Below are 71,631 nucleotides of genomic sequence, written 5' to 3' on the forward strand. Positions count from 1 at the left end.
CATTTGGCTAATTGGTCATGTGAATTGGATTTCACGTGATGGACTTAGAGTGGGTCTTTGGTCATGAGGGAATTAATTCAATGATAGACTTTGAGTGGTCTTTGGACTTAACGAGTGGACTTGGAGTGGTTTTTGTGATGCATTGGTAGAAGTGCTAGCCCTAAAATTCATGATCTATCTGTTAAGTCCAAAGACCACTCAAAGTCCATCATTGAATTAATTCCCTCATGACCAAAGACCCACTTCAAGTCCATCACGTGAAATCCAATTCACATGACCAGTTAGCCAAATGCTAGCTCCACCTCCAGCCCCACGTCTCCTGCCTATAAAGGACACACCAAGTCCGCCGAGCCGTCCCACTCCGCCACTCGCCATCTTACTCTCTAAATCGAGTTCCTCTGTTCTTGCCTAGGAAGGCTGCGCTCTGCCGATCTCCCTCTTCGAGCTATAATCGACCGAGGTAGCTAACCTACAAGGATTCCTTCATTCTTCTTCTCCATTATTTCTAGACTCACAGTCCCGTGTTGGTCAACAAGTCCAATAGCATGATTAGCCTCCTCCAATAATATCATTTTCTTCATCTCTAGAGCTCATTTGAATTTATTTATTTGCTGTAAAATAAATTTTGTTAGATTTCTAAATTCATGATCTATCTGTTAGTGTAATTAGTTCGTATGGTTCTGTGATGTTTTAGGGTTACTTATTAATTCTAGGTTGCTTGTTATTATTATGGTTATTTAGAGAATGAATTTTTGTGATGCATTGATAGAAGTGCTAGCCCTAAAATTCTTTTACAGTAGGTTTATTGTATTATTATGTGCTCACTATAATTTTTATGGCTTTAGAATAGGTTGATAAATATGGTAGCTAGTGCACCTTGTTTTATCATATATATAGTAAATTGATATTAACACTAATGATGCCTTTAGTTGCTAAGATAATACATGAAATGTTTCATACCTGTTTAGTGGGAATAATAGGTAACTTTACGTAATAGTCATTAGAGTTAGCTTAATAGCTTAGTAGATGTATTATTATTTTAAGAGTTGCTGTTGTCGTATTACTAAGCGTTGTATCATCATTTCATGCATGAAGATAACGAGTTGGTAGAGTTCGTGACTGCGGGCGAGCAGGAGTACGACGAAGTCATCGAAGAGTACGAGGAGGAGATCCTCGTGCAGGAGGACGTCCCAGAGTCATCAGTTGCTGACTTTGCTGACACCGCACCTGCCCAAGGCAAGCCCCGGTGCATAACCCTTACTTTAAATAATAACTGGATATATATCTATGATGTGTATTTACGTTACAGGTATTTTATTGAAACTACATGCATAAATATATCTACCTATGAGTCCTGCTAGTACAGGTCGAGTAGCTGCTATGCTCAGAATATCGATAGCGTGAGTAACCTGCCGTTACTCGCAAATAGATGATAAACATGATCACTTATGATAAAATGGTAGAAAGGAAAATGGTGACCGGGCAGTGATATGGTTGAGTTTTGGTGGGTGTAAAGGGTTATGTCCTGCGGCCAACAGGGCATAGCTCGGTTACACTTTTTTCATGTCTGTGTCGATTAAGGACTGATCGTTGCATATGGCTCTAGGCAAGTCACAGATCTATTGTCCCGAGCACATACTTGAGTATGGGCACAGGGAAGGCTTGTTGCTCTCTTGTCGTGGATCCGGCTCTTTCCGGACCGACTGATTAGAGGCAGAGATGGTGGAGGTCCTTGCACCGCACTGAGTCCGGGATTCAGGAGTGAGGGCTTGGAGTCCAAGTTTGGATAGGGACCTGGACATCCAGGACAGGAGAGTGATGGGTTGGTCTTGCTTGTGTCTGGGGTACAAAAGGGGCATGTGTCTTCAGGGCACCTAGCTGGACACATTGATTCACGAATCGTCGGGAAATCCGGTACGGCTTGTCTACGGTTTAGCTCCGTAGTAAGAACTGAAAGTTAAAAGGAGAAGAAATGGAACTGATTGCTCAACCCTTGCATGAAAGTAGAACATGTGCTTATATAGACTGGCTAGATGATAACTTAATACGGCTGATAATAATAACATAAATAAGGACTCACTATTAGTATTACTTTCTGCTAAAATAAACCAGCAAACCATAAAGCTTCTCATATTCCTTGGAGTCGGAAAATTATTCCCACTAGTCGGATAAGTCTTGCGAGTACATTGTGTACTCAGGGTTTATTTACCCCTGTTGCAGGTGATGCATGAGAAGTACCTTTGTGTGGAGGATTCTTCTGGTGGGCTCAGACGGATCCTCGTTCTTATCGCTAGATGTTTATTTTAAATTTCGTTGTTTATCATTCCGTACTCTGATATTTGGTATTGTAATAATGTACTTTTAAAAAATTCTTATGTATGAAATGGACAAGTATTGTAACCCGTTCTCGTTATTGTATCCTTGGAAAAATATGGATCTTTCGGGTTCTCCCTTGGGGTGTGCCCGACGGATACCGCCCGCTGTAGCTTGCTTTCGGGGTGCTTAGTGTCTGGTGGAAGACGAGCACCTTCGTAAGTGTGTTATTTCGGACGGTTCTGCCACAGACGCCGCCGCCCCCCCCCTCTTCGTCAAGCTCGGCGCTGCCACTCCTCATAGACGCCATGGCCTCCTCTTCCACTAAGCCTAGTAACATCTCCCCTCTCTCCCTCTCTTCTCTCTCCTTTTAGATCTACAGGTTCTAGGTCCTATGTCTATGGTTTTGTTTCACTGCTAGGTGGTCCTAAAGAACTAACATGCAAGAATCAAAATTGCATGAGATAACTTCCTTCAAAGCCAAAACTTTTCTTCCAAACGCTCAAGGTGCAATGCCGGTAAATCGCTCCTCCAAACGCTCATCATCATATTCCATTCCTGCAGATTAGTTGTAAATCGCGTACTGGACTGATAAAAAAAAACAAACTGAACGCCGCCGTATGTATTTACAGCACAACACAAATCAGGGGGGTTTACCTGTATAACAGTCTAGGAAAGGGCAAAGCCATAGGCCCATAGCCCATATATAGATACTACTACTGAAGTCTGAAGTGGCAACCTTACGTACTGATGAACTAATATGTATGTGCATCGACCTGCAGAAGAGTTGCTAGTAATAAGAGTGCATGCTCTGTATCGGCATGTGAGTGATTATCTTTCTTTTGAGAAGCGAACCATCGCGGATCGAGCACATGGTGTGCGTGCTTCGATCCCATTTCGGTTGCTGCTAAACCGTACGTGCCCCCTTTCCGCTGTTCTGTCACCACCATCGAGCTAGGTGCGCCGTATACGCGTACTCTTGCCGCAGCGGATCCGTCGTTGAACAAAGGAACGGGAACGGATGTGGGAACGAAGGATGATGTAGAGAGAGACGGAGAGGGAGACAACAGACAGCACCGGGAGAAAAGTGGCGACGTGATCGAGGTCGGAGGCGGCCGTGGCCAGACGATGAAGAGGAGGAAGAAGAAGAGGCATGGTGTGAGGCGGCAGGGTGAGCAGGAGTGGGCGGCAAATGTTACGGTACAACAATATAAAAAAAACTAGTAAGGTGGTTTGTGCAAATAGCTGGGTTGCTAGTTTTTATTGTAGTATTTTGATTTTTTACTCGAAAATATTTTTTACAAATAGCTTCTTTTATCTATTTGATTAGAATAATTGTCTTCTCTCGATCTATCTTTATTGTATACATCGATACGAAATCTAACATTGGCTTTGCTATTGTTATCTTCCTTGTCTCTATCTTTTCTTTCCATTCCTATCTCATGATTGTACAATTTTAGTCACGGCCGAATCAAATAGTCTTTGGTCTCATTTTGATGAGTTCCATTACCCACTAAAATCACTTTTCAAGTCTTAATTATAAATTATCTAGTTTAATTTCTTGGCTCTCTTATAAATTTAAATTCTAGATCATCTTGTATGTTCTATTTCGCCCCTTAGTATTGTTTGATTCATCCAAATAGCTTTCTTGCCTGTTGGAGTGTTTTTGCCTCAAGCTGGCACTGGCTAGCTCCGTCATCGCGCTTGATGCCTCAAACCTTCCCAAAATAGAACCATCTCTAACGCTAATGATATCATGATTTGAGCTTGGTACCCATGCCACCGTACATATTGCGTTAATGTTAGCTTTGACGTAACCACGTTTGTTTTCACTTGTGACCAAGTTCTCACGCATACACATTGGGGAATTAAGTAGTCAATTATTGCATTAAGGTATCAAAGCTAACATATGTCTTTCATGATTTTCTCACAATCTCAGCAGCCAGGGCTTACATTTTCACCAGGCAGCTACCATGAAAGCAGTTAGATTTGACATGTTTTGTTTCGCTCCCCTCTCTCGTCAACATGGTGGTGTCAAAAAAATTCAGCAGGGATAGAGGAAAAAGAATGACTCCAAATTTAGAGCTATGGGGAAAAGAGAGGCATATGGATTGAATGTGAGTTAATCTGCGTGTTGAAAAAAATCCCCTTGTCTGTCCCACGTCAAAAGCACAAGTCTAAGGCCAGCCTAGTCTCACGGGAGCTGCGGTGCCACTGTGTATGGGTGGGGCAGAGGTTTGGGGGTTTTCTCGACCTACGCGAGAAGATCTTCTTCTTAAGCACAATGCCCGGGGCTATCTTAACCCTGCGGATCAAGTTTTTTTATGCTCATGCCAAGACTAATTTAGGCAATATATATGAAAGTGTGATATGGATTAGCCATATGTGCATTATATCATCGAAGTCTACGTGAAAATATGTCCAAAATTGATAATTCTATAAACTTAATTATTATTTTCATGCAAAAAGTAGTTGTGAATACATGTATTAATTAACAGAAGAAGAGCAATAACAAAGAGAATGTGGAGAAAATAGCGATGAGACCATGTCGACCATCAATCCATGTCAAGATATTATTGTAGAAAATCAAACAAGGATTAAAAGAGAACTGAAGCAAAGTCTAATTTCTTGGTGAATAGCTTCATGGCAAGAACAATATCTAATTTGAAGCATGCCAATTGCCAAACGAATGATTTTCCTTGCCTCCTCACGCTTCAACAATGCCAAGAAGCACACAATTAATCTTTAGTTAGGGCTCACACTACTGGAGGCGCCCTCTTTGCCGAGGGCCTAGGGCACTCGGCAAAGGCCCAAAAGCCCTCGGCAAAGGCTTTGCCGAGCGCCGCCCTCGGCAAAGAGCCCTCGGAAAAAAATTTAATGGCAAAGAGGCTCTTTGCCGAGGGCCATTTGTCGGGCACTCGGCAAAGCCTTTGCCGAGTGCCAACGGCGACACTCGGCAAAGAAAAGCAGCCGTCAGCGGCGCTGCTCCGTTGACGGCGCCTTTGCCGAGTGCCGACAGTTAGGGTACTCGGCAAAGACATTTTTTATTTTTTTTTTCAAAAACTCTTTGCCGAGTGCCACGGTGGCGCGCACTCGGCAAAGCCATTTTTTATTTTTTTTAAAAAGCTCTTTGCCGAGTGCCTCCCCAGCTTGGTACTCGACAAAGATTTTTTGTTTTTTTTAAAAAAAAACTTTGCCGAGTGCAATGTCCTGGCACTCGGCAAAGTTTCCCAGCTTTGCCGAGTGCCATGACCATTGCACTCGGTAAATCAACCAAAATTGTAATTTTTTTTTGTTTTTTGCATTCCACTGACACAAACAGTTCAAATATATATCACATGTCACATATATATCACAATAATCACATATATATCACAACGAAACCATTTTCACACATTATATCACATCCACAACTCAAATAACAACATATCGCAACCACAAGTCAAATATCACAACCACAAGTCACAAATTCACAACCACAGTCCATCAAGTCCAAGCACAAGTCACAACCACAAGTGAAGCTCAAGTCCAAGCACATGACGAAGCACAACTCCTCAAAAAAGCGGCCTATGACACGATGGTGAAGCAAAGGCTCCATCATTCGGTGACGCATGAGCGGGGTTATTCGAACCCACCGACGAAAGCTGCAAAAAGGATAAGAGGTTGCATGTGTGAGATTCATCTATAAGTTTCTATATGAAGCATTGGTGTATGTCATAGCTAGTGCAAGCATCTAGTAAGTTTCTATGTCAAGCATCTAGTAAATTGAGAATGTCAAGCATGGTTGTATGTCATAGCTAGTGCAAGCATGTAGTAAGTTTCTATGTCAAGCATCTAGTAAGTTTCTATGTCAAGCATCTAGTAAGTTTATATGTCAACCATGGTTGTATGTCAAGGAAGCATCTAGTAAGAGTGAACTTTCATACTTACAGAAGTGGCTGTAGGAGTAGGCGGTGGAGGAGCTACCAACGGCAAAGGTACACCCCCTTGCTGGACACTCCGCATGAAGGCCTCCATTTCTTGCATCCTTCTCTCCTGGGCCGTGAACGCTTCCCTCTGGGCCTGCAGCTGCATGCTCTGAGCCTCGACCACGAGCTTTTGGGCCTGCAGCTCGGTTTGCAATACAAACTTCAATGTTTCAGTAATGCAAATGTAACTTAGGTGATCACATGTAGAGATGTCTGGGTTTTATGCATCTGACGTCGCAACTTGCTCGAAACATTCTCAATTTTTTACCACAGCCTACGCATGCGATAACATGATACCTCGACAAGTTTCGTGATTTTTGGACTTTGTATGGACTTTATATAATTTTAAAACACTTTTCCGGCAAGTGGCTCGTCATGTTACGTGAAGAAGATGCGCGAAATTTGATGCGAGTTCGTAGATAGAGACTCAACATACACACCATGAATAACATTTTTCGAAGCGCTAGATTGCAATATTCCATGCACTTGCAGTTTAAATTTGAATTATATATAAAAATTCAACATAATCAAATTAATCAACCAAATATAACAAAAAAACTAGAAAAAGCACCAAATTTGAACATGAAGTTGTAAACAATGTAGGCGGGCCCAACAAAAAATTTGGGGTCAAAAAAACAAAAATAAATAAAAAATTGCCGAGTGCCAGCTTGGCACTCGGCAAAGACGGTCTTTGCCGAGTGCTGGCCAGGGGCACTCGGCAAAGAATTTTTTTAAATTTTTTTTAAAAACGGTTAAAAAGTCTTTGCCGAGGGCCTAACGGTGATGCCCTCGGCAAAGATTGACGGCAGGGGATGGACGTCGTGTCAGGCGGTGTTGCCGAGGGCCGGCCCTTTGCCGAGGGCAAATAATTATTTTTGCCGTGTGCTTGTCTTTGCAGAGGGCTGTTCTTTGCTGAGGGTCAGGCCCTCAGCAAAGACTCTTTGCCGAGTGCCCGAGGATTTGCCCAGACCCTCGGCAAAGATGCTCTGTCCGGTAGTGTCATGTGCCGCTTCAAATTCATAACGCAAGGTTTCAAACTATTAATGACTCTTGCAACCGATTATTTTTCTTGCATAGCTGAATGAATTTTCTCCTATATAACTACATCTCCTTTCCTTGCATGAAAGTTTATATATAAGAAAAGGCAACAAGACAGAAATTTATTATATATTATTGACTTTACATGGAGACCTGTTCTTTACAAAAAAAAAAAGTTTACATGGAGACCTCAAAATTTTTTATTTTTATTTATATTTATTTACGTATATATATAGTGATGAAAAAAAGCATGCATGCATCTTCATGCCACCGGTGGTTGCTGGTGTCCCCTGTAGAAGAACTGCCCGTTGACTATGGGGCTGACGGCGTAGGCACTCGGGTTGGTCTCGACCTTGGGCAGGTCCCCCGTGACCTTGGGCGTAGGCACTCGGGTTGGTCTTGGTCGATGAGCTGAATGTTGCTGATGGACGCAGCGCTCTTGACGTCCGTCGGCAGGTATACCCACTCCCCATCGGCGCCGGATTCGTTAGGGGCGCTGCCACCACGCCGCCAAACAGTACGCCGACGGCTTTCTCTGCAAATTAGCCTCCGGTGAAGAGGGATCTAGGGAAACGGCCGATCAGTTGAGGGTCACGATCGAGCCCGCAGTGCACAAGCCAGTCACCTGATGTGCCGTTCTGCACATGCACCATACGTCCATACCATGCATCATGCAAAGATCTCAGTTAATAATATACTCCTACATACGCAGTTCAATATATATATATATATACACACACACACACTCCAGTATAGTCCCTATGCTCTGTTTTGGTCTTTCTAGATATATAACTTTTGCTACCTACTTAGGTATATATTATATCCAGATACATACAAAAGTTATGTACATAGAAAAAACTAAAATGACCTATAATTTGAAACGGAGGGATATATGGGAAGCCATTGTTCACGACGATCGTGGGAAGTAAAAAGATAGGCAGAAGAATCTCTTTTTTATTTATAATATATGTATATTACCTTGATGATTTTGAGGTTGAGATTTCGCTTGGCTCCCTTGGGAGATGACACGTGGTCGATGACATCTCCAGGGGCGATGGCTGCACCTTTTTCAGGCACAAAACCATTGCACTTCGTGTTGAAGCAACCTGTGCTTTGATACCCATCATTCTGCAGTGACATTATTAGAGGAGAAAACACAAACACTATGTTGTTAATTAGTACTACTACAACTTAAAGCAAAAACATGCTGTTAGCTGCTATCTATCGGTCCTTGTGAATTCAGAAGGGGAAAAAAAAACTCACGGTCCACTTGGTATAAAAATGGGTCTTGGAGTCGCCGTACAGGTCCGGTAAAACCTACATATATGATGATGATTCAAACCGAAGCGTCATCCAATTTCACAGTGTTACAGATATAAGCTTTAATAGTTTAATTTGTACTAGGTTATTACATATATATACTTACATCCCAACCAATCATAATGTTTTTTAGGCCTGATCTTGCACCATCTCCTTCGTCGGAAATCCAAACCGCGGCCGCACTCCCTTGTCCTTGTGACAAGGGGAAGCCATACACATCCATTGTTCCGATGAACCCGTAGTAACCATTTGGTGCCGTTGCAACACCATGATATGCAAACTATAAGTCGTTACAAATAGTAACATTCAGAAGTAACCTCTAGTCAGTAGCAAAGTTAAAATAGTTAGGATGGATCAGGTTGCATTGGACACACACATATATATATATATATATATATATATATATATATATATATATATATATATATATATATATATATATATATATATATATATATAACAAAATGGATCAAGAAAAGCACATAGCTGAACTCACGTAGATGATATTAGCGTCAGAAGCCTTATCCTGATGAGGTGAAACATGGTCGACCAATCCTCGAATCGAATTTGTTTCGTTGATGATCTCATGGAACTTTTGATCGGCCTCTTCACCTGTTGGATGGCTCCGAGATGTATAAGCTCCAGGGGCCGAAAGCAGCGTGAGCAGAGACCCAGCAACAGCCACAAGGATACCCATCTTCACTTTGTATCAGCCACAAGGATACCCATCTTCAGGTTTTGCATAAGACGAAAAGCATACGCGTTTGCCAACGCACTTATGTCACTGTGTGTGTGTGTATATACTACCCTCCAGCGTTTGAGAGATTTTGAACAATATATACACGGAAGATCTTGATATTCCCCCACTATTTCCTTCATTATGAGAAAGATTATATAGAGACATGCACACGAAAATATCGATATGATTTCCTTCATTATTAGAAATATTATTATACACTAGACGAAGACCTTGATATCCCGTGTGTTTTCCGTTTAATTTGCCACATGGGCATGCATGTGTCACGTCTAAAGCAATTGACTACCTGGGCAATAGTACTACGTACACTACTGGAAACTCGGTTTTTTTTATGTGTGCGCGAAAACACACAGGAAAATACGAATCCCGTCAGAAAAATATTTTTCTGACGGTGTACCCTCAGAAAAATACCCACAGAAATACGATGATAGAAAAATTCAATTGTTCTGTGTGTTCGCCGTCAGAAACAAATTTTTCTGTGGGTGTTACACGCACAGAAAAATTGCGTTAGCCCAGATTAATTTTAAATATTATGTGCGTTAATCCTCACAGAAAAAAGGAAAAGCCCGACAGAAAAATGATTTTTCTGTGGGTGTTACACGCACAGAAAAATTGCGTTAGGCAGATTAAATTTAAATGTTGTGTCGGTCTCGGTTAACGCACAGAAAAATAAAAGAACAACCGACAGAAAAAACCCTTAACCATGCAGCAAATATGGACTGTCCATACTGTAATTTTGTCACAACATAATAGATAGCATACATATAAAGATCAAAATGTTCAACACATTCATTAATGGTATCTGGGCTACATATAGATGATGTCCAAATGGTCCGGCATCAATACATTCAAAAGCATTACCATCTCATCTCAACAGTTTAAGTCTCAGTCAAGATGAGTAAAGTACAAGCATGCATCATTGAGTCATATTATAGCTAAAACTAAAACTAAAACTAAAGCTAAAACTAAAGCTAACACAACCATCACATTATCGATGCATGATCGCCATTGTTGTCGGAATCTTGATTGTTGTCAAGGTTTGCAGCATGAAGATCCCCATTGGTGTGGCTGCAACATTGAACCAGTATAAGCAATCAATAGTTAGGATAAGTTAAATGGCTTGCTTGTGATAATACTTACAGCATGAGCACCCATTGGTGGAAATCCAGTTGACTTAGGGATGGATCCAACAAGCGGACCATTGGTAGGTGGAGGTGCTCTTGCTCCATTGGTAGGAGCAGCACAAGAGTGATCAGTAAAGAGTGTCTTGATGTCAGGGTTTGGTCTGGGGTTCTTGCAGAGCTGATGTTGCCAGTTCCGACTGAAAGGCATTAGAAAGAAAGAAATAAAGCCCAATTAGCCTCACCTTTTACATACACGAAATGTGCTTCTGGAAGCACTGTTAGACTTGTAGGCATAACAAGTAGAGAAATCCCAATTGTTGCATGTATGGATACGACCTTACAATAAGGAAAAAAAGGATGGTATCTGCTATAACATAAGCATCTAAAGCTAGAGCCGCAATAAAGTGATAAAATTTCTTTGCTCATTGTCGATAAAAGCTGATTACTTGGGATAAACAGGTAGAGATGTCCAAATCACATGAAAACAATCCCAAAAGAACCATATCAAGAAGATTCTGTAGTGATGGACAGCCAGGAGCAATAAAATTCCAACAAGTCAAATGAACAAAGGAAGCAATGACTACATTTAACTGTCACCTTATCCATCCATAAATACTAAGGGAAGTCAAAGAAACACATCATTTGGCATCAGAATAACCAAAAAGAAGATAAAGAACAAAAATAGTGAACCTACACAAGTAGCAGTTAGGTGATTGAACTATTTGATTTATATCAGTTGTGCACATAAAAATAGTAAACTGACAGCAAATTCAGCAAAAAAAACAACCTTGACAACAACAAGGGACCAAGAGTAGCGTAGTGATGAGTCGGTCACCTATCAAGGGCCTCAGGTACTTCTGCTTGCGGATCTCAAAGATCTTCATGGAGCAGCGGTTGTCCTCTAGCTTGGTGAAGCCGCTGAGGTACCTCTCCACCTCGTCCCACTCGCCGCCCTACACGAGGTCCTCGAAGTGTTTCATGTTGAAGTAGAAGCCCGACTCCTGCTCCAGCCTGCACGGGCAACCGCAAAAAGCATCAGAAATCCCAGCTCACCCAGCAAAGCAAGGCTCCAAAAACCCCATTCATGATCCTGGTGAGTACTCACTTGTGCACTGTCTCCTTGAACTTCTCCTCATCGAGGAACTGCAGGATGAGGAAAACCAGCTCCCTGCTAAGAGACAACCAGCTCAAATGGATACTTGGGCTGACAAGCTTCTTAGTTCTTACACATACTCAAGTTTTCATAATACAAATGCTGCCCACAATTACTTCTAGCCTTCACAAAGCAGTACAGTTGTAAGAGACAGGAAGAACTTACAAATCTACAAGTGCAAAAGAAATGACAGGCAGGCAGTGACATCTCCAGAAATTTCACATTTGAAAGTATATAATTACCAAAATTTCACAGAAGAAATACCACAAGACAGTGACCATCTCCAGAAATTTACCCATTATCAAGAGCAAAAGAACTCGAGAAATGACTCAGATTTACCCATTATCAGCATGACAACTGTAACTTAATTTCACCTGGAGCTTAATTTAATTCTCTCTCTCTCTAATGGGAATTGAACTGACCACAGAACTGGTTGCTTGTACTGGTACAAGCCATCCTAGTTAAGCAGCAAACAGAACAAAATATCCCAAGTACCAGCTCATAAGGTGCTAAAGTGCAGAAGTTCTCTAATGGAAACTTGATTCATCACAGCCACTCAAGAGTAGTACAAAACAAAAAAAAGTCACAAGCATAGTTAGGGAAGGGGAGAAAATAGAAGTCGTAGATTTATTGGTTGCATACCTACATGAGAAAATAGAACAAAGAATTAACCAAACAAAACAAATGGTTTTAACAGGCAGTTTGACATGTACCAAACTAGTAACATACATGAGGTGCTATACTAGTCAGCGCTTTCACAAAAATATCCAAATTATTGTTAAGAAATAAGACATTGTTTCAATCTGTAGAAGCATATAGACAATTTTATTTTAGAGAAAGACATACAACCAATAGAAAGAGAGAACAACAGTCATAAACGTATAATCTATTTGTCCAAAAATTGAATTACACCAACCAGATCAATGTAATGATTTTGTTTGGGTTAAAGAATTAATAAGTGCTGCCCCTAGCTGCTACAATTTGAATAAGCTGCTGCTACCATTTGAGCCTGACACATTCTTTACCTCAAAGACAGAGTAACTGCTAATGCATGGTCTAAATTTTTAGACGCAAGCAACATATACGCAACACCATAACGACACAAGGTAGTCAAAAGTAACATCTTATGAAGAAAAGAAACCGTCCACCGATGAAACTTCCTACGTCTAATGCATAATATTTAGGTAAGTCGATGAGTTTCGGTAGCGTGTAGTAAAAACATGCACTAGTGATATGTTGCCCTATAAACAGTGTCTCAAAATTCCATTAGTGACATTCCTTGCATGGCAGGCAGTGTAATGTAGAAATACAAGGTTGAGAAAAGTTGGTAACTTACATGGGAACTGCATTTTCTAAATGGCCTGGATGTTAAATTGTAGAGTGATCTTCTGAAGATTTGGTGTGTGCTGGAGAAAGCTAAGTAATGCATGGAGATCTCCAGACAGACACCAATCAACAAGACAAAATGTTCTTAACTTGTGAAACATAGGGCAACATTCCAAGTCCTTTTTGAAATTAAACTGAATTGCAAATGGATAAATCCAAGTCATGACTTAAACTTAAGATCTGATCATGCGATGATATATACTGAGGTGGACATATATGAACATTGAATATATAAGCACTGCATTTAAATATTATAAGCTCATCTACAACATTTACGCTGAAAGGAAAATCATCAATATCCCTAGTTTAGTTATTCATCAACTGAGAAATTGAAAGAACTGAAGCGTATGCAGAACAAGTTATGGATACATATCATAAAAAAACTCTTACATGTATTCACCACAACCTGGTCTTTCAAAGCACATGGATGCATAGCAATTGACTTGGACTTTATTACTTTTCATGTTAATAGATGTAGAATATAGTTGGTTAAATATATCATGAACTAAAAAAAAGAACTAAAGTTCATGACAAAATAAGGACAGGGTAACTTCTTACATATATCATTGTATCTCCACAACCTGATCTGTAAAAGAACATTCATGGATAATTATATCATGAACTAAATTTAATTTAGTAGCTGGACAATTATATCATGAACTAACAAATTAAAAGAACTAAAGTTCATAACAAAATAAGGACACAGGCGGCAGAAATACGAGAGCGGTCATCATTTTCCCCGGGGCTAACACCAAATCTGCACTTGACAAAGCTCAAGCATTTCGCAGACGGGGAGATGAACTCACAGGCTTTGAATATGCACGAGGTGATCTCAAGATCCTCGAGCGCTGGACATCTCAAAAAATCCATGACATATTCTTCGGTGTACACATGCTCAATATGCAGCACCGGTGAGCAGGCACGGCGCCGTCCACCGGCAGAGCCCAGCCGCGCTACGCTCTGGCCGGGGACGGCCACCGTGGGCGGATCCGGGGCGGCGCGGGGCAAGGAGGGGACGGACCGGGGCCGGCCGTCGGCGGGAGGAGAGGAGGGGAGGGAGCCGATTGCCGACGGGAGGAGAGGAGGCGGCGGATCTAGGGCGGCGTAGGGTAAGGAGGGGAGGGGCCGGGGCCGGCCGCCAGCGGGAGGAGAGGAGGGGAGGGGCTGGGGCGGCGCGGCGGATCCAGGGCGGCGCGGGGCAAGGAGGGGAGGGGCCACCGGCGGGAGTGAAAGGTCCTTGTTTGGTTTTGGTAATTGAATGACAACTTAGGTGGACTAATTGTGTTTATGTGAGATACACAGGTGATTAGTCCACAGGTACATGTGTGTGAGCAACATATGCCATGAAGGTGAAAATGGCTTGGAGATGTTGCAAAGCTCACACATGCGATGATGAAGGAGCTTAAATGCACATGAGACATGACATTGAGTCATGTGATCAAGGTAGAGAAGATCAAGACAAGACTTGGCTTGATGGACCGGTTGCAAGCGTGAAGGGCAAGTCGAAGGCTTTGGAGTGATGGACCGCGTGGCGGTGAAGCTTAAGCAAGACTTGGCACCGATGGACGATGGCAACGGTGAAGAGCAAGTGAAGTCAAGATCGATGAACCAATATAATCATGTGATGATATGAAGTGGATCATATCATTGTTGATCGTGTTGGTGCATGTGTTGCATCGACGTTGAAGGAGATGGAATGGAATGCGCAAGGCAAAGGTATAACCTAGGGCATTTCATTTCACCGGTCATAGGTGTGTAGAGAAGTTTATGACCGGGTTTAGGATAGATGGCCGTACTATCAAGAGGGGCAAACTTGTTTGCATATCGGTCATCTAGTGCCACTCGAGTGATCTAACTTTGCATTGTTGCTAGGATCGAGTGGCGTGGCAAGTTGAGTGGCTAACATCCTTTGGGAAATGATTGTGAAAATGCTAACACACATACACATGGTGGTGTACACTTGGTGGTGTTGGCACATTTACAAAGGAGGTGGTGTTTGCAGGGGTGAGATGGATTCGGCGCTTTCGGGAAAATGGAATGTCTATTTTCTATTGTGCCGGATGCAAATTCTTGGTGGTTAGCACATTGGTGCAAGGGTGAAGAAGTTAGAAGTGAAAACGAGTTGGTCGCGAAGATGCCGGCGTCGGTCAACTGACCGGACGCTGGATCTGAATGCACCGGACGCTGGAAGGCTGCATCCGGTCAGGCTGACGTATGGTGATGCAGTAGCTGGAGTGTGACCGGACGCTGGCTGCGTCCGATCGCGTTTGACCGGACGCGTCCGGTCATGCTCGGGAGCTTACTGGAAACGACTGGACGCTGGGGGTTCAGCGTCCGGTCAGTTATAGCTGCTGCGTCCGGTCAGGTCAAATGACCGTTGGAACCGGGACACGTGGTCGTCTGCGAGCGACCGGACGCTGAGGTCCAGCGTCCGGTCAACACGACCGGAGCGTCCGGTCAACACGACCGGAGCATCCGGTCAGCCTGACCGTTGCCCAGTGAAGGGGTAACGGCTAGTTTAGCCCTTGGGGCTATAAATAGAAGTGGCCTTCGGCCATGGCTGGCTGAGCACCTCAAGGGACTTAGTGTCCATGCTTGTGAGTGCTTGGGAGCCCTCCATCACACATATACTTGATAGTGATCATTCAATTGTGTGAGTGAGCGATTCTAGTGCGATTACATCGTGAGGTTGCATCGAGTGGCACTAGGTGATCGAGTTGCAAGCCGGTGGTGCTTGTTACTCTTGGAGGTTGCCACCTCCTAGACAGCTTGGTGGTGGTCTCCGTCGAAGCGCACAAGAAACTTGTGCGGCGCTCCGGAGAAGTGCTTGTGAGGGGCATTGTGCTCGCCCCGCGGGAGCCGCGAAGAGCAACTCTAGTAAAGCGTGTCATTGAGCTACCCTCACTCAAGGGGTGGGTTCTTGCGGCGCCCGACGTGCGGGCTTAGCGGGTGATGCTAATTAGCCGCCGAACCACCAAGTGAGCGGTCGACACAACGGGGACTAGCGTGTTGGCAAACATGTGAACCTCGGGAGAAAAATCATCGTGTCAACCTTGTTCTTCCCATTGGTTTGCATCCCCGTTACACAAGCTTGCGTTTACTTTCATATACATTAAGCTTGTGTTGTTGCTTTTGTAATTAGTTAGCTTGTGTAGCTTGCTAGTTACCTTCATGCTTGTGTAGCATAGAAGTAGCTCCCTTGCGTGGCTAATTTAGTTTGTGTAACCTTGTTAGTCACATTACTTAGTTTGTGTAGCTAAGTAATTGCGCTCTCTAATTTGGCATTGGTCGCCTTGTTATTGAGTCTTGCTAGTGAGCTTAGTTAGCTTTGTGCTTTTGCTTACTAGCAAGTGTAGGAGCTCCCTTGTTGCTTAAAGTACTAGCGGCATAGGTTTGTGTGACCTTGCTTCTAGAATTGGTTAGGAGAGCTCTAGCTAGCCCGGTACCTTTGTTGCATAATTGTTATCTTTGCAAGGTGCTAGTGAACATATATAGTGGGGTGTAGTCTTGGCTAGACCGTTAGTTTAAATTCCGCATTTGTATCGGTTAGCCGACGCGATTAAGTTTTAGAAAAGACTATTCACCCCCCTCTAGTCGCCATCTCAACCCTTCAGGGAGGCAGTGAGAGGGAGCGGGGACAGGGAGAGGAGGGCCGAGCAGGCGCGAGTGCGTGCGTGCGATGGCCGGCAGGTTAGGGTTAGCACTTCTTCGTTTTTTTTATTTATCGTGTGCATATATTTTTCTGTGCGTGCATACATTTTTTCTGTGCGTTTTTAAAGCACCGACAGAATAAATTGAGTTTTTCTGTGAGTGCTGATTTTTTCCGTGTGTGTATTGTCACGCACAGAAAAACCATACAATTATTCTGTGGGTTTTCGTATTTTTCTGTCGGGATATTTTGAAACCAACAGAAAAATCGTAATTTTTCTGTGCGTACCGAAAAAAACGCACAGAACAATTCGAGTTTCCAGTACTGTACCTCTGCCTTGAAAAAAAAATATAATTCTGGTTCCATTCCTAGTTAATGTAGGAGTATTTAAAATTGACTAAGTTTATAGCTAAAAAAATATCAATGTTTACTACACCATAGATATATATTGTAAAAATATATTCCATGAATTGAATAATCTTCATTCTGTATCTTAATTAATATTTTTTTGTCTAAACTTAGTAAAACTTGAGGTAGTTTGACTTGTATTGGTAGTGTGCTTGAATTGCGCTCCTTTTGACGGAGGAACTAGGTGGGTTGACTTTGATGTCTAAACACAAGTAATAGCGTGTTTAGTTGCCCAAACTTTGGAATTTGGGCTACTGTAGCATTTTCGTTTTTATTTGGTAAATAGTGTTCAATCGTGGACTAATTAGGCTCAAAACGTTCGTCTCGCAATTTCCAACCAAACTGTGTAATTAGTTTTTTTTCGTCTACATTTAATGCTCCATACACGTACCGCAAGATTCGATGTGATGGGTACTGTAGCACTTTTTTGGAAGTTGGGGTGGGAACTAAACACACGCTAAATTGGGCACGTATAAAAATAAGCTTATTTAATTTTCATAAATAGCTGATGGAGATAAAGGATTTTTTCCTGCCATATTACACGGTGGAATGACTCGTGCGCCCGGTTACAGTCAAGAACGTGTCGGTGAACTTATCTTTTTTTCGGATAATGTGTTAAACGCTACATAGTCATGTGCCGTTTCCATTGGTTGTTTAGCCCATTTATTAAGTGACTGTTTGGACTGATTAATGGCTAAACAGCGAGTGACTGATTGTTTACCATTCAGCGTTTAAGATAGCACCGGTGACTGATGAGGAATTAGACCAAATTTATTACAGGACATAAAAAACACTTTAAAAAATTAACAATCTCAGAAGCCAAAAAAAAAACTTGTAATCCTAAAAGACATAACCTAACTAACGGTCAGAACTCAGAAGCCCACTGCACCTACCGCCTCTCGTCATGCTCGATCACCTATAGTGCGTCTAGTCCTTGTATGTATGTATCCCTTACGTGCTGAACAGATGCAACAACCTTTCAGCAAGGAAAACAGCTAGCAGACCTGATCGATCAGGCACAGATTCCTTACCCTTACCACTCATATCATCTGCCTCCCGCCCGCCGGGCACGTTCGTCGTCGATGGGGAGCAGCGCGATCATCCAGGCCAAGCTGGTGGGTGGCAAATGTGCAATACACATACACTAGGCATGCATGCAGGACTTGTGCGCACGCACGGCACGCTCGCTCGCTAACGCAGCGCCATGGATTTGCTTGCAGGTGCTTCTCGGGGACCTGGGAGCCGGGAAGACGAGCATCGTCGTTCGGTTCGCCAAAGGGCTCTACCACGAGTGCCAGGCACGCACCACATGCATCGTGATGCAAGCTACGATACTTGTGGTTTGGTTTTCCCGATCTCGTGACGATGTGTTTCCAGGAGTCGACAATCGGAGCCGCCTTCTTCTCGCAGGTGCTGGCCATGGACGAGGCCACCGTGAAGCTCGACATCTGGGACACCGCCGGCCAGGAGCGCTACCACAGCCTCGCCCCCATGTACTACCGCGGCGCCGCCGCGGCCGTCGTCGTCTTCGACATCACGAGCACGGTAGGTGGCTGCTGAATGCTGACTGACTGGCCTCCATCGAAACTCTGCACTGCACTGCACACCTGATTGATGAGCTATAAAGCTCCTGCCCTGTTTTGTTCGTGTCCGTGCAGGACTCGTACGTGCGAGCAAAGAGATGGGTGGACGAGCTTCAGAGACAAGGTAGTAAGTACTTGGGAGTACATGACTACATTTCATTTCGTCACTTTTATATTTTCATCAGTAGTTCTCCAAATCAGCTCCAAGAGTTGCTGTTGTTGGCTTGTTGCACATTTTGATCAAAAACAGGGAATCCACATCTGGTGATGGCATTAGTGGGCAACAAGGTCGACTTGCAAGGAAGGCGGCAGGTTGGGACTCAGGTACGCACAACTGTATATCCCTGCAATCCCTTCTCCTTAGCGTGTTGCTGAATAACCTAGTCCGCGATACTTTCTCCTACAGGAAGCCATGGACTACGCTGAAGCAAACGGCCTGTTCTTCACAGAGACCTCGGCCAAGACAGCGCAGAACGTCAGCGAGCTGTTCAACGAGCTTGGCAAGTGCTTGTTGTCTCAGCTTCAGTTTTTGTGGATCGTTATGCTGTCGTGTTGGTCACCTTGTTGTTGTTGGTTAGCTAAGCTAAGCTGACCATGTCTGTACTTGTGCATTGCCAGCTGAAAGGTTGGTGAAGTTGAGGCCTAATCGCCCCGCCGGAATGATCCTGCACGACGCCCAGCGTAGCGATAGCGGCAGCAGGTGGCGCTTCTGCTGCTCCGGGTGACACTGTATTTGCAGGCGTGAGTAAGTCAAAACCGAACCAAGCAATAGAATTTTAGTGATGTGGAGACGTTCTATTAGCCTAGGTTGCAACGTGATTAGCCTCCACATGCATGGAAATCTTACTGCTCGGGTTCATGATATACAAACTGATTATATACTAACCAAAAACCTGTGGTTGATCAGGTGAAAAAATACATCAGATTACATATTTTGACAGTGGATTGTGCATGAACTGAGCTTTGCTTTGTTAAAAATTGTACTGCGGAAGTGGTAAAAAAAACTACACAAAATTTGCAGTTTGAATATCAGCATATGAACAAAGAATAACTATGCACCATCACTCTAGTCTATAATTTATAAGCTCTACACATGCAAGGGGTGAGAGGGTTCTCCCATAGGTCATAGTGCGGGAAGGTGGGTTCGGGGAGCCCGGTTCGTGTCTGATGGGTTATAATCACATTCTCCACGAAAGTCGCCCAAGGCATGTAAGGGTCACCGAAGAACTTGGACATGAGACCCTTGTCTGGCTTGATTGACTTCAGCCTGTGGCGGCCCATGTAGCGACGGTAGCCGATGATCAGCTTGGCGAAATTGCCACCGTGGGTCATGACGAACACATCCGACTTCAGGCATACCAGGAAGTCCATCGCAGCAAGGCTGGTTACATGCTTCTTGAAAGGCTCCATCTCTTCCTTGCTTGCAAGATCTTCTTTGCTAACCTGAAATTACAAAAGGCTAGGTCAGTTGCATGTACCTTGGTTAGCTGTTTCTTGGGAAAATTCTATATAAATATACAGTTTTAACAAGAAGGTAGCTATCTCAATTACACATATTCCTTTGAGCATCTTTTGCATTCTGGCTATATTTGAAATAGCAAAGGCAGGAAAAGGAAGACCTGCAGATAAAGTAAACATCAGAAGCACCTACCAGATTGGGGAACATATTCCTCAAGGGTGCCATTCTGTTGTTTCCACCATACACCTGTCCTGATGCAACATATATCTGAGTTTCCTTTGTATACCCCCATCGCACGCAAAATAATTCCTATTTCCCCAGGCTCAAGCGGGCAGCGGCCTTCTTTTCTCTTTTCTAGTGCTAATGACCATAAGTGAGATCCATTCTGCAAGCAACACGTGAACAGTATATTCAAATAATGAAATCTCCACTGAAGAAAGACCCTCCATCCTTTCATAAAATTGAAAGAAAACTGAAACATGTATGGTATTAAAGAAAAACTGAAAAATGACATCACCTTGTACCGCCTTGGCCATTGCTGCTGTCTGTAAGTAGCCATCATGGCTTTCTCCTCCCTAGTTCCAGCAAAATCACAAAATGAAAGCCCCACCATTCCTTTCTCAAATCGCAAATGAAGAGCCCTTTGGAAGCAGGTATGATTGAGTATGAGATATCAATTTGTCAACTGCAGACTGCAGACTGCCGACTCTTAATAGAAGAGAGTGAACTAAGCTTACATGTATGGATTTAAACTACCTGTTCGATTCCTCATCCTTGTTGCTAGCTTGTCAGCCATTTCTTCAATGTCAGGTAGAAACTTCAAAGCATGATAATTAACTCGGCACCTCAGTCGGTTAATCTCCATTGGAACATTATCATATCTGAAATGGAATGCTTATACATAACTAACACATCTAAAGATGTATCTAAAGGGTAGGACAATGGTTTACTTATATTGCCATCTTGATGCTGTGATACACTTACCCTAACCTATCAACAAATGGCTTGATAGACATTATCTTTTTCTCTTTGATCCTTGGAAGCACATTGTCAATATAAAATTGTGCTGATGCATACTTTGGGACATTTTTCACAGTGCGCCTGTTACAACAAACATACAAAACCTTAAGGCGAGAGTTACAAACACAATCTCTAGCTGCATCAACTTTGTGTAAGGATAATAGCTCTTGCAAAAACAGAAGTGAACAATACAAGTCCAGCAGCAATTTCCAGTCAGGTTGCCCTTCTGGTTCATGTAGTTGAGATGTAATAATCCTCACTAACAATCATAGTGCTTATATTGATGACAAAAAGTTGTATCACCAATATCAGTATAAATCCTGTGTGTATTTTTTAGCAACAAGCTATTCAGTATATAACAGTTAAGACACAATGCATAGCTGAAAATGAAGCAACTAACTTTATACTAGTGAAAAGCTCATCCTTTTCTGTAAACCAGTCAGGAATATCTCGAACGATGCGCACATCCTCCTTCAAATAATTTATAAAATGGTCTACATCAAAAATGTGTCATGTGGGGCCGCACGTATACTCGTCGCAGGAGGGCTCGTGACATCAGGCGTGCGGCTGAGAGAGCGGAGCGCGCGGCCAAGGAGGCGAGCGACGCGGCGATCTCTGTTAGTGGCTAGGAAGGAAAGCTGTGAGAGTTTACTTATTCAGTTCCCTTTTCTTAGGAGCAGATGGCTCTAGTTTGTTGGGCCTGAGGCCATATATCTTGTAATTCCCGAACCGATTGAATCATCAAGCAAGTTATACCCTAATCCCTCTCTCTCTCTCTAAACAACCAAGCCGACGGCTGTGGGGCAAAACCACGCCGGCGAGGACGGAGCGAGGCTACGAGCTCCGGAGTCGAGGGCCTGCTACCCGTGATCACCACGCCCTTGACAACCTGGTATCACGTTCCCAGCGATCCTCTTCCTCCGCCGCCAGCGCTACCGATCTACACCACGCCGCCACTGCACCACCATCACCGAACCCTAGCCCACCACCATCCCCCAGCGCCGCATCCTCGCGACCCATTCCCATGGGTGACACCGGCGACCTCAAGCTCACCCTGGAGGCGCTGACCAAGACCCTGGCCTCCCTGCAAGCAGCGTCCGAGGCCACCACGAAAGCGATCGAGGCCAACACGCAGGCCGTCGCGGCTCTCACCAGTGACCGCTCGTCGACCTCATCTTCCGGTAAAGCGATCGGGGGTGAACACCATCAAGATCGACCACCGAAGCACTGGCGACCAGAGTTCCCGCGGTATGATGGCAAATCGGATCCTCTCACGTTCATCAATCGCTGCGAATCATTCTTCATCCAGCAGCACGTCGTTCCGGCCGAGCGCACTTGGATGGCTTCATATAATCTGCAGGATGGGGCGCAGCTGTGGTATATCCACCTCCAGGAGACAGAAGGGGTCCCGACCTGGGATCGGTTCAAGGAGCTCTTGAATCTCCGCTACGGTCCTCCCCTCCGTTCCGCACCGTTGTTCGAGCTCTCGTCCTGCCGCCGGACGGGAACCGTGGAGGAGTACCAGGACCGATTCCAGGCCTTGCTGCCGCGCGCCGGCCGACTGGAGGAGCGCCAGCGCATCGAGCTTTTCACGGGGGGACTCCTGCCTCCACTCAGCCTTCAAGTACAACAGCAGAACCCATCGTCCCTGGCGGCCGCCATGAGCCTCGCCCGCCAATTCGAGCTCATGGAGCCCTACCTGTTTTCGGCCACGTCGTCAGCACGCGGTGTCTTGCCCACTCCAGGCTTCCGGCCAGCTCCAGCACAGGCCGCCGCACCAAGAACGGGCCCTGCGACCATGACGGTGGAGGGGCGCCCGGTGCGTCGGCTCTCCCAGGCCCAGCAGGAGGAACGCCGCCGACTCGGTCTCTGCTACAACTGCGATGAGAAGTACGGCCGCGGGCACAACAAGGTTTGCAAACGTCTTTTTCTCTTGGACAGCCTTGAGGAGGAGGATGACGCCACCAACGACGCCGAGGACGAGGTCACCACTGAGGTGAACGCTCCGGCTTTCTCGCTGCACGCGGTCGCCGGGGTAGCGCTGGGCAACACCATCCAAGTCCAGGCCACCCTGGGCGACTGCAACCTCGTCGCGTTGCTGGACACGGGGTCGACGCACTGCTTCATCTCGGAGTCCGCCGCGGCGCGCACCGGCCTCCTGATCCAGCCACGCCCAGGCCTCACCGCCACCGTGGCCAACGGCGAAAGGGTGGCCTGCCCGGGGGTCATCCGCAACGCCCCGCTGCGCATCCACGACTCCACCTTCGCCATCGACCTCTTTGTGATGCCCCTTGCAGGCTATGACGTGGTGCTCGGGACGCGCTGGATGGCCACCCTCGGCCAGCTGGTCTGGGACTTCGTCGCGGGCTCCGTCGCGCTCCAGCACCAGGGCCGCCAGCTGCACTGGACCGGGGTGCCCTCCCCGTTCCACAAGAAGACCTGCGCCGCGACGTCCAGTGCGCCACTCCTCGACGAACTGCTCGACGGGCTCGCTGAGGTGTTCGCCGAACCCAGCGGGCTGCCCCCACCACGCTCCTACGACCATGGCATCGTCCTCAAGCCCGGTGCGCAGCCCGTCGCCGTGCGTCCGTACCGCTACCCGGCCGCCCACAAGGATGAGCTCGAGCGTCAATGTGCAGCCATGCTCGAGCAAGGGATCGTTCGCCGCAGCGACTCCGCCTTCTCATCGCCGGTCCTCCTCGTCAAGAAAGCCGACGGCACCTGGCGCTTCTGCGTCGACTACAGGGCGTTGAATGCGCTCACGGTGAAGGACGCGTTTCCGATCCCCGTCGTCGACGAGCTGCTGGATGAGCTCCATGGCGCCCGCTACTTCACCAAGCTCGACTTGCGCTCGGGGTATCACCAAGTTCGCATGCGGCCCGCCGACATCCACAAGACGGCGTTCCGTACCCACGACGGCCTGTACGAGTTCTTGGTGATGCCGTTCGGCTTGTGCAACGCCCCGGCTACGTTCCAAGCGCTCATGAACGACGTTCTTCGCCCGTACCTCCGGCGGTTCGTCCTGGTATTTTTTGATGACATTCTTATCTATAGCAGCTCATGGACAGATCACCTCCGCCACCTCCGTGTCGTGCTCGCGGAACTTCAACGCCACCGCCTCTTCGTCAAGCGTAGCAAGTGTGCCTTTGGTGAGACGTCGGTCTCTTACCTAGGGCATGTCATCTCTGGCTCGGGGGTCGCCATGGATCCAGCAAAGGTCCGGGCTATCCTCGACTGGCCGGCGCCGCGTTCTGCCCGGGCCGTGCGGGGCTTCCTCGGCTTGGCGGGTTACTACCGCAAGTTCGTCCACAACTACGGCTCTGTCGCCGCCCCGCTCACGGCGCTGCTCAAGAAGGATGGGTTCGCGTGGACCGAGGACGCAGCCTCCGCCTTTACCGCGCTCAAGGCTGCGGTCACATCCGCCCCCGTCCTCGCCATGCCCGACTTCGCCAAGCTGTTCACCGTCGAATGCGACGCGTCCTCCCACGGGTTTGGCGCGGTGCTCATCCAGGAAGGCCACCCCCTCGCGTTCTTCAGCAGACCGATCGCTCCTCGTCACCGTTCCCTCGCCGCCTACGAACGGGAGCTGATCGGTCTCGTGCACGCCGTGCGTCACTGGCGGCCATACCTGTGGGGCAGACGGTTCGTCGTGAAGACCGATCACTACAGCCTCAAATATCTCTTGGACCAACGCCTCGCAACGATTCCCCAGCACCATTGGGTGGGGAAATTACTCGGCTTTGATTTTGCAGTGGAATACAAGCCCGGGGCGGCCAACACCGTGGCGGACGCGCTGTCCCGCCGCGACACGGAGGATGGGGCTGTCCTAGCCTTGTCCGCTCCGCGCTTCGACTTCATCGCCAAACTCCGGAACGCGCACGCCGAGGACCCCGGCTTGGTGGCGTTGCACGATGAGATCGCGGCGGGTGGCCGGACTGCCCCGTGGTCCCTGGCCGACGGTCTGGTGCAGTACAACGGCCGCCTCTTCATCCCATCGGCGTCGCCCCTCGTCCACGACATTCTGCAGGCCGTACATGCGGAGGGCCATGAGGGCGTTCAACGCACCATGCACCGGCTACGTCGCGATTTCCACTTCCCGGACATGAAGCGCGTGGTGCAAGACTTTGTTCGTGACTGCCCGGTGTGTCAAAGGTACAAATCAGAACACCTACAGCCGGCGGGCTTGTTGCTGCCCCTCCCTGTGCCACAAGGTGTGTGGTCTGACATCGCGATGGACTTTGTTGAGGCGCTGCCCCGCGTCCGTGGCAAGTCCGTCATCTTGACGGTGGTGGATCGTTTCAGCAAGTACGCCCATTTCATTCCCCTGGCGCACCCGTACTCGGCTGAATCCGTGGCTCAGGCGTTCTACTCCGACATCGTCCGCCTCCACGGCATTCCGCAGTCGATTGTGTCGGATCGCGACACGGTCTTCACTTCGACGTTCTGGAAGGAGCTCATGACCCTCCTGGGCACCAAGCTGCACATGTCCACGGCATTCCACCCTCAGACGGACGGTCAGTCGGAGGCGGCGAACAGGGTCATCATTATGTATTTGCGCTGCCTTACAGGTGATCGGCCCCGGCAATGGGTACGTTGGCTGCCCTGGGCGGAGTTCGTCTTCAACACCGCCTACCAGTCTTCACTGCGCGACACGCCGTTCCGCGTCGTCTACGGTCGCGAGCCACCCACCATCCGGTCGTATGAACCGGGCGACTCGCGTGTACCGGCCGTCGCGCGCAGCATGGAGGAACGCGAGGCATTCCTGGAGGACGTCCGCTACAGGCTGGCCCAGGCGCAGCAGGTCCAGAAGCGGGCTTACGACGCCAACCACAGGCCGGTGTCCTATCAGGTGGGCGATTGGGCGCTTATCCGACTTCGACATCGCCCGGCGGCATCCCTGCCCCAAGCTACAACGGGCAAGCTACGTCCCAGGTTCTACGGTCCTTACCGCGTCGTCGAAATGATCAATGAGGTCGCTGTACGCCTCGCCTTGCCCCCGGGTGCCCGGCTGCACGACGTGTTTCATGTCGGTGTCCTCAAGAAGTTCCAAGGCACGCCACCGGAGACGCCACCAGCTCTGCCACCGATCCTGCATGGCGCCGTCGCACCTGAGCCGGAACGTGCTGTGCGCTACCGCCTGGCGCGTGGGGTGCGCCAAGTTCTGGTCCAGTGGAAGGGCACGACCGCGGCTTCCTCGACATGGGAGGACGTCGAGGCCTTCAAGTTCAAGCACCCGACCTTCCAGCTCGAGGACGAGCTGAGTCTCGGTGGGGAGGGAGATGTCATGTGGGGCCGCACGTATACTCGTCGCAGGAGGGCTCGTGACATCAGGCGTGCGGCTGAGAGAGCGGAGCGCGCGGCCAAGGAGGCGAGCGACGCGGCGATCTCTGTTAGTGGCTAGGAAGGAAAGCTGTGAGAGTTTACTTATTCAGTTCCCTTTTCTTAGGAGCAGATGGCTCTAGTTTGTTGGGCCTGAGGCCATATATCTTGTAATTCCCGAACCGATTGAATCATCAAGCAAGTTATACCCTAATCCCTCTCTCTCTCTCTAAACAACCAAGCCGACGGCTGTGGGGCAAAACCACGCCGGCGAGGACGGAGCGAGGCTACGAGCTCCGGAGTCGAGGGCCTGCTACCCGTGATCACCACGCCCTTGACAAAATGTCTTCGAATTTCCTGCACAAAGAGATAGAAGTTCTCAACTACTACAGGAATCACGACAAGAGAACACATAATATACACAAAAAGGGTAACCATAAGTTATTTAGAAGGAAATCGTAGTTCATCACTTACGTTTGATCTTTCCATATTTGGTCCTGCTTTAGCACTGGCAGAATAAGTGTGGCATTCATTATCTTAGCAATTGCAACAGCATTACATATCTGTAAACAAATCAAATAACAAATATCCCAACAAAATTAATTAATGTGCAATGCTACTAAGATAACATGAAGACAAAAATTTCTGGCAACAGAATGATGATCTTCTGAAACTCTAGTATTAAGAACGAAACATCATAAATTAAAAAATTATAAAGTAGATATAAATTTAGTCAGGTCAACATTTTCCATTTTAAGTCTAACAGTGAAATAAGTCAGGAATTTACTCTTTACAAGGCAACTACTCAAGGGGAAAAAATTGTGACAGGCACATACATACAGCTATACGTTGCTGGTTTAATCCACCCTCAGCATGAATAAATATAAACCCAGAAGTTTCATTCTCTGACACGAGGTCTGCAAAATAGAGATCAAACTGGTTGTCGTCAGGATCCAACCATAGCTTCAAGTGAATGTTTGTCTTGTGCTAAGTTGCAGATTGATAACAAAAACAATAATGAGGAACTAACACAATTTGAAAGTCATGACTTGCTAAGTACAAATTCTTTCCCAAGAGGGCATGTAGCCATGTGCAATGGAGATCCTTAGACATGGTGCTTTGGTAAGAAAACTGGCAGGTGCTTTATAAGGTGAATAAGGCGCTTAAGTTTGCTCTACAAGCTTAAGAAGGTGGTTGCGCCTATTTAGACTCCAATTTGCTTCGGATAGATTAACTTCTATATATATGCTTAATGGCGTGACAACATCATCTTTAACAGGCATCATTGGTATCAAAGAGGTTACGTTTTGCAACTTTTTTTTTCTTGGGATAACTGTTCTATTGCAAATTTACTCTGCCGTTATACAGATTGCTCATCCATGATTATTTTCTCCAACCAGTGTAATTCCAGACGAAGAGTGGCGCGCCATCAACTATCATGGCTCACATCAAGTCAATAATAACAAATCAGGGTGATAAATACAGCAAACTAGGATATAACCAGAGCAGTCACCCAATTAGCATCTCCTTTTTAGCTAGGACACCTCAGATTTTGTACTTGCCTGATACCTCATGGCTCTGACGCTCAGCGCACGGCTTCCACGAAGTTGCTGCTGCATGAGGATTCTCCCACAGAGAGCCCCGCTGGCTGACCTACAGCATTATACCAAGCCAAACAAAAATCACATTCAGGCTCCAATCACATTGCATGCACAATCAGGTTCCCCTGAATGCATTGCTCAATTGAAGGCCTCTTTAGGCCCTGTTTGTTTCCGCTTCTCCCAGACACGCTTGGATTATAATCTAAGCGAAGATTTTCTCGCTTCTCGCTTTTCGCTTCTCGTAGTTCAAATCTCTGAAGCGGCTTACCACATAAGCGAGAATCGGTGAAAATAAGCAAAGCGTTTGGCGTGATTCTCGCTTATTTCCACCGATAAGCCGCTTATAAGCGGAAACAAACAGGGCCTTACCCTGGGGCAATGGAGCCGAATCCCCTCCTTGCGGCACAGGTACGGCGCGTTCTAGGGTCCAGCAGCAAGACGAGCGTAAGCAGCGAGTTAGAGATCTCGATCAAACGTAACGAATATGATATGAGAGAAGCGATAAGGGAATCAGGAACTGACGAGGCGTGCCCAGACGGAAGGCGCGTAGAAGATCGCAGCGAGGGCGAAGCAGGCGATTGCGGCGACCAGGATCCGGTAGGAGGCGGAGGCGGCGGGGGACCTGGGGTCCTCGAGCGCGAGGAGGGAGCGGACGGGGGGCGGGAGCGACCACCTCTGGTGGGGGCGGAGCCCGTCCTTGCCGCCGCCGCTGACGCGGGGGGACGCGACCAAGGGCGAGGACGCGGACGCGGCCTCGGCGTCCCGCTTGGAAGGGGAGCTGGTGGCGCGGGTCGCCGCCGCCGCCGCCGTGGCGTGCCGCAGCTCGGCCATGGCCCCGTCGCGCGGCGTACGTGCGGCGGGTTCCGCCGCTTCTTCTTTTCCCTTGCTCCTTCCGCCGCGGCGGCGCTAGTGTGTGTGTGCAGTGTCGCGGTGGCGGTCTGGCGGGGGCGATGGCAGCGAACTGTTGGGATCTCCCGAGTCCCGAGTGAAGTGAGGCGAGGTCGGGTCGGGTTCGTTGGCCTTGGGCTTGGCTGCGCTACCCGAACAGGCGTCAGGCCTCAGGCGTGCCACGGTCACCGACGCACCGGCTCACCGCCTTCCAGTTCCAGATGTGTTCACTGTTTGCTCGCAGTTCAGGACGGCTGGACCGCTTAAGCGTGCACTGGAAGCTCTTTTTCATGAAATCATTCTGAATTTGAACTGATTTATGCAAAATTTCTTCTCTTCCAAATAGGTACTGTATTTTTCAAACATCTGACGACTTTATGCTGTAGTCATTCGACAACACGTATCAGTTGTTGGTGCAGTACCTCTGCTCGCCACATCTCCTGTGGCACGGTATAGTTTGTACCAAGACAGCCCAAAGAGGCATTTATCAAAAAAAAGACAGCCCAAAGAGGCAAATACACTAGGCAAAATCTGGTAGTGACAGCTGACAGAGTGACGATAACGCAAGGATTTTGAGAAACAAAATATTCACAAGCAACGCGGAGCGTCGGAGCAGACAGAAAAAAGAGAAATGAAAACTCTATTGCCTATGTAATATGTATATTAACGATTGAAGCCTGCATCTGATATTCTGATGCTGATGCTAATCTACTGTTGACATTTCATCACACGGGAAAAACAAAAGTCGAAGAATATATTACAATTAGAGGATTAGGACCTCGCCGGTGCCCAGATAACTACAGCTAGGATCAAAACAAGAGCTATGGCTGCTACGACGGATCTTGCAACGACTGATTCCAGAGCTTTTTCCTCACGATCAAGACTCTTTCGTCACCTGTTGTGAGCGCATCTTTCTTAGGTCTCACCTCAAATGTCCAGTCATCCCACCTTAGCGCTGGTAAAAGCTTCTTGATGTAGTTAACGACAGCAGCTTTGTCTCTGATGATGGCGTACCCATAAGGCCTCAGGATGCGGTCCATCTCAATCAGAAGATCCTCCAGGCTACATCCCTGCTTCTCTATCTCAGAAAATAGGAGCCAGGCGTGAAGGAGGTCGTAGGTGCGCGGGTATGTGGAGAATGATTCACACCTTCAGTTAAACAAATTGTAGATAAAGAAAATTAGCATCAGCCATATGTAACAGCAAGTAAGGAATAAACGGGACAATGCACAAGAAATTTTTTTCAGTGGTTATCACCATGTCAGGCATAAGTCAACTACGGAAGACGTTGCAAATGGAAAGAAGGGTCTTTCAAAAAAAAAGGAAAGAAGCAACAGGGCAGGGCACCAGGATCAGATGCGTTGATAGGCCTAACTTTTTTTTTTTTCATTTTTCATTTTTTTCCCCAACAAGCCTGATGTTTTTAGGTTTTGTGTAATCATAATAACAATGCAGGTAATTTTCTAATGGATAGAACTATGGCCTCAAGGCTCAAACACTACAGCCACATGTTCCAAAATATGACAGCCAAACTACCTAATTTCTGAAAATCATGTTTATAACTGCAGCCACTATGCTAGTTGCACAGATTAAGAATTACACACGGTTGCATCTTAGAAATCAAACAAGATAATATCACCCCTCCCCTTTCCACACATGAAAACGAATTTATATGGACAACCATGAGAAAACAAGTTGATAATTTATATTTATGGCTAATTAATTGCAGACTATAGTCATGCAATCAAACTGTTATCTGCATGCCACAAGAGAACATAAATGTAACAGTTCTAATTTCTAGGTATGCAAATTCCACCTTGAAACAATTAAATAAATAGACGGGAAGTACGTCAAAAAATCTTACCAATCGTGGGTAGTCCCCATTAAACCACGATCGTATATAACCTTCAGCCTTCCAGATTCCGTGAAAGGAACTACATTCATTACCCAGACATCCTTTTTCTTCAGAGATGCTGCAAATCCTCCAAGGTTAGCACTCATATCCATAACATTTCTAAAAGAATCCTTTCGTATCTCAGACTTCATGTGCTTCCAATATTGAATTACTCTAGAATGCCAAATGTCCTGCAAATAATATTTCAAGGTTAAATAGATCACCATCAGAGAGGGTATGTGTGGTTCAGTGGTTGTGTGCCCATGTTGCAAAATGCTGATGTTTCATACTAACTCACATTGTCTTCAGAAAAATTGTTTGAACTAATTCCAAGCTCCTTCAGGCAAGGTGGTGGTGCTGTGAGCCTTTGTGGCCAGGGAAGTAATTCGCTGCCTTTAGCCTTGTTAACTCCTGTTTAGGTGAAAAAGCATGCCCAGATCAGATTGCAGTGTGCTGAACCAAATAACCAATAGGGCCCGACACATAGGCGAAGTGTGGATGGCCTAATCAGTGTGTATGTTCTCTTTGTAGCTTGGTAGATGAGGCGGCGATTCACCTCTTTGCTCATTGCCAGTATAGCAAGCAATGGGGCAATGGACTTTGGGCAGCATGTGGGATGCCGATCAGTGGCACATTCATGTGGGTGTCTCAAAGTGATGGAGCGCGGCCACAACAACTGGACATCCGGTTAAGGCAATTCGGCCCATGATACTTCTTGTGACTTGGAAGATTTGGAAAGAACATAATGCTAGAATCTTTAAGCGACAATTCTCCACGGCAGATTCCCTCATTGCTAAAACTAAGGAAGAGACAAGAACTGGTGTTTGGTAGGAGCCAAAAGTTTGAGAGAAATCATCCCTGGAGAATAATTTTTTCATGTACACTGTGTTGGTCTTTTGACCAAACCTTTTTTTAACCCCTGGTTATTAATATAAGCTTGGCAGAGCTCCTGCCAGATCATTCAAAAAAAAAGGGCCCAACACATGATTCATACCTGAGCTATTTAGTATAGAATGACAACTAGGTTCACCATTTCCTTAGTAAACATGCAAGCAGAATTTGATTTATAGTTCCAAAACCATAAGAACATGCCCGTCGGGACTCAACCAAATACAGAAATACAATGCTATGATTCTCAGATTACATATGGTGGTTCAGCACGGAAGATGTACAGAATTCTGGCAAATTGTACGACAGGTCATATTGTAACAGTAAAAATTCAAAAAAAAAATATAGGATAAACATTTTTACCAATGGTCACCAGTAACTATGTGTTGTGACCCCCGGGTACCACAAGATGGTACATGGGCCGCACCATCCGAGGTGGCCAGTAACATTTTTACCCCCGGGTACCACAAGATGGTACATGGGCCGCACCATCCGAGGTGGCCCGACCCGTGAGATCAAGACGTGCACGGCGCTGCTTGGCGTGCACCGCAAGACATTGTAATAGTACCAAATAGGATACTTTACTTGTAACCTTGTCCCTTCGGAGTATATAAGGAGGGGCAAGGGTCCCCTAGAGGACAGATCCAAAGAGGTCAATCTGTATACATCTCAATACAATACACCAAAGACACAGGACGTAGGGTATTACGTCGACCAGACGGCCCGAACCTGTCTAAATCGCTGTCTCTGCGCCTTGTGTCACCATCTGGTTCCTGATTACACGCACCGTCTACCGACAATCTACCACCACGGGCACCCCCCTCGGTGGACTGCCGACCATATTTCGTCGACAGTGGCGCGCCAGGTAGGGGATGTGCGTGCTGATCCCTGGCGAACCAGATGGGATCTCACGACCAACGTCGTTTGCGGCAACTCATCTTGCTGCGACGGCCTCCTTTAACAACATCTACGACAAATCGGCGGCGGCGTTTAACATCGTGCGCGGCAACCGTCATCAAATCCATCTACAAGTCGGAGCTTGTCTGGTGGTCGACGAAATCATCGCCCGATTGCGCACGTGGGGATTGATCGGTTCAGCATGGTCTGACTCACGCATCTAGACGCAATAATTATCACCGAGTTGCGGACGCTGCCGCTCGATCGTTGCTGCTGCCTCGAAGCGGAGTCGGTTTCCTTCTTCGAGTTCGTTTTGGATCAAGAGAAAATCAATCTACAAAGGTTGCTGACTGCTGTGTTATCAGACCGAGTACTGACATCGGCACCATATACGATCGTGTACATGCGCTATGACAAACAAGCTAGCAAGAAAGGCATGCAAGCTAATCATGCATATACGTGTATATGCATCACGTACAGGCTTGCTGTTTTCATCCAATGACTACTCGATCCAGAGGCTACCAGGATGTTTGCGATCAACTTACATGTATATATGCATCACATGCAAGCTTCACGTACTTGCATCTACGTACATGACCACGCAAGCGACTACTCGTCCCTGATCAAGCAGCGACAAGCAAGCAAGAGTTCCGAGTCTGACGAACACGTAACCTGCACGGCTGCACCGGCTCCAGTTGAAATCTTCAACATCGTGCGCCAACCGCCGCGGCCAAGCCGAGAGCATCTCATCTCATGACCACAAGATCTCCGGCGGCGACATCATCGCCGAGATGAGATTCCAAGCCATCGAACAAGCTGTCCGAGCCGTTGGCGAGCCGCAGCGACCACGTCCTGAGCAGCTCCGCCGAGCTCCGACCACGTCGACCATGGACCACGTCGACCACGTCCCGAGCAGCTCCACCGAGCTCCGACCACCTCGACCACAAGACTACGTCGCAATGATGATCGCCGCGAAGAACGGCGCTACGACAATCGCGACCACAGTCATGACGACAGGTCAAAAAGCTCGAGGACTGGACAACTTCATCGCCAACGACACGTCAAGCCATCTCTCGAACATCGCAACACACCGACTACACCCACCGGTCGTCAATAAAGCTAAGTATTATTTTTAATTGAAAATTTCTTCGATCATCGTACACCTCCGCCGACCACCCTAAGGGTGCGCTCCGCGTCGAATTTTCTCCATACATACAAAACATGTATAAGTTTTTACAACGGTTCGCCGATACGTTTTCCTTCCTGCTTGAGAATCCCAGAGCCGGTACTGTCTCCGGCTCCACCCCACGCGTGCATGAGAGTCCGCCCTCTGCGCTACGGGTAGTCGGCAGTCGCTCCCTGGTAACACTGGCACTCTACGCGCGGCAGCGTTCCGTACCTCGCGCTACGAGATGTTGGTCAGCCCAGGGCTGGCGCATTCTTCAAGACAGGTTAATACATCGCGCTACGCCTCTACATAACAAAAGGGCTAAAAACAACTAATGTTATTTTTCGAATATTGCACCAAGTATAATTCATTGCCAACCGAACACCAAGTGTTTACTTCACCTCCTATAGAGAGGTCAATATATTTCGTACACCATCATGTACTACCGCTCTCCGTGTTTATTTTTCAGGAACACAGTTCGGTCAGCGAGCTCATGCTTCAGGGTTCGCCAAAACCCCTACGGTGCTCGAGGACTCTGGCCAGGCCACGCTCATCTCGAGGACTCTGGCCAGACCACGCTCGTGCTCGGAGACTCGCCAGACCACTCCGTGCTCTGGGACTTCTCGCCAGACCACTCCGAGCTCCGACCACGTCGATCACATCTCGAGCAGCTCCGCTGAGCTCCGACCACGTCTCGGAGACTTCGTCGGTCGCTCCTCGACCTGTGCTCGGGGACTGCCTCGATCACTCTCTGACCACGGCTCGGGGACTTCGTCGCTCGCTCCTCAACCTATGCTCGGGGACTGCCTCGATCACTCTCCGACCATGGCTCGGGGACTTCGTCGCTCGCTCCTCGACCTGTGCTCGGGGACTGTCTCGATCACTCTCCGACCACGGCTCGGGGACTTCATCGCTCGCTCCTCGACCTTTGCTCGGGGACTGCCTCGACCACTCTCCGACCACGGCTCAGGGACTTTGCGTCTCGACTACATGCGACAGGCAACTCGCATACAGTTGGGGATATTCTTTCTCATTTAGACCTTGCTACAAGGCTCATACCTCGCCTTCCAGCAAGCTCGGGGACTACATCGGTACGATGCACCTGCCGGTGCATCTTGTATCGTCTGTACGACGGTTGGATTCTCAACTTAACTGGGATTTCTTTTTAGACCCTGGCACCACGTGCCTACGTCACCTACTACCAGGCTCGGGGACTAAGTGGGCACACTTCACCTTGCGGTGAATGTGTTTGTTTTTCGACCACTACGCCTCTGACGATCAAAGACGCTACGCTTCAAGACACACTTACATTTCTTTTCAGAAATACAAGTGGGCACACTTCCCGGGACGGAAATCTTTTTCTTTCTTCTTAAGAGCACCATACATTCTTCGGACAACCTACTTCTCCGGCGACAACGGTGGTCGGAGATGTCAAGAACTCAAGCCTCACTGTTCGGAGAAGGTTGAAACGGCGTGTCGCATCAGAATACATGGCGCTCGGGGACTAGCTGTGGGGGATATACCCCCGGGTACCACAAGATGGTACATGGGCCGCACCATCCGAGGTGGCCCGACCCGTGAGATCAAGACGTGCACGGCGCTGCTTGGCGTGCACCGCAAGACATTGTAATAGTACCAAATAGGATACTTTACTTGTAACCTTGTCCCTTCGGAGTATATAAGGAGGGGCAAGGGTCCCCTAGAGGACAGATCCAAAGAGGTCAATCTGTATACATCTCAATACAATACACCAAAGACACAGGACGTAGGGTATTACGTCGACCAGACGGCCCGAACCTGTCTAAATCGCTGTCTCTGCGCCTTGTGTCACCATCTGGTTCCTGATTACACGCACCGTCTACCGACAATCTACCACCACGGGCACCCCCCTCGGTGGACTGCCGACCATATTTCGTCGACAGTGGCGCGCCAGGTAGGGGATGTGCGTGCTGATCCCTGGCGAACCAGATGGGATCTCACGACCAACGTCGTTTGCGGCAACTCATCTTGCTGCGACGGCCTCCTTCAACAACATCTACGACAAATCGGCGGCGGCGTTTAACATCGTGCGCGGCAACCGTCATCAAATCCATCTACAAGTCGGAGCTTGTCTGGTGGTCGACGAAATCATCGCCCGATTGCGCACGTGGGGATTGATCGGTTCAGCATGGTCTGACTCACGCATCTAGACGCAATAATTATCACCGAGTTGCGGACGCTGCCGCTCGATCGTTGCTGCTGCCTCGAAGCGGAGTCGGTTTCCTTCTTCGAGTTCGTTTTGGATCAAGAGAAAATCAATCTACAAAGGTTGCTGACTGCTGTGTTATCAGACCGAGTACTGACATCGGCACCATATACGATCGTGTACATGCGCTATGACAAACAAGCTAGCAAGAAAGGCATGCAAGCTAATCATGCATATACGTGTATATGCATCACGTACAGGCTTGCTGTTTTCATCCAATGACTACTCGATCCAGAGGCTACCAGGATGTTTGCGATCAACTTACATGTATATATGCATCACATGCAAGCTTCACGTACTTGCATCTACGTACATGACCACGCAAGCGACTACTCGTCCCTGATCAAGCAGCGACAAGCAAGCAAGAGTTCCGAGTCTGACGAACACGTAACCTGCACGGCTGCACCGGCTCCAGTTGAAATCTTCAACATCGTGCGCCAACCGCCGCGGCCAAGCCGAGAGCATCTCATCTCATGACCACAAGATCTCCGGCGGCGACATCATCGCCGAGATGAGATTCCAAGCCATCGAACAAGCTGTCCGAGCCGTTGGCGAGCCGCAGCGACCACGTCCTGAGCAGCTCCGCCGAGCTCCGACCACGTCGACCATGGACCACGTCGACCACGTCCCGAGCAGCTCCACCGAGCTCCGACCACCTCGACCACAAGACTACGTCGCAATGATGATCGCCGCGAAGAACGGCGCTACGACAATCGCGACCACAGTCATGACGACAGGTCAAAAAGCTCGAGGACTGGACAACTTCATCGCCAACGACACGTCAAGCCATCTCTCGAACATCGCAACACACCGACTACACCCACCGGTCGTCAATAAAGCTAAGTATTATTTTTAATTGAAAATTTCTTCGATCATCGTACACCTCCGCCGACCACCCTAAGGGTGCGCTCCGCGTCGAATTTTCTCCATACATACAAAACATGTATAAGTTTTTACAACGGTTCGCCGATACGTTTTCCTTCCTGCTTGAGAATCCCAGAGCCGGTACTGTCTCCGGCTCCACCCCACGCGTGCATGAGAGTCCGCCCTCTGCGCTACGGGTAGTCGGCAGTCGCTCCCTGGTAACACTGGCACTCTACGCGCGGCAGCGTTCCGTACCTCGCGCTACGAGATGTTGGTCAGCCCAGGGCTGGCGCATTCTTCAAGACAGGTTAATACATCGCGCTACGCCTCTACATAACAAAAGGGCTAAAAACAACTAATGTTATTTTTCGAATATTGCACCAAGTATAATTCATTGCCAACCGAACACCAAGTGTTTACTTCACCTCCTATAGAGAGGTCAATATATTTCGTACACCATCATGTACTACCGCTCTCCGTGTTTATTTTTCAGGAACACAGTTCGGTCAGCGAGCTCATGCTTCAGGGTTCGCCAAAACCCCTACGGTGCTCGAGGACTCTGGCCAGGCCACGCTCGTCTCGAGGACTCTGGCCAGACCACGCTCGTGCTCGGAGACTCGCCAGACCACTCCGTGCTCTGGGACTTCTCGCCAGACCACTCCGAGCTCCGACCACGTCGATCACATCTCGAGCAGCTCCGCTGAGCTCCGACCACGTCTCGGAGACTTCGTCGGTCGCTCCTCGACCTGTGCTCGGGGACTGCCTCGATCACTCTCCGACCACGGCTCGGGGACTTCGTCGCTCGCTCCTCAACCTATGCTCGGGGACTGCCTCGATCACTCTCCGACCATGGCTCGGGGACTTCGTCGCTCGCTCCTCGACCTGTGCTCGGGGACTGTCTCGATCACTCTCCGACCACGGCTCGGGGACTTCATCGCTCGCTCCTCGACCTTTGCTCGGGGACTGCCTCGACCACTCTCCGACCACGGCTCAGGGACTTTGCGTCTCGACTACATGCGACAGGCAACTCGCATACAGTTGGGGATATTCTTTCTCATTTAGACCTTGCTACAAGGCTCATACCTCGCCTTCCAGCAAGCTCGGGGACTACATCGGTACGATGCACCTGCCGGTGCATCTTGTATCGTCTGTACGACGGTTGGATTCTCAACTTAACTGGGATTTCTTTTTAGACCCTGGCACCACGTGCCTACGTCACCTACTACCAGGCTCGGGGACTAAGTGGGCACACTTCACCTTGCGGTGAATGTGTTTGTTTTTCGACCACTACGCCTCTGACGATCAAAGACGCTACGCTTCAAGACACACTTACATTTCTTTTCAGAAATACAAGTGGGCACACTTCCCGGGACGGAAATCTTTTTCTTTCTTCTTAAGAGCACCATACATTCTTCGGACAACCTACTTCTCCGGCGACAACGGTGGTCGGAGATGTCAAGAACTCAAGCCTCACTGTTCGGAGAAGGTTGAAACGGCGTGTCGCATCAGAATACATGGCGCTCGGGGACTAGCTGTGGGGGATATACCCCCGGGTACCACAAGATGGTACATGGGCCGCACCATCCGAGGTGGCCCGACCCGTGAGATCAAGACGTGCACGGCGCTGCTTGGCGTGCACCGCAAAACATTGTAATAGTACCAAATAGGATACTTTACTTGTAACCTTGTCCCTTCGGAGTATATAAGGAGGGGCAAGGGTCCCCTAGAGGACAGATCCAAAGAGGTCAATCTGTATACATCTCAATACAATACACCAAAGACACAGGACGTAGGGTATTACGTCGACCAGACGGCCCGAACCTGTCTAAATCGCTGTCTCTGCGCCTTGTGTCACCATCTGGTTCCTGATTACACGCACTGTCTACCGACAATCTACCACCACGGGCACCCCCCTCGGTGGACTGCCGACCATATTTCGTCGACAGTGGCGCGCCAGGTAGGGGATGTGCGTGCTGATCCCTGGCGAACCAGATGGGATCTCACGACCAACGTCGTTTGCGGCAACTCATCTTGCTGCGACGGCCTCCTTCAACAACATCTACGACAAATCGGCGGCGGCGTTTAACATCGTGCGCGGCAACCGTCATCAAATCCATCTACAAGTCGGAGCTTGTCTGGTGGTCGACGAAATCATCGCCCGATTGCGCACGTGGGGATTGATCGGTTCAGCATGGTCTGACTCACGCATCTAGACGCAATAATTATCACCGAGTTGCGGACGCTGCCGCTCGATCGTTGCTGCTGCCTCGAAGCGGAGTCGGTTTCCTTCTTCGAGTTCGTTTTGGATCAAGAGAAAATCAATCTACAAAGGTTGCTGACTGCTGTGTTATCAGACCGAGTACTGACATCGGCACCATATACGATCGTGTACATGCGCTATGACAAACAAGCTAGCAAGAAAGGCATGCAAGCTAATCATGCATATACGTGTATATGCATCACGTACAGGCTTGCTGTTTTCATCCAATGACTACTCGATCCAGAGGCTACCAGGATGTTTGCGATCAACTTACATGTATATATGCATCACATGCAAGCTTCACGTACTTGCATCTACGTACATGACCACGCAAGCGACTACTCGTCCCTGATCAAGCAGCGACAAGCAAGCAAGAGTTCCGAGTCTGACGAACACGTAACCTGCACGGCTGCACCGGCTCCAGTTGAAATCTTCAACATCGTGCGCCAACCGCCGCGGCCAAGCCGAGAGCATCTCATCTCATGACCACAAGATCTCCGGCGGCGACATCATCGCCGAGATGAGATTCCAAGCCATCGAACAAGCTGTCCGAGCCGTTGGCGAGCCGCAGCGACCACGTCCTGAGCAGCTCCGCCGAGCTCCGACCACGTCGACCATGGACCACGTCGACCACGTCCCGAGCAGCTCCACCGAGCTCCGACCACCTCGACCACAAGACTACGTCGCAATGATGATCGCCGCGAAGAACGGCGCTACGACAATCGCGACCACAGTCATGACGACAGGTCAAAAAGCTCGAGGACTGGACAACTTCATCGCCAACGACACGTCAAGCCATCTCTCGAACATCGCAACACACCGACTACACCCACCGGTCGTCAATAAAGCTAAGTATTATTTTTAATTGAAAATTTCTTCGATCATCGTACACCTCCGCCGACCACCCTAAGGGTGCGCTCCGCGTCGAATTTTCTCCATACATACAAAACATGTATAAGTTTTTACAACGGTTCGCCGATACGTTTTCCTTCCTGCTTGAGAATCCCAGAGCCGGTACTGTCTCCGGCTCCACCCCACGCGTGCATGAGAGTCCGCCCTCTGCGCTACGGGTAGTCGGCAGTCGCTCCCTGGTAACACTGGCACTCTACGCGCGGCAGCGTTCCGTACCTCGCGCTACGAGATGTTGGTCAGCCCAGGGCTGGCGCATTCTTCAAGACAGGTTAATACATCGCGCTACGCCTCTACATAACAAAAGGGCTAAAAACAACTAATGTTATTTTTCGAATATTGCACCAAGTATAATTCATTGCCAACCGAACACCAAGTGTTTACTTCACCTCCTATAGAGAGGTCAATATATTTCGTACACCATCATGTACTACCGCTCTCCGTGTTTATTTTTCAGGAACACAGTTCGGTCAGCGAGCTCATGCTTCAGGGTTCGCCAAAACCCCTACGGTGCTCGAGGACTCTGGCCAGGCCACGCTCGTCTCGAGGACTCTGGCCAGACCACGCTCGTGCTCGGAGACTCGCCAGACCACTCCGTGCTCTGGGACTTCTCGCCAGACCACTCCGAGCTCCGACCACGTCGATCACATCTCGAGCAGCTCCGCTGAGCTCCGACCACGTCTCGGAGACTTCGTCGGTCGCTCCTCGACCTGTGCTCGGGGACTGCCTCGATCACTCTCCGACCACGGCTCGGGGACTTCGTCGCTCGCTCCTCAACCTATGCTCGGGGACTGCCTCGATCACTCTCCGACCATGGCTCGGGGACTTCGTCGCTCGCTCCTCGACCTGTGCTCGGGGACTGTCTCGATCACTCTCCGACCACGGCTCGGGGACTTCATCGCTCGCTCCTCGACCTTTGCTCGGGGACTGCCTCGACCACTCTCCGACCACGGCTCAGGGACTTTGCGTCTCGACTACATGCGACAGGCAACTCGCATACAGTTGGGGATATTCTTTCTCATTTAGACCTTGCTACAAGGCTCATACCTCGCCTTCCAGCAAGCTCGGGGACTACATCGGTACGATGCACCTGCCGGTGCATCTTGTATCGTCTGTACGACGGTTGGATTCTCAACTTAACTGGGATTTCTTTTTAGACCCTGGCACCACGTGCCTACGTCACCTACTACCAGGCTCGGGGACTAAGTGGGCACACTTCACCTTGCGGTGAATGTGTTTGTTTTTCGACCACTACGCCTCTGACGATCAAAGACGCTACGCTTCAAGACACACTTACATTTCTCTTCAGAAATACAAGTGGGCACACTTCCCGGGACGGAAATCTTTTTCTTTCTTCTTAAGAGCACCATACATTCTTCGGACAACCTACTTCTCCGGCGACAACGGTGGTCGGAGATGTCAAGAACTCAAGCCTCACTGTTCGGAGAAGGTTGAAACGGCGTGTCGCATCAGAATACATGGCGCTCGGGGACTAGCTGTGGGGGATATACCCCCGGGTACCACAAGATGGTACATGGGCCGCACCATCCGAGGTGGCCCGACCCGTGAGATCAAGACGTGCACGGCGCTGCTTGGCGTGCACCGCAAGACATTGTAATAGTACCAAATAGGATACTTTACTTGTAACCTTGTCCCTTCGGAGTATATAAGGAGGGGCAAGGGTCCCCTAGAGGACAGATCCAAAGAGGTCAATCTGTATACATCTCAATACAATACACCAAAGACACAGGACGTAGGGTATTACGTCGACCAGACGGCCCGAACCTGTCTAAATCGCTGTCTCTGCGCCTTGTGTCACCATCTAGTTCCTGATTACACGCACCGTCTACCGACAATCTACCACCACGGGCACCCCCCTCGGTGGACTGCCGACCATATTTCGTCGACAGTGGCGCGCCAGGTAGGGGATGTGCGTGCTGATCCCTGGCGAACCAGATGGGATCTCACGACCAACGTCGTTTGCGGCAACTCATCTTGCTGCGACGGCCTCCTTCAACAACATCTACGACAAATCGGCGGCGGCGTTTAACATCGTGCGCGGCAACCGTCATCAAATCCATCTACAAGTCGGAGCTTGTCTGGTGGTCGACGAAATCATCGCCCGATTGCGCACGTGGGGATTGATCGGTTCAGCATGGTCTGACTCACGCATCTAGACGCAATAATTATCACCGAGTTGCGGACGCTGCCGCTCGATCGTTGCTGCTGCCTCGAAGCGGAGTCGGTTTCCTTCTTCGAGTTCGTTTTGGATCAAGAGAAAATCAATCTACAAAGGTTGCTGACTGCTGTGTTATCAGACCGAGTACTGACATCGGCACCATATACGATCGTGTACATGCGCTATGACAAACAAGCTAGCAAGAAAGGCATGCAAGCTAATCATGCATATACGTGTATATGCATCACGTACAGGCTTGCTGTTTTCATCCAATGACTACTCGATCCAGAGGCTACCAGGATGTTTGCGATCAACTTACATGTATATATGCATCACATGCAAGCTTCACGTACTTGCATCTACGTACATGACCACGCAAGCGACTACTCGTCCCTGATCAAGCAGCGACAAGCAAGCAAGAGTTCCGAGTCTGACGAACACGTAACCTGCACGGCTGCACCGGCTCCAGTTGAAATCTTCAACATCGTGCGCCAACCGCCGCGGCCAAGCCGAGAGCATCTCATCTCATGACCACAAGATCTCCGGCGGCGACATCATCGCCGAGATGAGATTCCAAGCCATCGAACAAGCTGTCCGAGCCGTTGGCGAGCCGCAGCGACCACGTCCTGAGCAGCTCCGCCGAGCTCCGACCACGTCGACCATGGACCACGTCGACCACGTCCCGAGCAGCTCCACCGAGCTCCGACCACCTCGACCACAAGACTACGTCGCAATGATGATCGCCGCGAAGAACGGCGCTACGACAATCGCGACCACAGTCATGACGACAGGTCAAAAAGCTCGAGGACTGGACAACTTCATCGCCAACGACACGTCAAGCCATCTCTCGAACATCGCAACACACCGACTACACCCACCGGTCGTCAATAAAGCTAAGTATTATTTTTAATTGAAAATTTCTTCGATCATCGTACACCTCCGCCGACCACCCTAAGGGTGCGCTCCGCGTCGAATTTTCTCCATACATACAAAACATGTATAAGTTTTTACAACGGTTCGCCGATACGTTTTCCTTCCTGCTTGAGAATCCCAGAGCCGGTACTGTCTCCGGCTCCACCCCACGCGTGCATGAGAGTCCGCCCTCTGCGCTACGGGTAGTCGGCAGTCGCTCCCTGGTAACACTGGCACTCTACGCGCGGCAGCGTTCCGTACCTCGCGCTACGAGATGTTGGTCAGCCCAGGGCTGGCGCATTCTTCAAGACAGGTTAATACATCGCGCTACGCCTCTACATAACAAAAGGGCTAAAAACAACTAATGTTATTTTTCGAATATTGCACCAAGTATAATTCATTGCCAACCGAACACCAAGTGTTTACTTCACCTCCTATAGAGAGGTCAATATATTTCGTACACCATCATGTACTACCGCTCTCCGTGTTTATTTTTCAGGAACACAGTTCGGTCAGCGAGCTCATGCTTCAGGGTTCGCCAAAACCCCTACGGTGCTCGAGGACTCTGGCCAGGCCACGCTCGTCTCGAGGACTCTGGCCAGACCACGCTCGTGCTCGGAGACTCGCCAGACCACTCCGTGCTCTGGGACTTCTCGCCAGACCACTCCGAGCTCCGACCACGTCGATCACATCTCGAGCAGCTCCGCTGAGCTCCGACCACGTCTCGGAGACTTCGTCGGTCGCTCCTCGACCTGTGCTCGGGGACTGCCTCGATCACTCTCCGACCACGGCTCGGGGACTTCGTCGCTCGCTCCTCAACCTATGCTCGGGGACTGCCTCGATCACTCTCCGACCATGGCTCGGGGACTTCGTCGCTCGCTCCTCGACCTGTGCTCGGGGACTGTCTCGATCACTCTCCGACCACGGCTCGGGGACTTCATCGCTCGCTCCTCGACCTTTGCTCGGGGACTGCCTCGACCACTCTCCGACCACGGCTCAGGGACTTTGCGTCTCGACTACATGCGACAGGCAACTCGCATACAGTTGGGGATATTCTTTCTCATTTAGACCTTGCTACAAGGCTCATACCTCGCCTTCCAGCAAGCTCGGGGACTACATCGGTACGATGCACCTGCCGGTGCATCTTGTATCGTCTGTACGACGGTTGGATTCTCAACTTAACTGGGATTTCTTTTTAGACCCTGGCACCACGTGCCTACGTCACCTACTACCAGGCTCGGGGACTAAGTGGGCACACTTCACCTTGCGGTGAATGTGTTTGTTTTTCGACCACTACGCCTCTGACGATCAAAGACGCTACGCTTCAAGACACACTTACATTTCTTTTCAGAAATACAAGTGGGCACACTTCCCGGGACGGAAATCTTTTTCTTTCTTCTTAAGAGCACCATACATTCTTCGGACAACCTACTTCTCCGGCGACAACGGTGGTCGGAGATGTCAAGAACTCAAGCCTCACTGTTCGGAGAAGGTTGAAACGGCGTGTCGCATCAGAATACATGGCGCTCGGGTACTAGCTGTGGGGGATATACCCCCGGGTACCACAAGATGGTACATGGGCCGCACCATCCGAGGTGGCCCGACCCGTGAGATCAAGACGTGCACGGCGCTGCTTGGCGTGCACCGCAAGACATTGTAATAGTACCAAATAGGATACTTTACTTGTAACCTTGTCCCTTCGGAGTATATAAGGAGGGGCAAGGGTCCCCTAGAGGACAGATCCAAAGAGGTCAATCTGTATACATCTCAATACAATACACCAAAGACACAGGACGTAGGGTATTACGTCGACCAGACGGCCCGAACCTGTCTAAATCGCTGTCTCTGCGCCTTGTGTCACCATCTGGTTCCTGATTACACGCACCGTCTACCGACAATCTACCACCACGGGCACCCCCCTCGGTGGACTGCCGACCATATTTCGTCGACACAGTCCTAATAAAAAATTTTGAGGCATTTTAAGAAAATCCACCAAAATAGGTCTCATGGTGTGTGTGCGAAAAATAGTAGACGGTAGCAACTAAGGTGAGTGGGCATCACCGACAAAACTTAAGAAAAAAAAGGGAGTAATCTATGGATCTACTCATACAGATTGGCACAATGAAGGGGGAGATGGTGCCTTCCTGCAATTGTCAGAGCAAACCATACTTGGGTTTGAGCCTATTGGCAGTTGGATGGGCAACCCGGGCAATAGCGTTTTGGCACCATGTATTTTTCTTCACATAAAATAGATATAAAATTCAAACTCCACAAGACAGTATAAACTATTATGGCATTTGGTAATCTCAAGGAAAATGAAGGGAATGAACTTACTCTTAGAGTATGGAGTTAGGCATGCTTTTATGGGTACATTCCAAGCAGCATCTGGATCATCATCACGTTCGCACATGGGGGGAAGTGTTCCAGGCTCTCTCCTCATATAGCATCCATTTGTCAATGGTTTAGCCCATATCACCGTCTGGTTCTTCTTAGACGCAACCCGCCAACACATCCTTCGAGCAAGGTCACTCATCTGTCTCCATATCTTCCTGTTGAAGGGGTCCAAAGCATAGGCTTCCGGTGATGAATACACAAAATATCCTCCAGGCCTTAATATCCTATCCACTTCCAGCAACAAGACCCCATCCCTCTGCAGCCAGCTAATCCGACAACGAGAGCAGTGTGCCATTTCGAACGAGCGGCTTGGGTATGGCAGCCTCCTAGTGCCCAGCACACCAAGGGTTGCCAGGATCCCTCTCTCTAGGGCAAACTGAATTTGATTTTCATGCACGTCATTGGGAGCGAGAGACATCGTAAGTATATCATGCGAAAGAAGGTAAGCGCCAAAGCTGGCAACCCCACAGCCGACATCAAGCACATTCCTGACGTTCCCTCCATTGTTGAGCTTGTCATTTGGAAAATTGAGCATCTATCACGACAGATAAAAAACATTGGTCGCATTAGCCTACGATATCAACCATGTGCAGTAGATTAACATCAGGAATATTTTCAAACCTGCGCGAGGTGCACAATATACTTATCAGCGCCAGTGTGGAAGTGGGTGCCCCCACCAGGGAAGTTGATCTTATCGCCATTGACGACCATCCACCGCTGGTCTGACTTCTCAGCAGCAAGGTGCGGGTGGGGTATGTTGGCCTTCCGAACCTCGTCCCTGCTCCTCGGCCACCTGATGGGCACCTAATCAAGCATCGCGCGGACGCGCGCACATCACATCAGCGTGAGCATTAGAGCAACACAAACAAGGTGCAAGTGCAACACGGCACTCTGCAATGTAACACACGGTGGCTTCTCCCTCACCTGGTATCCGACGGGCGGTGGGATGAGGCAGTTGAGGCGGCGCGGCGCCGGTGGGCAGTGGCGCTCGTAGTGCTCCATGAGGGAGAGGTTGAGCCGGAGCCGGAGCTGGTAGTGGAGGCGCCGGTCCAAGCACGGGATCAGCTCCGAGTGCCGCGCGTCGCACACCTGTTCGATTTCGAACCCCACGACACACGCACGCGGGGTCAGCACTCAGCAAAGCGCAGAGTCACAGACCGCTCATCACGACTCCGTTAACGAAACAAGCAGAGGGCGCGGGTGTTGGGCGGCCGCGGTGCGCACCGGGATGGAGGAGACGACGAGGTCCGCCGGGAGCGCTTCCGTCCCCTGGGCCCGGAACCGCAGACGGAGGGGAAGGCGAGGGTGCGCGCGGCGGATGGAGGGGGCGAAGGCGGCGCCGTAGAAGAGGCAGAGAAGCGCCAGCGCGACGACGGCCGCCGCGAGGAGGGACGCGAACGCGCGACGGCCGAGCGCGCCACCCCGGCCTGCTCCCCTGCCCTGCGGTGGCGGCGGCCTCATTGCCGTTCCCGCTCGCGCCGCGCGGCGTGGCGTCTTTACTTCACTGGTGGGACGGCGTCGGCATGAGTGGTAGCGGCGGCGGAGCGGGGCAGCGTGCGTGGGACTCACCTCGCTCGCTGCTTGGGCCTGACGCACGCGGACGCGGAACGGCGCAAGGGGAAAACGCGTACTGGCGCCGTACGGACCAGTAGGGAAGCAAATGAGAGCGGCGGATTGGTGGGGTGGGAGCAGGATGGCAGGAGACGCGGCAGCCGGCAGGGAAGCCGGAAGCGGGTGGGGGCCGCGGTCCCGTCACCCGTGTGACGGTGTGAATGCGTGGCCGTGTCCTCCTCGTGAGGCTGAACCCGCTTCGGCTGCCCGCAGGACTGAGGCCTGGTTTAGTTAGCTAAATTTGTATGGCAGTATTTTCGTTGTTATTTGATAATTAGTGTCTAATTATAGTTTAATTAGGCTTAAAAGATTCGTATCGTGAATTTCATCTAAACTGTGTAATTAGTTTATTTTTTATTTATATTTAATGCTTTATACATGCGTCTAAAAATTCGATGTAACAGGGAATTTTAAAAAATTTTACAAAATTTTGGGAAGTAAACAGGCACCGAATGAATTCTCACACCAGTCCCGAAACGCTGCGAGCCCACTAGAGGCCAAACGAGAATTCGCATTCCCAGGCCCACTTAGGCATACGCTCCTCCTCGTATCTGGCGCCGCCCCTCAGCGTCCCTCACAAGCCGCTCCCAAAAGCCCAAAACCCGCTCCTCTCGAGAAGCACCGCGGCGGAGAGAAGCCGCCGGCCGCTGAGGACCCCGTCGCGTGCCTTTCTTCCTCGACAAGCCATGCTGAACGGAATATTTGAGTACTGGGGTTCGTATCGTACGCTGAGATCTTTCCTTTTGTTCTTTTATTCTCCGATCGCGCCTGCTTTAGTGGATATTAGGGTCCATCGCCCTGTTTATATTGTGTCTCTGTCTCGTCGTCTGCTAGTTTGTGCTGCTAATCGGGGATGCTGGATCCAATGTAGAAAGAGTGAGAGGTTCGATCAACCTGTTCATCCCCTAGGGTTCGTAGATGACCTTTGTGCGATTTTGCGTTCGCCTTGTTTGTCTCGGTCTGTTGCTTGGGGAAAGGTTTTGGTTGTTTCCTGGGGGAGGCTGGTTGGTTCAGGTTAAGACGACGACTTGTTTGCCACTGTTTTTCAGTAGGATGTATTGCTGCTTCCTTCTGTAAATTTCGTTGATTGGTGTAATTCAGTCTCGTAATTCCATGAATTTAGGGATGGGTGATTTTTAGCTTATGCGGCCGTTGCAGAAGTGGCACATGGTAAATCAGAATGCTCAGTGACTGACAAGGTCGAGGGAGACAAGTTTAGTTTGTAAGGTTTTCAGCTTTTCATGAACTGTAGAAGGTTTCCTATCAAATCAGATAAACATGATGCTGTGATAGTGTGATTACATTGTGCTTGTGTAGGCTTAACATTACATTTACTCCAATGCACCTAGTCAACAACTTTGGTTACATTCTCCTCATGATATTGTATTCTTTGACGATATAAATGCAATTGATGTTATAGTTGGATGTTAGCACTGCCAATGGCCTTGTTCCCTTAGAAGAAATCTCCTATTTTCCTGCAATTTGCTACTATGTCAATAGTTTATCTTTATCTTACTTATTGTGGATACTAAAAGGTATGCTAACATTACTAGGAGTTGTAGTCAGACCTGGAGTGACAGTGAAGTGTGACCCAGGAGAGTTCTGGTGCCATGTTTCACAGGTTGGTTTCTACTAGTAATAATGACTCTTGGTTTATCTTGTTTTTGGGAGGTTCCTGTTTTTTTGACTTTTCAGTTGTTGGTCTTTTAAGATAGCATTACAGGATAGCAAGGGGAATGAGGATGTGAAAGTTTTTGTGAAGGTTAATGGCAAAGAGTTTCCAATTGGAACACTATCAGTTGACAAATACCCTCAGTATACAACTAGTTTGGTATTCGAGAAGGAGTTTGAGTTACTACACACCTCGAAAACCAGCACCATCTCTGCCCTTGGCTACAAATCTAGGCATTGCAAGAGAAAATATCCTTCCATTTTACTTTCTTCAATATTTTCAAAGAAGCTCGAACACAAATTTCTGTTCCTTAACCGCTTCTCTGTCTTTTATCACATATGACAGTGAAACAAGTACTGAAGAAGGTAATTCTCTTGTTCTTTCAATATTGGACATCCCTATTTTTTTATCACTTGGCATAAGTAGCATAGCGATTGATGTTTCAGATGATGAATCTGATGAGGAGGTTCCACAGGCTATTCCATTATACCCTAACACAGATGGTATATCCTTGTTCTACAAAGAAATTTTGTTTTTATGAGTTAAGATTGCATTTCTTCTCTCTGCATTATGACTGCACACATATACATGTTTAGCACATTTATCCTCTATACTCATTGTATATGTCACAGAATGCGCTAAATTAGATAATATGAGCTCACATTTGGATCCTTGAAGCACTCACTTGCTTAACATTGTTTACGTTCAGATGATAAAAGCAAAGAAAGTAAATGTGGTGTGGAGAAGCCTGCTGCTACCAAGTCCTCTAAAGCAAAGGTTTGCTTGGAGGAAGCAAAGAATCCTGACAAGCATAAAGATGATGTTGGTGGCACTGACGATGATGAAAGTGACGAAGATGTTGATTCAGAAGGTGGTGAATCGGGTGATGATGAGGTTGGTATAAGTGATGAATCATGACTGAGATATCATTTCCTCCATGTTTCAGTTTTTTCTCTCATTTGTCTAGATTGTTTTATTGTGATACCGGTATAAAGAATTGAGTGAGCAGCCAAAGTATAAGTCATTTTTTTGTATTACTGAAGATAACCTAGGTAATCATCTATTGTGAACCAAATTTCTTATGTATACGATTATACTTTTTTTCCTGTGTTTATTACTGTATATACTACTATTGGTTATTTGGTTTGGGTCTGTTATCCATTTCCTGAACCTACACCTTTTTCAGCCTGAAACTGGGCATTGTTCCTGTAAGTGCACGATGCATTTCTACCAGCACTGGATATCATGTGTATTCTGACCATATTATTCTTTTGCATGGCATGGTTGATGCTCAGAATTCCAGTGATGAGGATGATGGTGACAGTTCAAATGAAGAAGATGATGAAGACTCTCCAAAGGTGTGAGCTTTTTAAGCTGACTTTTTGTTACATTCTCCTTAATCTTTGTTTTGTATGATATCCTGATATTAGTTTGTTATGCAGAGTGCTAAGCGCAAGAATAGGCCCGCAGAAACACCCTTGAAGACACCTCCAGGGAAGAAGGCAAGGATCACAACACCGTCTATGGGCAAAAAAACTGGTGAGAAGCTTTACATTCGATCGCAAACTTGTATAGCTCCTCAGTTCTTTTCCATGGCAGCGGAACCTCACTTTGTGATGTACTTTGCAGTCAGTGATGATGCTAAGAAAAGTAACCACGTCCATGTTGGAACCCCTTATCCATCATCGAAGCAGGTGAAGATGACTCGCTCAATCATTGACAGCTCTAATCAATCCACTGGCTATGCCTGCAGGTCGTGCAGCAAGTAATTTCTCGCCTCTTGTATCAGAAATTCTTCCAACTAAATGCGTTCATGCATTCTCACACATGGACGTCCTTTTTGGTCTTGTTCAGGACTTTCTACTCTTCGGTCGGTCTTGAAACTCATTGCAAAGTGAAGCACAGTACACGTAAGTGAAGTAGCATTCATGGACTAGGGTGTTAAGGAAGTTCGTTATCAGGCAACTGAATTGTGGGTTGGAAAGTGATGTAAAGAAGTGTTTCATTCGTTAACTGCTAAGGCAGGACCACAATGTCTGATGCCTATTGGTCTTCTAGAACATGTTAGTGTACTGCTACGCTGCTGTTTTATCTGCCCAGATTTTCTGCCGAATGGCTAATTGAGATTTTCTGGACGAATGATGCCTGGGCCTTGTTTAGATGCCATCCAAATTCCAAGTTTTTTCACTCTCTCTCCATCACATCAATTTTTAGCCGCTTGCATGGAGTATTAAATGTAGGTAAAAAAAATAAGTAATTGCACAGTTTAGTTCGAAATCACGAGATGAATCTTTTGAGCCTAGTTGGTCCACGATTGGACAATATTTGTCAAATAAGACGAAAGTGCTACTATTCATCGGGTTGAAATTTTTTCACAATGTAAACGAGGCCCTGGTTGCGCTTGCACCTTGCGTGTTCTAGCTTGTAGCGGGTGTTGAGAATTTTAAGATAGAATCCCTCAGTTTCTTATGTAGGGCATACTATTTGAAAGAATGAAAGGTAAAACTTTTTGACTAATAATTAGTCAAAACTAGCGTTTGAAAGTAGAGATATAGATCGGCATCTCCCATTATTTTATTCTAACTACTAATAAGAGGAATCAATGGTCGAAATTTTCCTGTGCTTCACATATTGGAGATTCCGAGCGTATGATAAATCCATTCATTCCATTCAGGTTGTCAGTTATAACTGTGTTTTTTTTTCTCTCTGCTGCTCCATTGAGCCATTGAGGCATTGACCATAATCCATTCAGGTTGTCAGTTATCACTGCGTTTGTTTTTCTCTCTGCTGCTCCATTGACCATTGGTGACGGAACAGATGATACAGTCACACTCACACTCATATAGCTACAATTTTCTAACGTGGACTATTTTTTCTCTCTCACAGATGCATTATAGCATGCTTCTTAAAAGTTGAAACTGGACTTCAAGAATCATATAAAATTTTATACATTAAAAATGATAATTATAGGGATACAATACATTGGAAATGGAACAATTCTTTCAATGACAATACATTATAAATGCAACGCTCAGTTAATTTTGTACACACGAGAACAATTAAACAGAACTATCCAAAGTAGCCTTGAAGATTTTCGATGCTTTGCTCGCATGTTGTTGCACTAGTACGTTGCGCGCGCCATTGCGCGCGTCGTGAGTTGGGTGGAAATTCATCCATCCAGTTCAATGTACACACCCATGACAGAAGCTCAACGTCAAACTGCAGCGTGGTATTTAGAGGGATGACTGGTGGTGAACCATCTTCACCATATGCAAGCTCTGGTGGGATGGTGAAAACAGCATTTTCACCTTTTGTTCATAGTCTTGATGCCCAAATCCCATCCCTTTATAACCTGTCCTATACGGAGTAACAATATTGTTTACTTCAGAAACATGCACCATTTCACCGCAGTGTATACTTTAAGCGAGTTAAGTTTAATTATACTACAAAAGGAGAATACTCATGTGATATACAACTTCGTAGTAGTAGACCAGTAGGATCAAAACAATACACACTAACCAGAATCCTCTGTGGGCAGTATAATTGACAACCTACAGAACAAACCTCCAGTCACTTTGAATTTCAATGCGCAAACAAAACCTGAAACAAAGTACTTGTTCTTCTACTTCAATGAGGAATAGTTAATTTTGACTTAAAATCAGGATGTTAGGATAGAGATCAATTAAGGCATGTCGCCGCCAATACATTGTGGAACAAAAATCAAACATATACAACATTGCTTAACTCTGAGCGTGTACGGGGCTAGCCACCATCTTAGTGACTAGATAAAAAATGCACAAACATTAGTAATATGACGTACAACTCAAGACAAGGTTAAATCTAGTAAATTAAGAAATATGGATTAATCTAGGAAGTTTACACAGTTACTATCCACAGCATGAGCAGCATTTCCTTGGGGGTCTAGCAATTTCAGTATAGCTCAAGTAAAAAGGCTACAAAGTAAATAGCACTTTGCATTTACCTCCTTGATGTACATCTCGACCAAATTGGTCAGGTCAGTCCACGGTCTGTAGTCACCGCAGAAGGTTCCCTTTAGGGTCCTATTGTTCAGGAAGTTCAATGGGTGAATCCTGAATTCATCATCCTTCAGTGGCACACCCACCAGCATAGCACCCCCTACTCCCCAACCCTGGATTTAGAACAGAGCTGTTAAAATTAAGTCTAAATAGCAGATACAAATGTAAGAAAGAAAGCACATGTTTATTCAGGTTTACATCAGGATCACATTCAAATGCCTGGCTCATAACTCGTTGATGTTACATAGACAACCATGATCTGACAGGAACCTGCTCTGAACAGTGGGTATAAATCCTTTTTGCAAAACAGAGTACAAATTGGGTAACAATATAGATCACTGGAGAATAGATGGCGTAAAAGGTGCATTTCTGCGTACTCTAGCCTGAGAGCTGAGACGTCTAAACATCACATAGTTTACATAAAACCAAACAAATATTAAGACTTAAAATAGATGACGCAGGTACAATGTCAAGGGCCGTCTCTCTAGGTTTAGACAACTGAGTATACCACAATACATACAGATTAAGTCCACACATGAGACAGATGGCTAGAGAAACTGATAATTGCTGCTAGGACAAGGCAAGAATTGTGTGTTGCTCAGTTGAAATTGGAAAATAATACCTTAACAGGAACTAAATACTGTACACCAAAGGCAAATAGATAGGAGAGCCTTTTAAAATCTATAATCTTTATTAATAGCTTCCATCATGCATTTGGTGGCTACTCCAGAATTTATTCAGAAGTCCATAACTGCAAGCACTAAAAATAAACTGTGGTAGGAACCTATATCTCTGCAATGGATGGTTGTGCCTTGGTTGACTAAAGCAAATGCTATTTATTGAAGCAAACGTATGCATATCTTAAAAATTTAGGTTTGAGATAATTAAAACATCAAGGCATCTTCCTGAATAGACAGAAAGCAATTCATTGGGGCATTTTCAATGTAAAACAATTTAGGGAAAAAAGGAGAACAGAAGAAAGTAACAAATAAAAGAACTAACAAAGAAGATTTATTCACCTTAGTCAACTGACGTTAATCTGAATATATCTCAGTTGGCCAGGCTATTGTATGAGCAATACGTATACTTTCAGAAATCGAACTTTTCGGCAGGGACATACCATGCCAAGCCGACCTTCCTGTCTGTCTCCCACGTACGTTCGACGATCTCCCACGCACTTTGGACGGACACAGGATGAGAAGCCCCCTCTACTCAGCAGTACCTTCAGAAAATGCAGTCACAACATAAGAAAAATATGAATACAGGTAATCCAAAAGACAAAAGAAAGCTCTATCCCAAGGAAGAGCAAGCACTGTCCCAAACGAAGAGCAAGAGGCCTGGCCGGCCAGCTGAGGTTGTTAGCACATAGTTGCTATGGGGAGGAAGAAGAACAGAGAAGCAGAGAGAGGGACATGGTATCCTCCCACATCAAAAAAAAAAAAACTTGAAACAGAATTACAGAAATACATTCTAAGTTCAGGAGATATATAGACAATTGCAAAACAAAACCATATCATGGAAACAAGAAGCTATGTTGATGATTGGTACCAAGACGACACAACGATTTCGGAGCCCAGTTACAACCAAGAATTGCTGGGGCATTTATAATATCAAGGAAGGTCAACGAACACTACGTATCGAAAAGAAACACAACATATGAATCGCATGCAACAAACTTAGCTTGTCACGATGACAGTGATTGATGGACTCTTCTAAAACAAAAATTGGCCAAAACAACAGTAACCAATTCAATCAGAAGAGGTACCAACATTACGGCGGTGGAAGCTGTTAGCTATGAACAGATGCAAGGAGGGCTAAACAGGTAAGATATGGTTCTTTGTGCTCACTCTCGACAGATTTCCAAACCGGAAATCCTACAGCCAATAACACAACATAACAGAAAAGGCGAAATAACCAAAAATCAAAAGAGAAGAAAAGAGAGAATCATAGAAAGGAACATTAAAATGAGAAAGGAGATGTCAGGTCAGGCGTGCTGGGCTGTATAAAGTAATAGGAAACTACTGATTCAGAAACCTTTTCTATTTTACTAAAAAGAGTATGAAACTACTGGAACATTTGTGCATGCCACAATAATAATGCATCTATCAGTTAGGTACTAATATAGCGATTTTTTTTTATTTTAACACTTTTTTTTCAACTATTTTCAAATCTGACACTGTTTAACTTTTTTTTTTAAACTAACATTTTTGGCCGCGCCTATTCGCATGGCGTGGCAAATTTACGCTGCCACGCCATGCATGGTGGCGCGGCGGGGGTAGCCACGTGTCAGGCAGCAGCGGCGTTGGCCGATGACGTGGCCGGGCTGCCGCGCCGTGGATCATAGCGCATCGGTGCCGCGTCGCCGGTCATGGCGCGGCCGGGCCTGACTTAACCGTCGCGCCGCGGGCTCCCTCCCTCTGTCTGTCTGGCCGACTGGAAGTGAGGGGGCTCGAGGCGTCCGCGCCGCCACCTCCCGAGTCCCCCGCGCCCGGCCGCCACCCTTTCTGCCCCCCTCCCTACCTTCCCCAAGCTCCTCCTCGGCCTCAGTGAAGGTAACGGTGGTCTTATTAGTAGTTTGAATGGTGGATTAAGGATTAGGATTGATAGCTAGGGTTTGGAGGAAAATATTAGTTTGAATGGTGGATTCAAGGATTAGAAGTATGTTTACCATATTTAGTGTAAGGTATATTTTTGTTCCTATAAGTGTTGGTTATATTACTTTAGTTGTAATGCAAATGGTTCTTCTTTACATTAACTTGCGATGTTTTGATTGATGTTAAATTACAATCGTTTTATTAGATGCAAGACATGTATCGGGAGCAGTTGTGGCGAAAACGATGCTGTCCTAGAGAATTGTACCCTGACGCGTCTAGCAAAGATGCCCCCGTCCCTCCTGACCTCCCTGTCCCTAACTGTGACTGTGGTCGTCCAGCAGACGTGTTTCAATCGAGACATCCTAACACAGCGGCTCGTTGCTTCTACACATGCAGTCGTTTTAATGTAAGTAATTATTTCCGTATGATTTTTCTTCATTTGTGTTACTAGGTTACTAATATTTTGTTGGAATCTTATTGTGTAGGCCCATGAGATGTGTTTTTTCTTTCAGTGGATCGACGGTGCAGACAAGTTTGACCCAAGATACCTCCTTTTCGATGATTGTTGGAGAGGGAGACATCCACGTGAGCACTTCGAGCGGTGGGTTCCACCTCCCCCTAACCCTCCGCTGAAGACGGCTAAGGAGAAGCACTTAGCTACAGTTAGACGACTCGAGAAACCTCATCTGTGCTATTATGGAGATCGAGCTGTGATAAACCCTGATAATACGTTGGAGTTTATGTGTCCAAACAAGCATGAAGTAAGTGGACAGTGTATCTGTTAAAATGTTGAGCTATAGGTGTTCATGTACTAATGTCACCTCTTTTAGCTATTTGCATTTGCGAAGTGTCGTTTCAAGGAGTGGCTCTATGGTCCTAAGAATCAATGGCCGGAGCCGCCAAAGGAAAAGAAAAAGAAAAAGAAGAAAGAAAGGGTAATTTTCAAAGCACCACCTGTCATGTGCGAATGTGGTGTTAAATCCAATTATAGCCTAGTCCCTTCGGAGCTTGGAATAGGCCATTATTGCGGCCATATGGTTGACTATGATGAGGTTGGTTATTGTTGTGGAAAACATGAAATCGTATTTTTTTTCTTTTGCTAAGACTTATGATCTAATTTTTCGTTTCAACATAGCACAAGGAAATGCAAGTGGGAATCTTATGATGGTCAAGCTAGGTTCTTGGATGAGTTGAAGGGGAGGCAAGTAATTGCACGGAAGAGGGGATATGGACCTGACTATGTCGACCTGTTCATTAAACAGCGGAAGAAGGACATGCGTGAGTTTGCTAGACAGAGCGGTATTCGTAACCCGATCGGTGTCAGGCTTGACAAATGGGGGTTAGAGAGACGGAGGGCGTTAGAGGAGGAGAGGGCAAGGAAGGCTGCAATGGAGGAGGAAAGAGTACAGATGCAGGTCTTCAATGACCATGTTGCTGCATGGTGTGCGAGTGAGTCATTGGAAGCCTTGTTATTTTCGTTGCCTGCTTTTATATGTAATATAATCGCGCTGCTAACTTGTTGCATTTTATACATGAAGAGATTGGATGCACTGGGAGCATGCTGCAGAGGTGGCCTGTGCAAGGTATGTGGCAAAGAAGTTACATGAGCACAGAACGCAAGCTGGTCGCAGCGCTCTATCTCTGATTGTGTTGGACAATGAGGGGGATGAGAATGAGGACGACACTGCCAGGTTGAGCAATCTCATCGCTCAAGCAGAGGCAGGCTTGTAGGTGGAGAAGGATGAGGACGACACTGGCAGACTGAGCGAGCTCATCGCTCTAGCAGAAGCGGGCTTACAGGCGGAGGAGGATGAGGATGCGTTCTTCTCTCAATCCACAGAGGCTGTAGATGAAGCGGAGGCCGCTTACTACAGGCGATAGGCAGATCAGGACAATGCAAGTGAGCCTAGCCACATGAACGAGGTGGAGGAGAACATGTTCTTGTCTCAGGCCACAAATAAAGCGAAGGCCGCTTACTACAGGCGACAGGCAGATCAGGGCAATGCAGGTGAGCCTAGCCACAGCAACGATGTTATGGTAGAGGATTGGTACTCGGACGACGAGTTGCTTACTCAATATGTTTCTGACTAAGTATTTGTGAGTGCACCGTGTTGGAGTTCCATGCTTTAGATTTGTTAGTTCCATGCTTTATTAACGAATAATGCTTTATTAATGAAGTATTGATGTACTATACACATGTATCGAACATTGTTTCCATGTACTCAGAGTACCCATGTTCGATCCTAAGCAAGTATCTTCATCCCATCCGTTTGTCACCCTCCGATCCATCGAACTATAACCAAGTTTTTTTAATAAGAACGTATATGAGTACCTTACATGTGGGTTGGAGAGGTTATTTAATTTTTATTTCTATAACAGCACAAAACTTATATAATCCAATATTGCTTGCAAGACGTGTGAGAAACTTGCTTGGATCATCACCATGTAAGTCATTTCCTACGTGTAGTGTGCCCAGCTTCTGTCGCGCCGCCACCAGAGGCATGGCAAGCCTGACGTGCCAGGGGCAATGGCGCGGCAGCCTGACGCGCCAGGGCAAACGGCGCAGCAAGGCCTGGGTGCTATTTCGAGCAGAACAAAGCCGAGCACCAGCCTCCACGGCGTGTCAATACCACCACTAATGCAAGCTGGACGCACAAGATAACAAATTGCACAAATTGAACAAAGTCGATCAAGTGCACAAAGTTAACAAATTGGTACACAATACTTCATTGGTTTGAAATAAGCTCGACATGACTAGTTGCTACATAAGACTTGAAGCAAATTAAGTTCATGACAACATAAGTTCGACACTACATGATTCGTACAACATGAAACAAATAAGTCGACCAAGTGCACAAGTTGGTACGGAGGTCTTGAACCACAAGTGCAACAAGTACATGATCCTTAACGATCTTCAGCATTTGAAGGCCTTATTGAATGTGTACCTACGTTATCGTCACAATGGTTAGTAAGAAGGCAATACATCAAGTTTTGCAATTGAGGAAACTTGAAAAAAACATGGACTATGCTTATCTAGACCCTATGTCCCAGGAGTGTAAGGGTCCCTCGGACGCCTCTGTCTCTTCGGATTTGTAGGCAACACATTAGGAGTGTACCCAACATTGGTGCGGTCGCGATGGCAGGGCTGACGGCCATACTATTGCGTACAACTCGTACCCTGCAAGTATAAGATAGGCAAGATTAGTTACAATCTTTATCATTGCTAGTTCATACAGACTAGGTATTTAAAAAAGTAGGTTTGTTAGTACATGTTCGTCTCCTTGGGTACCAAGCAGGGCACCACCTAGCTGAGTGAAAGGACCTAGGATGCCACCTAAAGGGGGGTGAATAGGCATTTCTAAAAATTAACACCTTTAAATGCGAAAGCGATTAGTAATGGGAACTCCAAATAAGAGTAATATCACCCCTCACAAGTTAGCCACAGAGTATGTAAAAGATATTAAATAAATCTAGGGAGCTAGACACCTGCAACCAAAGAGTTAAATCAAAATACAATTAAGTTTTGCACAGGCACCAATATCGGACATGGCCGGTATACACGTGTTCAGTGGAACGGCCCCAAACTTTCTCCTTTCGATTTCAAGCTTCAATCCAAGCTGCAGGTACCTACTAGAAATGATATGATATACAGAGAACCTATAGAAGAGCTAGAGCAACACAAATATCAAAAGAAATATGAATTGATACATGATATTTGTTTTACCGAAGTTCGGACTCGGTTGAGTCCTACTCTCCGTTGAGGGGGCTACGGGCGACCCAGCAAAGGTCAGCCCTAGAAGGTACCATGAAGGTCACTCTAGCCGGAGTCTTTTTCAACTCCTTTTCCTCCTTCCACTAGTTGATTCCTTCCCTTGCGGCGGCGGAATCGACTGTTACAAACTTTCTGAGGCACACCACAATCTCTCGGGTGCTCTCTGGTGACGCCTAGCCGTCTAGGATCAAAGAGTCCAAGAGTAACAAATGCAAATCATGAGATTGACAATATGCATAAGTGCTCAAGTGGTGGCTTGCTCTCTTTTTTGAATTCTCTCTCAACCCACAAAAGGATTTGGCAATTTGGATGAATCACTCACTAAGAGAGGGTTGGAGAGTGTTTGCAAGGCTCAAAAACGTGCTAGAGGATTAGCAGAATCAGTAGCATCCAAAGGTGGAGGCTTGGGGGTATTTATAGCCTCCTTGGAAAAATTAGCCGTTTTCTAGCCATTGCCATAGTCCGGTATGACTTGCACTACGCCAACGGTCACTGAGTTAAAGTATGCGAGGTGTCGGAACTCCCGACGCTTTCTGAGACTTCTGACTACCGAAACTCCCGACCCTCAGCTCATTTGAAAACTAGCCGTTGGGCTCTGGTCGGCCATACCAGACATGTCCGGTATTAATACCAGACACATCCGGTATGACCAGGACAGTGAACTCTCAAGTCAGTAAGGTGTTGGGATTCCCAACGCTTTTTGGGACTTCCAACCCCTAGAACTCCCAACACATGTCAGGACTTCCGACACACAACTCTTCCAAAACTACAAAGACATAAAAGTGCACACCCCAAATACGGGACACATCCGGTATGCATGGGTACTATGCAGAGAGTTAGAATCTCTTCTCTCCCTCACTCAAACCTCATATAGGTTGGCTTGAGCACTTATGAATAATCATCTATCAACATGATGCATCCCTCTTAATAGTACGGCATTCCTATAAACTCAAGATTAAAAGAAAAAACAAGATTATACTGCTTGAGTTGATTTCTTTCGAATTGATGCTGTCTCTTTCAATCTTCATCAAGTGAGGGTGCCAACATGTCGATATTGATCTTTTTACTTGAGCATAGCCATCTTGAGCACGTGACTTGATTCCATTCATCAAATATGAATAACTCTAAATGCATCAAGTCACTTCCATCAACTTGTCTAATATAGATTTTATCCTCCACATCAATATGACCTTCATAGCTTGATTAGTACCTCAACTAAATGCAAGTACTTTCTTCTTCACCCTAGCTAGGTTCTTCGGCCACCAAGACATCACTTTCCCTTCACCCTTGCTTAGTACCTTGAAGCCTTTCCCTGCTATCTTCACCATCTCAAGCCATCAAGTCACACCTTGTGTTGAATCATAAAATGAATTCCATAGAACACCATCAATCATTGATATCCCACCATAATTAAGCATTTGCATGAATTACATTTACATTGTTGTCTTGTGCTTGAGCTAGACTGCTTATACAACAACACATCATTTTGGCTTCATTAAGATCTGTGAGATAACCAATTTCCTGTTTCACACTTAGAGAAAATGTTAGATCTTTAATCATGTTGTCATTTAATCATCCAAATCGACGAAAGGGCTAGATGCACTTTCACTGACACATGCCAATCTCATCCTGCTGCTAAGGGTCCCACTGGTGGTGGTGTACGTGGAAGCCCGGGGCGTAGTCATCGTCCTTGTCGTCCTCTTTTGTAGGGTCCTTTCCAGCGCTATGGTGGGGTGGTGTGCGCACAACAGAAGTCACACCTATCATTGGCTCAGAAGAACCGGCTGGTGTCCTCAAAGAAGCCAAAGTCATGCCACCTGACCGTGCTGAGTAGTGGGGTTCCTCCCATGGAGTATCCATGTAGCTCAACTTTTGAGCTAGCTTCCTATAGCTCTTCTTCATTTTCTGCATCAACATAGGTTAGAGTAAAATTATTCACCAAGTGCGTAGAGACTAAACAGACATTTTAATAATGGACAACTTTCTGTGTACCTCCACAAAAGCCTATAGAATGCCTGGCCCCTGCCCTCTAGACTCATGAAGTCGTAATGCTGCTTCATTGGACAACCTTGATAATTGTGAGGCTTAGGTACAGAAACGAGGTTGGACCATTTTACTACACTTAGTAAATGCCAAATGGATAACAATTTGTAGCATTCAAGTATCTTACCACATATCTCTGTAGCGGGGCTCTCTATGGTTGTGTCCTCCCTAGTGGCAACATTGTATACATCTTCAATGACATCTTCCTCTGAGTCATCATTAATTGCACCCTCAGTGTAGGGGGGCTTGATATGTGTCCTCGTAAACCTATGAAGCCACCGAAGGTACTCATCGAAGGTATGCTAGTCGTGTGGCGGATCCGCATGGACCGGTATCCGCTGCCTGGTCTCCCATAGTTGGATGACCTTGTAGTGCTTCACATGCCAATCCTTGTCCTTGTACCTCTTCCTATGGTCATACCTACAACAAAACGATGGTTAGTTCTACCACACACATAGCTTGATATTGTAGCTATGTTATGAATCGATAATGCACCCATGTAATTTTTGGTTGGTGGAGTAAAGCGATGGTGGGTAGCCCATAATTCTTTCGAACTGCCTGCAAACCCTAATGGGCAAGTGGATCTTGACCACGTGGAAGAAAATAAGAGGGATGTTGCAGCAATACTCGTTGGACTCTTCCCTAGTGACAGGACTTAGGTACTGCTGGAGCTTCGAAGCATCTCAAGGACACCAAGTCACCTGAACATTTCGTAATTGAGTTAGCTTCTGATAGAGGGCACATCCATAAAGACACATGTATGTTACCAAAGAGAGCGTAACATGGTGTTGTGTTAGGATGTCGAGGAAATCCGTCTACTCCCTATGCTTGCACCACGGATTCCCTTGAACTAACTCTGCTTCCTTCCAGATATATAGAGCAGTAGGTAGTGTATCCTAGCCATTCCAATGCTGTATTGAACACGACAATGAATTAGCCAATCATAAATTCATGATATGTAACAACTTTGAATTAACTAGTGAACCAAAGTACTTATAGGCAAACCATCAAGAAGGGACCTCCCAATGGGCCATCTTTCCCAACACCAAACCTAGAGTAGGTAGGAGCAACCACAAGGCTCGCAAACCCTGAGGTGCGATGACATGCAATGCATATCTATAGATATGTCCATGCTAGGACCGTGCTACCCCAACTGTACATTAGGGTATAGCGGATGCTGCGTGGGATGGACCATCCTGGTTGAAATTAACAAACAAAGGGTTAGAACAAACATTATGAATAATACATTAAGTACCATTGCAAAATTTCAACTACATGCTTAGCAACATGGAAACAATATGAAAGAACATGTACATATTGAAAGTAACATTAACAAACATATGAATCAACTTTACTAGGGAAAAACAAGTTCTATGTATGGTCCTGTTGCCCTCATCTTCTATGCCTACTAGCCTTGTGACCAGGTTCTTTGCAAATGGAGCAAAGATTTCTACCACAGGTCTCGTTGAAGTCTCCCCCTCTATACATGTCCTCGTCATATCCTCTCATAGCGTCCATGTCCCCCTTGAGTTGCTTCTTCTTCCTCCTACCCTTCCCTACATTCATTAGGTTCGGATTTGACACGTAGTCATAACCATGATAAGGTGGCCACTATGTCGGGTCAAGGTATGGCTCGAACCTCCTCTCCCAAATACTAAGGGTGTTAGAACGGAGGTACAAGGGTGACATAAATGGCAGACCCTCAAAGTCATATCCGTGGACCCTGTAGGCAGTGATCATGCGAGAGCCGTAACGTTGCAACTGCACTCTACTTTGTCAAGATCAACTCGGTAGTTCCATCCACCGTAACGTTCACCGCCCAAGCTTGTGCCACCCTTCCCCCGTACACTAAAGACATGCCGATGAGATCCATATGGCTCGGCGATATGCTGCTTGGCCAATTCCTTATGGTAGAACTGCCCGAAATAACTCACTTACGGAGGCACTTGTCTTTCACTAGACATTAAGCACCCCAAAGGTGAGCTACATCAGACAGTTCTGTTGAGCACACCCCAAGGGAGAACCTAAAAATCCACATTTTTCTAACAGGATCACAAATGAGAGAATAAAGCATACAACATTCTTAAGTCATTTCTTACATCGCCTTCCATGCAACATCAGGGTATAATATTTATTGTTTATAACAGCGAAATATAACCATGTTATCAAAGTTTCAGCAAAAATAAAATCATTGAATGGAAAGTTAAACATTAACATGATGATCCTTTATATATATCATAACAAGTTATAAGTTTTCCATTATAAAACATTTTAGGTGGAAGTTTCAAATAAACTATATGTTCGCAATGTTAAGGAAATCCTTGCTAAGCCCACCAGGAGGTTTCCACACACAAGTGTCAGCTCCACAAGTTCCTATCACCTACAACAGGGTAGAACAAACCCTGAGTACTCAATTGTATTCCGCAAGACTTACCCGTCAGGAGAAAAGAAAAGACTTCAAGGATATGCAAGACTATCTGCCTTGTGGTTTTATTGCATCTACAGGAAGCATTCCTAACATGTGTGTCCTTATATCAAATTTTATTAGCAGTCATCATTAGTTCATTAACTAACCATTCTATGTAAGCATCTATGCTACTTTCAAGCAGGTGGTAAGCAATCAGAACCATTTTATCATCTTTCATATTCCAGTTCTTACTACGATGCTAGATTGTAGACAAGTCGTACCGGATTACCTGGTGATTTATGAATTAATGTGCCCAGCTGGGTACCCCAAAACACATGCCCCGCTGGTACCCTAGTCACAAGTAGGACCAACCCACCACTCTCCTGTCAAGAGGTCCAGGTCCCCGTCCAAACTTGGACTCCAAGCCCCCACACCCGAGTCCCAGACTCAGTGTGGTGCTTAGACCTCCACCATCCCTGTCTCCAATCAGTCGGTCCAGAAAGAGCTAGAACCCACGACAAGAGAGCAACGAGACTTTCCTACTCCCATAAACAAGTATGTGCTTAGGATAATAAGTATTTGACCTGACTAGAATCCAATGCAACGACCAGTCCTTAACCGACACGGATAGGGAGAACAGTGTAACCAATTTATGCCCCGTTAGTCATAGGACACAACCTCTTATACCCACCAGTACCTGTACCATATCCCTGCTCGGTCTCCATTTCCTTTCATATATATGTTCCAGGTGATAATAATATAATAACAATAATAATATCTTTCCTATCTCTCATAAGTGATAGTAAATCACTCGACTTCTACCAGAATCCTGAAGCATAGCAATCTACACGATCCTATCATACTAGTAAAACTCATAGGATAAGGATATATATATGCCAGTGGGTTTCATTCAACTCCTTAAACTTAATGCACAAGCATAAATTAAAGTGCAGAATAATAGGGGTTATGCACCAGGGCTTGTCTGGGTAAGATATAACCAAAAGATTAGCATTCTATCATGGTAACACGGCCATCCATGTATCCGCTGCTCCTGTTTTTCCTAGATGACTTTATGGTCCGTCGTTGTGCCTATTTTGATATTCGTGGACACGACGCAGAAATATAAATAATCACAATAATCGCAACTCTAAAATGTAATTACACTACTAGCTAACGAGTCGGTCTTAATGACTAACGTACTAGGCCATGTATCCACGTTGTCGAATAAGGCGCTAATTTTCCATAATGTTTTAGCTATAAAATCCCTAGGTGTTTCTTTTATTTCCTTTTATTTACTATATATATAAACTAGGGCTCATTAGTTATCTCAGCAAACTAATTATTCTGAAGCTATAAAAATTACAGATGGCACATAATAATACTATGGAGCTACTGTAAATTTTTCAAAGCTAACACTACCATCAATTCATCACAAAAATTCCTACAAGTTTATATCTTACAATATTACGCATTTCAAATTAATTATATAACTCCTAAGAATATTCTAAAACTATGTGAATAAAATATATTAGCAGATAGATAATGATTTTAGGAACATAACAAAATTGGTTTCATAATTTTTGGTTAACTATATAATTTTATATTGAATTTACAAGTTTGCCTTAGAAACTAAATTAGAAAATGCTTAGAAAAGAAAAAAGGCTGGTGGCCACCTAAAAAGCCCAGCAGCCTAGCGTGGGGGCGGCCACGTGCGCGTCGCGATGGCCCAGCGCGGCCCAAGTCTGGAAGGCCCCTGCGCGCGCTTGTGTTTTGCAAAAGAACCCCCAGACTAATCGGTTATTACGCGGTGCCTCTGATTACTATTGCACGAGAGACATATTTTACATTAAGGACCTTGGAACATGTTGTCTTCACAATGGGGCGGTCCCCGGTGTACCTGCATGCGACGGCGTGGCACACTGGCGATTATGCCAGGCGAGCTGGACCCGCTGCAACAGGAATAAAGGGCCAACCACCATCTATGGCTAAAACCGCAAGCATGGATGGCAGTTGAAAACTCAGCGGCATACTGCCAGGAGCGGTAGCGGCGAGCGGCTAGCCGCGGTGGCAATGCGGCCGATCCTACAAGCCTATGCACTCCCAGGGGAGTAGAGGTGGTGGAGAGGCATCAGTAGCTCACCTAGGTGCACTCCCCAAAGATGGTTGAAGTAGGGAAACGCTAGGGCAGGCTGGCCACATGCGCCCGCACCGTGTGATGGCTTTACGAGCGTGGGATCGGCGCGGCACCCTACCATCGACGAACGCTCTAGTCAAAACAACACGAGCACCGAATAGGGGGATCAAACTGAGTTCAGAGATACGATCAATAGAATTGCTAACAGCCCTACAGGTGTTACCCGTAGTTTCTCGAGCATGGCGGTGATTTTTTTGACCAGCGATGAGCCAATCGCCAAATTGGATGACCACAATGCCCATCTGCGCCATGGTGAGGGCCAGGCTACTAGATAAGCTCCTATGCTTCATGCTAGCATAAGGAATTGGACTGCGAAGCTTCGAGCAAGGTGAATTAGAAAGGCAGGAAGTGCGGTGCCCAGGCCATGGTCACATCGAGGGAAAAGAATGAGGATGAACAAGAGCGGTAGGGTGAGTTAAAGCGTGGCTCCGATCGGTGGTGGTAGCAAGATCGCGCACACAAGTGACAAGACCATGTGGTTGGCGCGATGCGCATAACTTGAAGTGACAGGACCCAAATGAGGGTGCATCGGTGTCAACGTCGGCTGGTGGCCAGGGTGGACAAGGAAAGTGTCACATCGCCACTAGAGCTAGAGCCAATGACCGAGACACGACGACATAGGATGGCTCGAGTGCTCGACGTGGTAGGTGGATTGAAGGGTGAGGTGGGCGCCATGTCTATCGAGTCCAACCTGCCGCAGCCATAATATGCTCTGCGCGTGGCACCACGGTCAGTCACCTAAGCACGACGTGCACGTAGCAGCGAGCCAAATCACAGACGATGCGCAACCTCAACCTTGTGCGTGAGCTGGGCAATAGCAGCGACCCGACCGTAGCCTGAGCCCCAGCGCCTCACGCGTGGTACCACAAGCCCAGGCCGAGCGGCTGCTACCGATGTCATGCACGAGTTTTAAAGCGAACGAAAAATTGTGCCTAACTCGACCCAAGTCCAACCAGCTACCCCAACCCGCAACTAGTACTACCAACTAGCCAGCGAAGTAATTCCTTCGTCCCAAGAGTGACTAGAGAGGAAGATAGAAGCCCGCCAACATGAGCTCATCGCGCCGGTCACGGGTTCATGAATTAGAATGTCAACGACGTAGTTCATAGCGCGTTCTTATGAAATTTAGCAATTTTTGCATGAGCATCGTAACTCTAACGTAACCATGACCCGCACCATGTTCTAGTATACACCTAAATGCAACCAATCATGCAAAAACATAGATATATTGCTTAATCATTTTTGTTGAATTTTAAATGCCAAAATGACATTGTCTACGATTCTTTTCTGACTTAGACAGAGTAAGGGCTTAGTTAGAACTAACAACCTTTAGCGCTTTTGCCTTAATTTTGAAAGGGTCTAAACCTTGCTGGATTCAACTAACAATTCTACCATGACCTAGCCCATACTACATACTAACTCTTAGAAACATAATATCCAAGCACTTCCTAATTAGTTTGTCCATTATAATTTGCCAAAGAAGGATACTTTTAAACATAAGCTCAAGAGCTTGTTGGCAACGAAAATGACCCTTCCAAATTCCAAGTTTGATTTTTGTTGAACTTCCCAAATTACTAATAGTATTTATTCTCCAAAAATTAATGTTGCATTTCCATCTACTACACTTACACTCTAAACTTTATTCAAGTGCTACATACAAATTATATTTAACTAACTCACTATATTGATAGATCTATCTCTTAGGCCATAATATCAGTGCTTAGCGAGCTCATAACACCAGAGGTGTTACAACCAGCCCCCCTAAAAAGAATCTCATCCCAAGATTTGAAGCAAGAATCAGAGGAGGGGTTACATTCCTCGGCCTCCTTCAAATGTTCTGTTCTGGCCTTTCCAAATCACCCATGCTTAGCTATATTCCTCTGGGCAAGTTCCCACCTCTAGACAAAATATTCGTTGCACTTGTGAAACAAGAACTCAACAATTCAAGACACAGGCAACAATCGAACTCCTCTGAATACATAGTTGAAAGACTCTGACGAGTTGGTGGTCATGATGCCATACCTAAAACCGCCCTCATCATACGCTAACACTCACTTAGCCTTCTGTTCCATCTGGGCCTTTAACCAGGCCTTGCCCGCTTCATTGATCATCTTGTCTAGTTCTCTCTTTGTCTCCTTGAACTGGTGCTCTATACGTACATAACATAGAACCTTTACCTTGTCACAAACCTCCTTTCTCTAACGCCGCTAGAAATTAGTAGCAAAGCGTCGCATGCACCATCTGTGCACAAGAGGTGGGAACCCATCGATATGTTCATCTACGGCATTAAGAATCCCTATGTGATGGTCCGAGATCAAACATATAGTGCGAGATGGGCCCAAGCACTTGTACACGTAGAAGTCGCATGAACCATGATCATGATTCGTTGTTCTCTCCCACTACCAAAGAAAAAGCCATGGGTACTATCTGGTCCTTTGGATCAACAGCAGCAGCCATCATCAAGGTGCCCTGTACTTTCCGGTCAAGAAAGTGCCATCAACAAGTATGACTGGCCGACAAAACTGGAATGCATGTTGCGTCTGCACGAACAACCAGAACACACGATGTAGGACATGCCTCAATGGGTCCTCGAAATACATCCCTCCAGTATCTACAAACCATTTGAAGCTAGGGTTGTAATAATGCATTGCACATAATATTTGGGGTACCCTGTTGTATGCTTCCTCCCAGCTACCCCTATGAATTGCTAGGGCAATTTGCTTAGCACGCCAAGCCTTTTCGTACTTCACATCATAATTAATGAATCTAGATATGGACTATTGTAACAAAGACACCAAAATGTCATTATTGTCATCAACGAGCCCCAATAGACGATGAACAAGGTAATGTGTAGTGAGCTGCTGATGATTTTCCTTCTCCTTATTTGATAGGCAAGTGTGGGGTTGAACCACTTTACTTATCCTCCACTTGCCATCACTCTGTCTCTTTCATGCATTTAACCTCCACATACAACCATTTTTACATATCATGTGGTAGTACAACCTATGGTGATACACAGCATAGTCCTGAAGGAACAACTTTATCTTTGACATTGTATTGAATATCATCCCCTTGCTAAGGATTTTATTCTCATGGTCAAACAATGATTTCCTACACATCTGCAGATCGGTGTCACAAACTGTCATATCCATCATGCTGACATCCCTATAGTTTAGAACACAACTAAAAGGTACATTTATCGACCTCAGTTGCATAAGCTCTGTCGCTGTGCAAGGTGGTGGTGGAACGTTGAAAGCTCTAGTTTGGTTTTGGTGAATTGATAAAACCCTAAGTGTTAACCTAGTTTATCAAAGTGATTATGAGATAGGTAGCACTACTCCAAGTGATGAAGCAAATGAAGATCATAACATGAAGATGGTGATGCCATGGTGATGATCAAGTGCTTGGACTTGGAAAAGAAGAAAGAGACAAACAAAAAGCTTAAGGCAAAGGTGAAATTGATAGGAGCTTTTTGGTTTAGTGATCGAGACACTTAGCGAGTGTGATCACATTTAGGATCGATAGTCATACTATTAAGAGGGGTGTAACTTGTATCAAAATGCGGTTATCAAAGTACCACTAGATGCTCTAACTCAATGCATATACATTTAGGATCTTGTGTAAAGATAACACGCTTGAAAATGTTTGTAAAAATATGCTAACACATATGCACAAGGTGATACACTTGGTGGTTGGCATATTTGATCAAGGGTGGTGAAATTTGGGGTCAAAAGGAGAAGTTTTGTATTGATCGAACTCTACCGTGGGTAGTGACCGAACTCTGACCCTACGTCCGGTCAGTGGCACACAGTGAAGGCAGCCCTCGGTCCCTTGATCGGACACTAAAGAGAAAGAGGGACCAGACACGCTGGGGTGTGTCCGATCACCTAGTGACATACGCTGACGCAAGCAACAAAGAGAGGTTGAGTTGACTGGACGCTGTCCTGGGTCCAGTCATGAGCCACCGGATGCGTCTGGTAGTGAAAAACCGTCTATGGAACCTTACTAGAAATGACTGGACTCTAGTGATGGAGCATCCAGTCACTTTAAGCAGTGCGTCTAATTGCAACTTAACACATGGCATGAAGCTGACTAGCCATTGAGATCGGGTGCTCAGCATTTGAGGCTGATGACATGTGGCGAACATCAGGCGACCGGACACTGGGGTCCTACGTCCGGTCAACCTGACCGGCGCATCCAATCAGCCCACAATGAGTGGCCCATGGTGCCCAATGGCTATTTTTGTGGGGGCTCTCTATTTAAGCCCCATAACTGGCTCAAGCTCACTCTCTTGGCCATTTGCATTGGCATAGCAACCTTGTGAGCTTAGCCAAAGCCCTCCCACTCATCTCCATTATTGATTCATCATCTTTGTAAGATTGGGAGGGAATCCAAGTGCATTGCTTGAGTGTTTGCATCTAGAGGCACTTGGTGTTTGTGTTTCACTACGGGATTCACTTGTTACTCTTGGTGGTTCCCGCCACCTAGACAGCTTGGAGCAGCGAGGATCATCGAGTGAAGGTTGGTGATTGTCTACGGCTCCGATCGTGGTGATTGTGAGGGGTTCTTGACCTTTCCCCAGCGAAGAGCCAAAAGGTACTCTAGTAAATTGCTTGTGGTTTGTGTGATCCTCATCTTGTGTTGGTTGTGCGGCACCCTATTGAGGGTTTGGCGTGTGATGTCAATTAGCGTATGAACCTCCAAGTGCGTGAATCGCCACAACAAGGACTAGCTTGACGGCAAGCAAGTGAACCTCGATAAAAAATCTTTGTGTCATCATTTGATTCCGAGGTGATTGGTCTTCATTGGCATTCATTCTTATGATTGATTGGTTTATTCCTCAGCTCGGCAGTATAACCATCTTGCTCTCTCTCTTTACATTACCGCAAACTAGGTGTCAAACTCTTTAGTGTAGCTAGTCATGAGAGCTTGTTAGTTTGGTTAGTGTGGCTCTTTAGTTAGCCTTTAAGAGCACACTAACTTAGTGTAGTGACATAGTCATTGTGTGGATAGAGACTATAGAAACTAGACTTGTGGTAGGTGGCTTGTATTTTTAGTAGGCTAGCGCAACACTCGCTTCGCCTCATATTTGTCTAACCGGTTTGCTAAGTGTTGTAGAAATTTTTAGTAGGTTGTTCACCCCCCCCCCTCTCTAGCCATTAGGACCTTTCAAGTGGTATCAGAGCTGAGGTCACCGTGATTTGAGGCTTAATAACCTTCGGTGTCAAAATAGCTCAAATCAACAACACCAAAAAGCCACCCCCAATTTAATGGCTCAAACTATCCCTATTGGAAGGCTAAGATGACAACATATATCAAGTCAATTAATAGGAAGGTTTGGAAAGTGGTGGAGACCAAGATTGAGATAGAAGATCCAAAGAATCCCACCACCGCCAATGAATTGCTTCTCCAATACAATGACATTGCTCTTAGTGCCATTCATGATGCCATTGATGAGAGAATATTTGAGCAAATCAAGAACATTGAGATGACTCATGAAGCATGGAAGAAGTTGGAGGAATCATTTGAGGGCACTCAAGCCATGAAGGGTGCCAAGGCATATATCCTCAAGGAGAAGTTTGTTAGTTTCAAGATGGAGGATGAAAGTGTGTTGGAGATGTTCCATAGGTTATAAGTGCTTGTCAATGATCTCAAAGCACTTGGTGAGATGGTGGAGGACAAGGACTTCTCCCATAAGTTCTTGA

General features: G+C 46.8%; 3 protein-coding genes and 1 pseudogene across 7 annotated transcripts; 2 read left to right on the forward strand and 2 right to left on the reverse strand.

The window, feature by feature from the left end:
- The first annotated feature begins 18,107 nt into the window (after positions 1-18,107).
- Positions 18,108-27,993, forward strand: LOC136519783 (ras-related protein RHN1-like). Of its 2 annotated transcripts, XM_066513156.1 has the most exons (8): positions 18,108-18,231; positions 18,337-18,414; positions 18,494-18,661; positions 18,775-18,823; positions 18,950-19,023; positions 19,106-19,199; positions 19,318-19,444; positions 27,898-27,993. In XM_066513156.1, exons 1-7 carry the CDS (start codon positions 18,199-18,201, stop codon positions 19,422-19,424), a joined length of 603 nt encoding a protein of 200 aa, XP_066369253.1. In that variant the 5' UTR covers positions 18,108-18,198; the 3' UTR covers positions 19,425-19,444; positions 27,898-27,993. The 2 variants fall into 2 exon arrangements, with proteins under 2 accessions (XP_066369253.1, XP_066369252.1); XM_066513155.1 differs by lacking the exon at positions 27,898-27,993 and having other exon boundaries at positions 19,318-19,456.
- On the reverse strand, positions 19,628-29,086 carry LOC136519784 (protein PECTIC ARABINOGALACTAN SYNTHESIS-RELATED-like; annotated as a pseudogene).
- Positions 29,087-29,362: 276 nt separating this feature from the next.
- Positions 29,363-47,235, reverse strand: LOC136519781 (probable methyltransferase PMT9). Its single transcript, XM_066513149.1, has 7 exons — positions 46,821-47,235; positions 46,521-46,685; positions 46,218-46,400; positions 45,537-46,131; positions 31,179-31,291; positions 30,851-31,071; positions 29,363-30,135 (listed from the first exon to the last, which is right to left on the reverse strand). Exons 1-7 carry the CDS (start codon positions 47,055-47,057, stop codon positions 29,817-29,819), a joined length of 1,833 nt encoding a protein of 610 aa, XP_066369246.1. The 5' UTR covers positions 47,058-47,235; the 3' UTR covers positions 29,363-29,816.
- A 511-nt stretch (positions 47,236-47,746) lies between these two features.
- LOC136519782 (histone deacetylase HDT2-like) lies at positions 47,747-51,044 on the forward strand. Of its 4 annotated transcripts, none has more exons than XM_066513150.1 (10): positions 47,747-47,921; positions 48,761-48,828; positions 48,919-49,127; positions 49,216-49,244; positions 49,326-49,382; positions 49,589-49,773; positions 50,175-50,237; positions 50,322-50,418; positions 50,509-50,632; positions 50,734-51,042. In XM_066513150.1, the coding sequence occupies exons 1-10, from the start codon at positions 47,894-47,896 to the stop codon at positions 50,795-50,797; spliced, it is 924 nt and encodes a 307-aa protein (XP_066369247.1). In that variant the 5' UTR covers positions 47,747-47,893; the 3' UTR covers positions 50,798-51,042. The 4 variants fall into 4 exon arrangements, with proteins under 4 accessions (XP_066369247.1, XP_066369249.1, XP_066369251.1 ...); XM_066513152.1 differs by having other exon boundaries at positions 48,919-49,112; positions 49,225-49,244; positions 50,509-50,644; positions 50,734-51,040; XM_066513154.1 differs by having other exon boundaries at positions 47,835-47,921; positions 50,509-50,644; positions 50,734-51,039.
- The last annotated feature ends 20,587 nt before the right edge of the window (positions 51,045-71,631 follow it).

Source organism: Miscanthus floridulus, chromosome 18 (assembly GCF_019320115.1).
Source record: "Miscanthus floridulus cultivar M001 chromosome 18, ASM1932011v1, whole genome shotgun sequence".
NCBI lineage: Eukaryota > Viridiplantae > Streptophyta > Magnoliopsida > Poales > Poaceae > Miscanthus > Miscanthus floridulus.

What these genes read in the sequence shown, in the direction of transcription:
- LOC136519783 (XM_066513156.1), top strand. Translation starts at nt 18,199, where the DNA reads ATGGGGAGCAGCGCGATCATCCAGGCCAAGCTG. An exon ending in TCTTCGACATCACGAGCACG is followed by an intron (nt 18,662 to 18,774) that starts GTAGGTGGCTGC and finishes GTGTCCGTGCAG; the next exon opens with GACTCGTACGTGCGAGCAAA. An exon ending in GGACGAGCTTCAGAGACAAG is followed by an intron (nt 18,824 to 18,949) that starts GTAGTAAGTACT and finishes GATCAAAAACAG; the next exon opens with GGAATCCACATCTGGTGATG.
- LOC136519781 (XM_066513149.1), bottom strand. Translation starts at nt 47,057, where the DNA reads ATGAGGCCGCCGCCACCGCAGGGCAGGGGAGCAGGCCGGGGTGGCGCG. An exon ending in TCGTCGTCTCCTCCATCCCG is followed by an intron (nt 46,686 to 46,820) that starts GTGCGCACCGCG and finishes GAAATCGAACAG; the next exon opens with GTGTGCGACGCGCGGCACTC. An exon ending in CACCGCCCGTCGGATACCAG is followed by an intron (nt 46,401 to 46,520) that starts GTGAGGGAGAAG and finishes ATGCTTGATTAG; the next exon opens with GTGCCCATCAGGTGGCCGAG.
- LOC136519782 (XM_066513154.1), top strand. Translation starts at nt 47,894, where the DNA reads ATGCTGAACGGAATATTTGAGTACTGGG. An exon ending in GTGAATCGGGTGATGATGAG is followed by an intron (nt 49,774 to 50,174) that starts GTTGGTATAAGT and finishes GTTGATGCTCAG; the next exon opens with AATTCCAGTGATGAGGATGA. An exon ending in GCCTGCAGGTCGTGCAGCAA is followed by an intron (nt 50,645 to 50,733) that starts GTAATTTCTCGC and finishes GGTCTTGTTCAG; the next exon opens with GACTTTCTACTCTTCGGTCG.